Here is a 71,249-nt window from a genome sequence, read left to right on the forward strand (position 1 = left end):
AGGAAGGTGAGTGTCTAGTATTATTAGAAAATTACTACTCCATAAAAAAAAGAGAGATTAGAAAACCCACAGCTGTAGAGCCAAGTTCTTTGTTAGGCATGTACAGCTTTCTAAATCCCATAAAAATCTCAACATCTGACCCATTTCATTTTTACAAGGGAAGGGGCTATTACTCTGGAAAATACGCGTAAAACTCCGCAGCATTCAGAGGCATTAAACAGTTTTATTTCACATTTGTTTCCTGTGTATCCTGCTTGATAGACACGCTGCAGCACCTGCTGCTATAACTCTGCTCTTCATTAGCTCCCAGCCTTCTCTGCTCAGAAAGACTGGTTTGCACTGCTTTTCCAACAGCTGAGGTCATGCTGCCCTCTCCTGTTCACTGCACAGAATGTACTGAAATAACCCTCAAAAAGAACGCAAGTGGTGTTGGATAAAACTAACAACTAGAGATTGTTCGCTCTTTATTATAAAGGTTTCTTAAGCCAGGAAATTAAAACCGATTTTAATCAAGATGGCAATCCATAGTAATTTTAAATTTGGTTTGTTTTAGATAGAAGCTATTCCAGAGAAGTTTTGAAGTCTTTATTTAAACATTAAACTGGTAGTTGACTTTTCTGAATATTGTTTTCATATTACCTAAATTGTAATATAATCTATTTTGTACAATAAAATATTTTAAAACATTAAAATAAAACATTTTAAACATATAAAAATAAAACATTTTAAAACATTAAAAATAACAATCATATATGTTAAATTTTAATATTAGCTAAAGCATTCTCAGGAAATTGATTTCTCGCCAATGAATCCAAATTTAGAAACACTCAAAAAGAAGCAAGTAGGGGCTTCCCTAGTGGCGCAGTGGTTAAGAATCTGCCTGCAAATGCAGGGGACACGGATTCGAGCCCTGGTCCGGGAAGATCCCACATGCCGCAGAGCAACTAAGCCCGTGCACCACAACTACTGAGCCTGTACTCTAGAGCCCGCAAGCCAGAACTACTGAGCCCATGAGCCACAACTACTGAAGCCCGCGTGCCCTAGAGCCCGTGCTCTGCAACAAGAGAAGCCACCGCAATGAGAAGCCTGTGCACCACAATGAAGAGTAGCCCCCGCTCACCGCAACTAGAGAAAGACCGCGCGCACCAACGAAGACCCAACACAGCCAAAAATAAATATAATTGTTAATTTAAAAAAAAAAAAAAAAAGCAAGTAAGTGGAAGACAAAAGCTAACAACAGAAATTAGTCTTCCTTTGGAATTTTACCGAAGCACAGATAAAAGAAAATAAAGGAACTTTTCAAAAGGTTCTTTTCATCTCTAAATTTCAGAATCTGAAAACATATCCACCAGAATTCCGTATCTCCAAAAAGTATTTTTCTTCTGCTCTTGGAATCAACTATAAATCAATAACACTGGTGTGTTAACGCAATTGTCTTCCCCAGATTTTTGTGGATAGGAACTGCATTGTAGTCTAGGATGAGAATCCGCATCTTACGCTCACTCATCCTAAAGAGATCTTTAAGAAGCAGGTTCTTCTCTGCCAACACTATAGAATGGATACCTAATCCAGGATTATTTTTAAGCCCAATTCCCCTACCAACCAACTATAGATAACTCCTTCTTTAAAGTTATTTATAACTGCTTCTGAAAATTAACATTAATTTATTAACTTTAATGGCAAGGCAAAGAACTAGCTGCAATCTTTTGTAAAATACACCCATTATTCACTTTGAGACAGGTTTTCTTCAAATCACGCTCTTATGGACAAATGGCTCCCCTTGTCTTCCCTTCTCTTTAAAAACATATCCTCGGATCTGCTAGTTCACCTGTGTATTAGGGGCCCAACAAGGGTTCTGTGGTAGATCCCTAGTTCTGGAGACTTCATCGTTCTACATCACTGTTGGTGGCCTAAATTAATGGAACAAGTACAGATCAGGAAAACACTGCACAAACTCAAAGTGCACAGTGCAAATGACAGCCTGTGGGAGATGATGCTTGTGTATTTTGGCTTTGTATAAACATTCTTCCACATCTGTACACGCCTCCTGTGGAAGCCAATAAATTGTCCTTGTTAGCTTATTTTTCATGCACTAAAAAGTGTTTCTGGACTCACAGTATCTTTAAGTCCTCATCCCTGATATTCTTTACCAATACACCCATATCAATTTACAAAGTATATTCCTTCCACACATTAAATATAGAATATTTTAATCTTCAACAAAATGACAAATCCTATAATCAGTTTACCCACATGTCCAAGTCTGCTTGGAGCATATCCTGGGGTGTGGGGGCTCTGTCTTCTCAGCAACAAAGACCCAACACAGCCAAAAATAAAATTAATTAATTTAAAAAAAAAAAAAAAAAACATGAAGCAGGTTGAGGGACGGGGGTGTGGGTTCGATCCCTGGTCAGGGAAGTTCTCCATGCCCCGCGGTGCGGCCAAAAAATAAACAACATGAAGCAGTTTGGGAATCGCATAGGAGTGCAAAATGTTAAAATAGCTGTATTTCTTTTGCACAACTGCTTACCTTTCATTATCAAAGTATCAAAGCAGAAATCAAGGAATCATAGAATTACAGGGTTAAAGCAAGTTTACATGCTCTTCCACTCAACTCTACATAGGGGATTTGTTTTTGTTACATATTGTTTATATGTTGGGGAGATTTTGCTTCTGTTGTTTACTTTCTAGTTTACATAAAGCAATATAAATCTTATTAAATGTATCTTCTCCCTTAAATAAGAGTTTGCATCTCTTATCCAAACTGGCTCTTAATTTCTAAATGTGAATGCCTTACTAGGAAGACAGAGTTAAACTATATAAGTAGGGAAAAATATTTTACTTTGCTGCTGAGAAAAAATTTCAACACACAAGTACAAGTCTGGGGACTGGCAATGATTACGAGCACTTTCACTTGATTAATATACCATTTCAGTTGAGACTCACCAAAGAAAATAACTACTGGGGTTCTACCCAATGCAATAAAAGATAACTGGTCAGCTAATATTCAACTCAATTATACTTATTTTTGACTGATTTACAATGTTAAGTGAATGCCGACCTTCCAAAATCAAAGGTGAATGTTCACATTTTCTAACTGAAAAATTGTGTAGAATAAATCCTTTATACTACTTTGAGAAACTGAACACGTCATCTCTCCCTCCCCTCCTCCCCTCCCCACATCTCCCTCTTTCCATCTCTCTCCCTGTCTCGTCCCTCTCCTTCCCCCACTCCTCTCCCATCTTTCTCTCTTCTTCTCTCCCCAACCCCTCAGAAATACAGCTTGCTTTTAAAATGTTGCCTTCACTTGCCACAAATAATCTGTACTCTTACTTGCAAATGGTTATTTCGCCCTGGACGGTCCTGGGATTTATCAGGCAGGCAAGGTTTCTGCTTCATTGAGGAAACTGTTGCTGCCCACTGTTACACGGCTCTGACAGGAGAATCACCCTCAGCAGTTTTACCAAAACACAGAAGTTTCTTTGAAGAGCAGCTCATTTCTTACCTGTTTTATTTTTACTACCACCCAAAAGGAAAGTTTCAAACTGTAACTGAATGTTAGCTAAACCTCCATCTGCCCTGCAGTCTATTACCCAAGACTCCACATGGCAGCAATGCAACCTGCAACACTTTGAATGAGCCTCACTTCACAGGACAACACTAGGCAACAATAAAGGTAACAAGTATAATTTTTATGCCTTGATAAGTTATTTTAAAACCTAAAAAATTTCACATAAACTGTTTCCTCTCCACGTAGGGCTCTGAACTTTGCTTCTGCATGTTAATATCATCCACATTATCATTTTCATGTTTATTTGAAAATATAATTTCTAGACTGTTTACATGACAGAAAATTGGAATATAAAATTTTGAACTGGATAATTTTATTTCAAAACCCTAGCTTGTGGGTGGGGTTAGAAAAGGTTTTATTTCTGCTTAAAAATTACACATGTACTCCCTCCTGAAATACTGGTGTAACTGCAACACTTTATGATGTATGTGTGGGTAAATACCTCCCAGCAAGACACAACATGCACCCATTTAGCAAAACATCTGCTGAGCCCTGGAACTCACCAAGTATATGCAAGCATCAAATCTAAAAAAAGCCAGGATTTTTAATTTACAGCATTTTGTATGTTAATACTTTATTTTCCCCTTACGGATCTCGTATTTATTTATGTGCATTTTGCTCCTTTTAACCTGGTGGCAGCACTGTGAAATATCACAGGTCTTTTACCCCATATTTCTCTAACAAGCCAACCAGGTACAAACAGGATTTTTGTATCTGTTTGTAAATTTTAGTTTGGGAGCAGTTGAGTTGAAAGAAGGAAAAAATAAAAAGCCAAATACATTTGTGTAAGGTTTAGTTCACATCACTCATACAATACTGTGCTGTTGGCATGTGTCTGGATAAACAAGCTTCAAAAAGAAATTACTGCAGTGTAAAAAAAGTTTCCCTGAATTCATGTGCTTTTTACTGTTCCCAAGTCTCATAATGGCTTTTAAAATTTTTTCAGACTCTTAGAGCTGTGTGCCCCATATTGTGATAGGATACGTTTCTCTACCCTGCTCCCTAGAGTAGAGCTGGAGGGACGGGAAGTTGAGACAACGTGGCACCATTCTAGTCTAGAAGAGGCCAAGCTTGAGAGATTCACTTTTGTTGCCAGAAAAAAAGGAACATGAGAAATTAAAGTGTCAAAGAGGCTGCGGAGTTTAAGCCTGAGAAGGAAACCCACAAATTATGACTAAACAAATAGGCAGGTCAAATCTATTCATCCAACAGATTATAAGAGTGCCTATTACACCAAGCACTACCCGAGGCACCAGAGATGCAGCACAGAACAAAGTCAGCGCTTCCATGGAGTTATACTGTGGATTATAATCTCCAGAGTATGGCTGTTGCCTTGATGCTCTCCAAATTATGCCCATTTTTCCAGAATAGGCCTGCTCTGAAACCTTTCAGTCTTCAGGTAGCTTCAGACAAATTCTCATTTAGTGGAAGAGAAAGGGGCCTAACAAGAACATACAATCCACTATCACAGAGCAAAACCTTTTCCTCTAGGAATATGTTGTAGTCTCTATTTCTTAATTGTATATAAAATAACTAGTCACCTCTACTGACAACCTCCCAAAGCACAAGTTGAATTGACCTCACCAGCTGGGGAGTGTGGATTCTACAGTATCAAGACACAGAGCAAGAGCAACCAGAAATAGTAAACTAAAGCCCAACAATTTTCAAGGAATGGGAGAAGAAATCTCTTCCTAAGGGGAGCCTGCTGTAGTCTATGCTTATCTCCACGTCTTTTACTGATAGGTCCCTCTGACACTAGCTTCTTACTGCCCTCTGCTGGTTAGGTCTGAACTCAGTCTTTTAAAGCTGACCTGTTGTACCCAAGTGCTTTTTTACTAGACAAGTAAATAAATTCACATGTTCACAAAACATTCAAAAATTTTAAAGTTTTATATTAATGCTACTTAAAATTAACCCCAAGACTATCTTGTACCATTCTTTCATTTCTTTAATTAAGAATGTTTTCTTACTACAAAAGCAATACATATTAAAGAAAAAAGAAAAGCAAAAGGAAAACCAAAATACCCACCTTTCCAGAAGTAACCATTAAAACCTTAATGTATATCCTTCCAACCTTTCTTCTCTGAAGGCACGTGCCCTTATATATTTTTTTTTTTTTACAAAACGTGGTCTTACTGCACATGCTTTAACTATTGCTTTAAAAATACATTGACAAATACCCTTCCATTCTGTCCATTTTTATGGCACCGTAATACCCCATTACGTAGATGTATCACATTTTACCTAATTGTTCCCCTCCTTCAACCAACAAGTCCTGTTAAGAGTTCTGTAGTAAGCATACTTATAGCTATAACCATTCTTTCATTTGTAATTGGTCAATGAATGGGTTAACTAAATTGATGCTTTACAATTTTTCTCACCCTTTATCATCAGAAAATGCAAGGTTAACAGAACCTCCCGGGTTGTTAGGGCCACAGAATAACCACCAGTCTCCACCTTCACGTTTCACAACTCAGTTTAGTTCCTAAGGAGGAAACCCAGAGACTCAGCTTCTACCTATAAAAGCACTTCTGTCTCTACTCTTGTTCATCCCCTTCCCAAAGCCAATTTGCCACTGAAAACAAATTAGGAATGCGGTGATGAAAGTGGTCAGTGAACAAGGAGCACAAGAAATGTCAAGAAACGACACTCTTAAGGCATGTTTCATACAAACTAAGAGAGCTTAAAAGATTGCCCCTTTAGTGCATGTCTTTATAATTCCTAGGGTCACCCACCTCCCTCATTTCTAAGCCTTTTCTAGCAAAAGCCAGGTTGTAATGCAACTTTCATCAGCAGACTGCGACTCGGCCCTGTATGTTTTGGGTAAAAAAACTGGCTGATACATCTCACTTGTGATATGATAAAAGTTTTAATTTAGGTGTGCTTATGCCATTTGAAGTGTAAGCCACTGTTTTTTAAAAAGGACTGATTTTTGCCTGGGGAGCACCAGTACCACCAATCCTTCTGAACACTGATGTGTTAATATTTATGTAGCCCAAGCCCTAAATACCTGATCACCCTCTGTACAATTAATCTTCAATTTTGACTGTGACCACCCCTCTGCCCCCAGCACCTGGCCACCCGCAATGAGTCAGACTTCATCCAACAGTTTCTCTCTGGGAGGCTGGGGAAACCTGGTGGCATCTCTTGGGCACCTGCCTAGCCCAGCCATGATGCCTCCATTGCTCCTGCTAGAAATTACTCCTGCAAATTCCGTATTGCCTTGTGGACTGAGCTTTATGAGGACCCTAGCTGGGAGGACAATGCCCTACCCCACTGAGCCATCACCCTGCCCCACCCTCAGCCTGGAATGAAGGCTGTGATCTTACTTCCCCTCCCTGGTTAAATATCCTCTCCTTCCTCCTCTATCTACGAAGAGGGCAGGAAGACGCAAAGCTTGCTCGTGCTTAACGTATTCCTTGAGCCCAACTTTTTGTACTCTCATCTATGAAGAAAAATTCAAGCTCCATTTTAAGGGCTAGATTAGTCTTCAGTAAGACAGATGTTTCCACATTTCTAGGGTTTATAACACCTCTGCCTATGTTTTCATTGCCTCAACAATCCAGTTTAAGATGGACAAATTCTTGTTTTTAATGGACACCAACCTACTATAGCCTTTTTACATACAATTTTTCTATGGATGTCCCGATTATTTTTAAAAGAATTTAAAGTGGTTTACCAAAAATACATATAATAGAAATTTTAATAAAATCAGGACCAGACAAAAATTTTAAAGTATTAAGAGTTAAGAACAAAGAAAATGGATTTGACTTGGACGTTTTCTTGCAACCCAGTGAAAGGGGAGTCTCATGAGGGATGCCCTCAAACTATTATTTTCCCCAGTAAGAGAATGAAGACATCTGCTTCTGCCCTGGCACCTCTGCATGGATGGGCTCCCTCATGAATCCCATAGAAGCTATAGACAAGTCACAACTTCAAGGCTAAAGCTACGTTCCTTTGAGCTGGGTTTTGAAGACTGCCAGGTAGACAAAAAAGAAAGGTACTTCAGGCAAAGGCAGAAAGAGCTAATAGATTCAGTCATGAAGAAAAGGATCACCACTTCACTGCAACTGAGCAGTGCGGATGAAAAACTGGGGCCATTGCCACCTGGAGTCTACAGGCTATAAAAGGCAGAGGTAGGAGCAAAGGACATCTGAGGGCTCTGGCTTGGGAAATCGACAGAAGTAACACAAAAAAATGTTAACACTTGGTGCAGAGCTTGGCATACATTAGCAGGTCAATAGCTCTTCCCCTTCCTCTCACAAAAAGCACTGACCTTAAGGGGAAGATAAAATTCACTTTGAGGCACACAAAACTCGAAGGTTTTCACGGGGTGCTGTCTAGTGCACACCGTTAGTGTAGCGCTGATCAAAGACAGACAAAGTGGAAACTGTCCCAGGCTGGCCTTAGAGAAGTAAATAGGACCAGCCTGAACTCTGAAACTATTACAATAGAAGGGGTGGGCAGAGAGAGAAACAAGGGACTGAGGGACAGCATGGCAAAGGCCAAAGTAGACCACAAATAAATTTTTCTAAAAAGTCAGGAAGAGGTCAAAAGAAAAAGGTCATTAAGAAACTAGTTTGACCATAAGTGTCTTGGTGACCATAACATTCTAGCAGACAGAAGCCAGAAAACACACTAAGAGTGAATTTCCAACAATGGACTCAGCCAGGTAGTACTTACAGTAAGATAGGATCAAGGGTAGAATATTCCTTTAAGTGTGTTTTGTAGGGCTTCCCTGGTGGCGCAGCGGTTGAGAATCCGCCTGCCAATGCAGGGGACACGGGTTCGAGCCCTGGTCTGGGAAGATCCCACATGCCGCGGAGCAACTAGGCCCGTGAGCCACAACTACTGAGCCTGCGCGTCTGGAGCCTGTGCTCCGCAACAAGTGAGGCCGCGACAGTGAGAGGCCCGCGCACCGCGATGAAGAGTGGCCCCCACTTGCCGCAACTAGAGAAAGCCCTCGCACAGAAACGAAGACCCAACACAGCCAAAAATAAATATAAATTAAAAAAAAAAGAAAACAATTAAGTGTGTTTTGTAGCTCAGCTGACAGCAGATATGGAAATAGCGAAAAACCAATGCTGATGTAATCCCAAATCAGAGCTAACATTCAGCAAACAGATTAGCTTCACAAATTAGCTTCCTAATTTCAAAAAGGGGTGAATATGAAAATGCACTTTGCTGTAATCCAACGGTTTTCCCTAGCCTGAATTACACAATTTCCCATAAAGGATCAAACAAAAATATGGTTTTTCCACTGCATCAACAGACTCAAACAGCACCAAATACAGCATAGGGACTCAAAATGTTAAGTAGACAGTGATATAAAGAAATCACAATTAAAAGCAAACTGAATTCATTTTCCCTTCACATGTGCCCTGTAACTGTATAATAAGACAAGCAAACCAGAGGAGAGAAGAAACTCAAAGTACCCCAGATGGCAATTTACGAGGGATTCCAATTTTAAGACTTCCATTAGTCCTACCTGGCTCAACATTTCGTACTCATACAAACAAACCCAACTTGATCCAGGCTTGAAGAACATGGGTCACCATTACTTCTCCCTGCTGAGTTTCTAGAGGGACTAGAAATACACGGAAGCACATCTTGTTTCTGTGCCTAATATTGAGGTAAATAAGACACTCTGACCTTCCCTAATGGGCATGTGCGTAAGCGCACCTGGACTTCATGTACCTTCTAGTGTCCCACAGCCTAAATCCAATCCAGCTTTAGGATTTTAAATTATTGACACCCACACTTGACCAGCCTCAATCCATTTCTCTAGGTTCTAGGATGGCCTCGTCATAGTCGTGATAAATGTCCACACCCAAGAAACCCTGTCACCAATACCTCACTGTAAGCCTATCTTTACTTGGGCTCTTCTACTTGCCAACACTGAAGTTACTTACTGGTTGGGAGAATAGGCTTTCACTTAGAACCAGGCGACAGATAGCATGCTTCCAGTTATTTTGCAATGAATATTTTTTGTTCTTCATTAACAGGGACCTTACTTTACTGCCCCAAATAAAAAACCAGAGATGAGGAACAAGAGCCCAGTTTTTTTATTTGATCATTTCTTGCATTTGAAGTACTCCTCGATGACATCCTTGGCCTGAGACTCTTTGCCATAGTCCTAAAAAAAACATATGCGATTTTACTAAAATTGAGAAACTCCACTAAGTTGTTAGCACTAGTTATAATACAGCTTTTAAAAAAATCAGCACATCTCATGAAAATGCTTCCCACCATTAAAACGTCTTATAGCCATTTTCAGGGACCTTAAAGACTTCAATGTCTATAAGGCTCGTAACATGGCTTTCCTCTTGCCAGCATTTTCTAAATTTCTGCAGAAACACATTCAGGTAAGCAGATTCACTGTCTGGCTTATTTCCCTTTCCTGCAAGGCAGAAGGCTTTTTCTAAGTCTGCTGAGGATTACGCATTTTTTGCTTCGAAGAGATTCTTGACCTAACTCACAGTGAAGCGCGTCTACCCAGCACAGCCTTCACCCCGCACACAGGTACCGACTTACCTTGACCACCACACAGCTGCAGCCAACCACTTTACGGGGTTTTCCCTCTCTGTCAATTTTACAGAGGCCTACCCATTCCCCTAGTTTCTTGTTGTCATCAACCTATCAGGGGGAATAAAAACAAAGATCACCACACTCCAAGGCTTTCATGCTATTGATAACACAGTACATTATATGAAAGGCGGCTGTAGTCAGAGAGGGTGACATGGCAGTTTCCTCATATCAGTTCAGTAGAGGGAGCCAGTTGTCATCATACACAGCACCAAGACCCCCTATCAACACCCTACCTATGTTTTGTTCTGTATCAACATAAAATTAGCATTTAATTCTGCAGGAATAAAAATGTTTCTAGAACTAGCTTTAGCATAGCCAAGAATGCCAAGTTTGTGACGCTTTTCACACCTGCAGAAAACAAAGAGCTCGTTACAAAATTTGCTCTGGCATGACAAAAATCATTATGGATAGCATTTATGTGGACACATGTCCCTAACTGGCCCAATTTCCATTAAGCTAATTTGGCTTTCAAAAAACCAAATTCAATGAGAAACTTTTACCTTAATCAGGTTGATCTGGTGCTCAGCACAAAGGGCCTCCACCAACTTGACATACATAGGCTCATCACAGTTGGATGCAAGCACACAGAGATGGGCTTGGCGCCTGAAATGCAAATCGAACAGTAGACGCTAAAATTCAGATCTAAATCCACTACTGTGCTTTAGAAGAGTTATCTTTGCACTGGCTACACTGGCAAAACATAAACAGCCACTGAAGAACACATCTTTAGTTTGATGTAGCTACCACCGAGCATATATTCCTTAACTACATCTACAGAATCACCCCATCTTAAGTAACTCTTAAAACTTCAAATTTTATATATAGGAACTAGTTTACTAAGTTGTTACCTGTTACTAGCCCAGACCCTTAATACTGCAGAGTATTTTCAAGGTACAAATAGTAGACTCGTACCAGGAACTTTCCAACAAGTGCTGTTTTCACTGGATTCAACTGGACAACCTACAAATTGAATACACTTAAATTTACCTAGCTTAGTAACCCTTTCATGACATTTAAGTTCAGCTCTAATAGTTAACAGTTGTTTTGCCAATGTTACCCACCCAGAGACCTCACTGAGTAAATTTACAATTATCCCACATCCACACTGATCTCCAGAACTACTGTACAAAGTTCATACCAAAACCAGATGTTTCTGCCACATTAATATAATGGTTTTAATTTGCAAAGTGCTAAATAAAGGTTCCCACCTATCCCCTAAATAACAGTGAAATTAGGCCCAAAAGCTACAGGTTTGTCAGACTGTTAGTTTTCACTCATAAAAGGAGTGAAGGGGTATCCGACAATTTAAGTCATCATTCAAACACTGCAGTTTTACTTTAGGAATCAAGTGCTCATCCCCATTCAAATCCCACACACTTTAAGTGGGCCATTAGAGATCTGAGTTCTGATACCTTTTCCTAGGTTTCCTGTAGAAAGGATGCCATTCAGAACCTTTGTGCTAACACCATGAACTTCACGCTTTCTTCCCTCGGCTGCAGTTTTGTTCCGGTTCCAACACCCCACCGTATTGAGACCGATACACGTACTTGTCTAAGGCTTTGGCAGCTTCGCGAATTCCACGTGCTAGGCCATCGTGGATGAGGGCGGTCTTCAGCACCTCTTGCAGAGCAGTATTAACGTCCATTACACCTCCAGCAGCAATGCTGCAACACAAAAAATTAAGCTATTATTAAGTTCCCGCACACCATCTAACGCCTTGCACTTGGCAGTTATCAGCAACGTAGGTCAGACGCGCTTAAGGCGCCACGGCCGACCCAGAGCCCGCACTGCCGGCTCGAAGCCCACGCCTGGGCCGCACCACCACCCCGGGCCCTGGGCTCACCCTTCCTCGGCCATGGCGGTGGGTTACGGGTGGAGCCGAATCTTGAGTGCACTACAAAACAAAAAGCAAAAAAGTGTTTGATGAAAAGATTCAATTTAGGCGCACATATTCATCACCAATCCCCGGCAAAAATCAGCGAGCCACGTTCCGTAACCACCACCCTCCCTTTCCTCCACTGACCCCGCGCCTCCGCCTCCGCGCGGCTCCGCGGCGGCAGGGAAAGAGGCCGAACGTACCCCCAAGACGGTATTTAAGGGTTTCCCAGGACCCCTAGGCGCATGTGCACTCCCTTCTGTGCAAGAGCTGGCTCTGGCAGTGCCGGGCCTCGAGAATTTCTGTTTCCGGATTGAGGCGGTTCTGAGACAAGGGTCCTGCTAGCCTTCTAGCAGGACCGGTCATGACTCTGTTCGGCGGTCATTGGACCGCACAACAGGCACTAACGCGGGCAGCCTCCCAACGTCATTCCCCGCCGGGGGCGTGGCCTGCGGAGGCCCAGAGAACTCGTCCTACGGAGCGTGAGAAGGGCCAAGATTTTCTGTCTGCGCGATCTTGTAAGGCCCGCGGAGCCCAGGATCAGTCGGAACACCAGTTTTAACCCTTTCTGAGACTATAATTGTAATTTCCTGTCGACCCCACTAACTGGGCCTCCCTGAGCTGCACACTCTCTCCCTTCACTTTTAAGTCATTCTGAATGTTCATGAATTTTTCATTCTGTGGGTGATCTTCGCCCGCGCTCGCGTCTCTCAAACAGAGAGCATGCAACGAAAGCTCGCTACTTCTGAGCGCATTGCTAATTCCATTTTCCCGGCGACTGTTAGTTAAGTGGAACCTCTGGCCCGCCCGGTGGTTGGTTACGGTTTCCTAATACAGTTAGTTCTAAAAAAAGGTTTGTTTGTTTTCTTTTTCTTTTTTATACTAAATTGTCCCCTGAATTCGTAACCCCGTCCAAATCGGGATTTAACAGGTGCATTGAAACACCTGCAATGTACCATACGTAGGGACAGGGTCTGGAAATATAGAGATGAAAACGTAGTCTTTGAGAAATCCGGCATTAATTTCGCCTTCCAGGACTGACGGAATTAGGAGTGCAACCTGAGAAGTCAGTTTTAACTCTCATTTTCCCGGGAAGCAACATTCTGAATTTTGCATTGATTGGCCATTCCCCTACCAGCACTTCCAACGCAGATACATGAAATACAGCCGAATGTAATCAGTACCGTCCTTTTTCTAGTGTTTTGACTTCCTCTTCTGACAAGTCGCCAAGACAGCAATTAAGCAGTTCATAGGTGCCAGCACTGTGCATACAGTGAACAGCCAAAAGCAAACAGATAACGTTAGATTCGTGAGTGCTGTGAAGAAAGCAAAAATGAGTAACGTGGTAAGAGTGTGAGGTAGAGTTAGCCAGAATAGTGATATACTGGAATTTTAATTAATTAATATCCTTCATTTTTAACTTTTAAGTTTTCATTTTAAAAGTGTTGAAACTGCTTCTTTGCATCCATGACTCATCCTAAAAAGTTGTTCACTTTACTTATTCATTTAACTATTGAACTTTTGCTTTAAAAAAAAAAATACTGCAGAGTTTATAAAGATGAGAATGTTTATTTCTGCTGCTCTCGTGTTTGTGGTGGGATTAAGATTTGAGCCAAAGATGAGACTACCTAAAGGCCTCAGGGGATGTACAAAGTGGAAAGGTAAGAGAAGGCCTTTAGGCTGTGGCAGCGTTTGAAACTGTCTTAAAAAAAAGAAACAGAAAAAAGAGAAAGAAAGGATTTCAAACAGGAAGGGTAGAAGGAAAGAAATTATTCTAAGTGAAGGAAAGAGTAAGGCCAAAGGCATGGATGCCTCCTTGTCTTTTTTACCTTAACACGTTTGTATTTTTGAAAGGAAATGTGATAGTGTTTCAGCAAATTTTTCATCTAAAGTTAATAAAAGTTAATATGCTAAGCATATTAGTAGATTTCTAACCCACCCACCCCCCCAAAAAAAATCTTAAGGAGGAGGCACGGAATTTGGTAAAGACATGGGAAAATAATCATTGCCAAACAACGTATTTATATAGGGGAAAAATGATTAAATACCTTTTAGACTCAGGTATCATGGGCCTTAATATTTCACCTTAATACATGCTTTTTCTATCAGTTTGAAACCTCCCTTCTTAGAACTGGAGCTGCATTTTTGTTTTGATGTCCTAGTTATATAACTGGTTCTAATCTCAGGGATAAAGTTAAAGGGCACACTATTCAAGGATTCTCTAATATAGATTCTCCTAGTTCACTATTTTAAGGTCACGCCCTCTCAATTTTAGATATTGCCAAAGGTGAAAGACAAACCAAATAGAACGTAATAGGTAGAGTCATTCTCATACCAGCAGATCATAATACTTACATAATGTATACAAATGTGTCTGAAATACATATGAAAAATAAATTCTAAAGTTTGTTTTAGAAACAATAATGATAATAAGTAATTTTGTTTAGTACTTTCTACATGCCAGTTTATGTGCTAAATTATTATCATATATTTTCTCCCTTAATCATTGAAATTCCATGTGGTAGTGGTAGTGTTAGCCCCCTTTAACAGGGAAAGAAACTCAGAGAGTTGCCCAAGATCACACAGCTAGTAAATGTGGAAACTGATATTTGAGCCCAATTGCCTTCAAAGCTCATGCTTCTAACCGTTCAGCCATTTGGATGATTGCCCAAATGTGGGAGGGAGATTGTAGATTTCAAAGATAACTCTTTGCACCTCACATTTGGCAATGGTATGACTGGTTCTACCTTATTGTGCTAAAAAGTCAAGTAATTGGAGAAAGGGAATATTGGAGTGTTAGAAAAAGAGAGAACAGTAGAAATTTGGGTTTCTGAATCATCTAAGTGTAGATGTATTAGTTAGCTAGGGCTGCCCTAACAAAGTATCACAAACTGGTAGCGTAAACAACAAAGTTATCCTCTCACAGTTTTGAAGGCAGGAAGTTTGAAATTAAGGTATGTGCAGCGTTGGTTACTTCTAAGGCTGTGAGGGGGCATCTGTTCCGTGCCTTCCTCTTTATTTTCTGAGGTTTGCTGGCAAACTTGGTGTTCCTTGGCTTGTGGCAGTATAATTCCAATCTTCACATGATGTTCTCCCTGTGTACATATCTGTCTCTGTGTCCAAATTTTTTCCTTTTTATAAGGATACCATTATACTAGATTAGGGGCTCACCCTATGCCAGTATGACCTCATCTTAATTAATTACATCTAGAACAATTCTGTTTCCAAATAAGGTCTTGATATGGGGTGCTGAGGTTGGGACTTTAAGCTTTGTATTTTGGGGGGACACAATTCAACCCACAACAGATGTCAAAAAAGAAGGGGATGTAGAACAGATTAAATGATAGGAAAGATCTTTGAGTTGAACTGCAAAAAGCTTACTTGAAAGACCAGAGCTGGCACTATGGAAAACAGTATGGAGGTTCCTTAAAAAACTAAAAATAGAACTACCATATGACCCAGCAATCCCACTACTTGGCATATACCCTGAGAAAACCATAATTCAAAAAGACACATGCACCCCAATGTTCACTGCAGCACTATTCACAATAGCCAGGACATGGAAGCAACCTAATGTCCATCAACAGAGGAATGGATAAAGAAGATGTGGTACATATATACAATGGAATATTACTCAGCCATAAAAAGGAATGAGATTGGGTCATTTGTAGAGATGTGGATGGACTTAGTGTCAAACAGAGTGGAGTAAGTCAGAAAGAGAAAAACAAATACCGTATATTAATGCATATATGTGGAATCTAGAAAAATGTTATAGATGAACTTATTTGTAAAGCAGAAATAGAAACATAGATGTAGAGGACAAATGTATGGATACCAAGGGGGAAGAGGAGGGTGGGAGGAATTGGGAGATTGGGATTGACATATATACACTATTGATACTATGTATAAAATAGATAACTAAAGAGAACATACTGTATAACACAGGGAACTCTACTTAATGCACTGTGGTGACCTAAATGGGAAGGAAATCCAAAAAAGAGGGGATATATGTACATGTACAGCTGACTCATTTTGCTGTACAGCAGAAACTAACACAACATTGTAAAGCAACTATACTCCAATAAAAACTAACTTAAGAAAAAAAAAAAGAAAGAAAGACCAACACTGGAACAGAAGCTAAACCAGTACACACGAAAGATTTTATATCATGGAGTGGTGGGGTCCAGCTGAGCTGAGTTCCAATTCCAGCTCTCTCTGTGGTCTTTGGCAAATGACTTATTTTTCCAAGTCAGTAAAGTGATAATACTAGAATATCGTGAGGAGTAAAAAGAGAGTTGTTGAAAGTGTTTGCCACTGTACCTGTTAAGTAGTTACTTACCTTATAAAGAACTTCACATGAGAATATATGAAAAGGTTCTTAATATTACCTTCTTCCTGTCCTAAAGCATCTAGCATTTAGTACAGTGACTTACATATTGGAGTCATTAAACCAACATGTACTGAATGAATTCATGGAATGAAATAAGATTAAGCATCTGGGTATTCGGCACACCAACAATAAAGCCATGTTGGCAACTATTGTCATAAATGAATGCCTGTTGTGAGTGAGTTGGAGGCTTTGGGCATCCCAGGAAACCACTTTTAATTTGAAAACTTTTAAAATGTTCCTACCTTTGGGGGTAGAAATAAATACAATGGATGGAAATGGAAGTTAAGAAACATGAGAAAACTCAAAAATATTATCCTGCTGCAGCTCCAGAACATATAGGTCTAGCCTTGGCTTATGTAGCATATGGTTTTAAACATAGTGAAGAAAAATAGTTGTAGCTGAAAAAAGGTTTGGGCCAGAGAAAATAGAATCCTATTATATCAAGGGATGAATCAGAGGAGAAGGAGAAAGTTGGTGAGAGGGAAGAGAATAAAAAATAAAGTAGACGAATAAGAGTGGAATAGATTAATAAAGGCTGTAAGTTGTAGTTTGGAAAATTAATATTTAAAGCCTTCCATTGAAAACCCAGTTTATTAAAGGAAAAAAAAAAAGGCTGTGCGGGACAGTGGGGCTAATTTATTGTATTGCCAAGTATGAAGCCTATATATTTTGAGGTTTTTGTGTAATTCTCACCTAAGTGTTCTTAAGTATTACTAAGATTGTTTCCTTAGCCCTTGTTTTTCTTGCTACCAGATGCTACGCAGAGCTCTCTGGGCGCCACGGCTGCTCACTACAGGGCTGATTCAGGATGTGTAAGAATGAAACGTACTGAGGAAGATAATTAGAGGCAATACTTAAAGCTTATGAATAAACTAATTATAAACCAACAACACAGGCAATTTATAAATGAAGTAAATAGTGGCTAATAGAGCAAACCCTAAATTAACATTAAATTTATTCCCTTGGGGCACAAGGAGGACCTGGGTGTGCAGGATTCCAGGTCCCAGGGCTACTTCCTGTAGACCAGCTCTGCTGTTATCTGTGTAACTTTTTTTTGAAAAATGGGTCCTTATGCTCTAACATGTGTTTGACAATTGCAGTTCTTATTGCAGAATCATTGGAATGAAGCCAGGACCACTGCTGTGCTTAAAACTAGAGCTATATTAAAGAAAAAAAAAAAAAGTCCTAGTTCCATAATCACTTCTCTACCGTTTTCTGACTCTGTAGTTCTGGTCAAAACACTTCTAGTCTCTGCCTCTCAAGTGCTTCATCTGTAAAATGAAGTAGAGAATTGAATGAGATGCTTTTTGTTTTTTTTGGTTTTTTTTTAAACTTTTTTTTGGGTTTATTTATTTAGTTATTTAGTTATTATTTATGGCTGTGTTGGGTCTTCATTTCTGTGCGAGGGCTTTCTCTAGTTGCGGCAAGTGGGGGCCACTCTTCATTGCGGTGCGCGGGCCTCTCATTATCGCGGCCTCTCTTGTTGCAGAGCACAGGCTCCAGACGCGCAGACTCAGTAATTGTGGCTCACGGGCCTAGTTGCTCCGCGGCATGTGGGATCTTCCCAGACCAGGGCTCGAACCCGTGTCCCCTGCATTGGCAGGCAGATTCTCAACCAATGCGCCACCAGGGAAGCCCAAATGAGATGCTTTTAAACACTCTTTTGGTTTGGACATTCTGTGTCATCACTCTGAAACAATAATTTTAACTTTTAGTAAATGTTGAACATCTGTGTGGTCTGCCATAGTCATTTTCCGATATCATATGACTTCAGCCACAAGACACTGAGCTGTAGCTGATACCAGCTTCCCTCCTGTGTCTCCAGATTATAGGTGATTTCTTTATTTGTAAGTACGGCTGTTCCTTTTTTTTTTTTTTTTTTTTGGCCATGAGCACGTCATGGGGATCTTAGTTCCCTGACCAGGGATTGAACCCGCGCCGCCTGCATTGGAAGCGCAGAGTCTTAACCACTGGACACCAGGGAAATCCCAGCTGTTGCTTTTTTATATTAGGACAAGTAAGCATGTTCATTATAGAAAACTTGGATAATATTGTATCAATTATAGTCCTTATGTATGGAACAGAATAACCTATGGTCAACATTAAACAAAAAAAAAAAGTGGCTCAGGAAATAAAAGTGTTTGCTGAGCAATCAGGCTCAGGGGATGGTAGAAACAGGATAGTTCCAGGGATCTTGGTTACAGGAACTTTTACAAAGTCTCTTAAGTTAGTGCTTCTCAAACTATCTGACTGACTAAATGAAGATTTTTCACCCAGTCCGTCACAGATAATTAGTTTAATAAAATACAATAAATATTAATTACTAGTGGTTCTGCAAGACTAACCCTCTTGCAGATAATAAATGTAAGCCTAAACATTTTAGAAACAACTACCTGAAGATACTGGAGAATGACCAAAAGCAGACAGAACTGGAGGGCGGGGGTGGAGATTGACCCTTGGGAAAAGGAATGGCACTGGCTGAATTCCCATTTTTATGGCTTTTAGTATGAGGGGAGCCCCCAGTCAGTGCCACATGGAACAACTAATAGTCAGAGGTCCTCAGTTTTACTGCCCTGAAAACCAGAGGACAGAGTTTAGAGCAACCGCAGCTACTGAAAATGGAGGGCAGGGGGAAAATCCCAGAGAGGAGAGAGCCAGAGAGGGGCAGACGGATATTCTGTGTATAGACCCAGCTAAATCTCTAACTGGCTCTGAGCTAGGCATGCATGGGGTAGACTCAAAGCAACACAATTAAGGCTAAAGAAAATGCACAGAGATTTCAGCTGCTTCCCATCACTGGAGAAACAGATTATAAAGTTTGAGTCAAGGTTGATTAACTCTTCTGAAATTAAAAAAGAAAAAAAATCAATATTCTTTGAAAGAATACAAGAGAATCCAGAGTCTCTGCCATGTATTATTCATGATACATTATTTTTTCTTATTAATTAAAAAAAAATGTAACTATTTAAAGCAAAAATTATAACATTTTATTATGGACTTATATCATTTCTAGATATAATGCTTATGAAAACTAGAACATAAATGATTAGAAGCTGGCGCTGCATAAGTGTTGTTTTCTTTGTTTCTATTTCATTTATTTCTGCTCTGATCTTTATGATTTCTTTCCTTCTACTAACTTTGGGTTTTGTTTGTTCTTCTTTCTCTAGTTCCTTTAGGTGTAAGGTTAGATTTTTTATTTGAGATTTTTCTTGTTTCTTGAGGTAGGCTTGTATTGCTATAAACTTCCCTCTTAGAACTGCTTTTGCTGCATCTCATAGGTTTGGATCATCATGTTTTCTTTGTCATTTGTCTCTAGGTATTTTTTTATTTCCTTTTGATTTCTTCAGTGATCTTTTGGTTATTTAGTAACGTATTGTTTAGCCTCCATGTGTATGTGTTTTTTACACTTTTTTCCCTGTAATTGATTTCTAATCTCATAGCGTTGTGGTCAGAACAGATGCTTGATATGATTTCAATTTTCTTAAATTTACCGAGGCTTGATTTGTGACCCAAGATGTGTTCTATCCTGGAGAATGTTCCGTGTGCACTTGAGAAGAAAGTGTAATCTGCTGTTTTTGGATGGAATGTCCTATAAATATCAATTAAATCTATCTGGTCTATTGTGTCATTTAAAGCTTGTGTTTCTGTATTAATTTTTTGTCTGGATGATCTGTCCATTGGTGTAATTGAGGTGTTAAAGTCCCCCACTATTATTGTGTTACTGTCGATTTCCTCTTTTATAGCTGTTAGCAGTTGCCTTATGTATTGAGGTGCTCCTATGTTGGGTGCATATATATTTATAATTGTTATATCTTCTTCTTGGATTGATCCCTTGATCGTTATGTAGTGTCCTTCCTTGTCTCTTGCAACCTTCTTTATTTTAAAGTCTATTTTATCTGATATGAGTATTGCTACTCCAGCTTTCTTTTGATTTCCATTTGCATGGAATATCTTTTTCCATCCCCTCACTTTCAGTCTGTATGTGTCCCTAGGTCTGATTTGGGTCTCTTGTAGACAGCATATATATGGGTCTTGTTCTTGTATCCTTTCAGTGAGCCTGTCTTTTAGTTGGAGCATTTAATCCATTTACATTTAAGGTAATTATCGACATGTATGTTCCTATTACCATTTTCTTAATTGTTACGGGTTTGTTTTTGTAGGTCCTTTTCTTCTCTTGTGTTTCTCACTTAGAGAAGTTCCTTTAGCATTTGTTGTAGAGGTGGTTTGGTGGTGCTGAATTCTCTTAGCTTTTGCTTGTCTGTAAAGCTTTTGATTTCTCCATCGAATCTGAATGAGATCCTTGCTGGGTAGAGTAATCTTGGTTGTACGTTCTTCCCTTTCATCACTTTACGTATATCATGCCGCTCCCTTCTGGCTTGTAGAGTTTCTGCTGAGAAATCAGCTGTTAACCTTATGGGAGTTCCCTTGTATGTTATTTGTCATTTGTCCCTTGTTGCTTTTAATACTTTTTCTTTGTCTTTAATTTTTGTCAATTTGATTACTATGTGTCTCGGCGTGTTTCTCCTTGGGTTTATCCTGCCTGGGACTCTCTGCACTTCCTGGACTTGGGTGGCTATTTCCTTTCCCATGTTAGGGAATTTTTCGACTATAATCTCTTCAAATATTTTCTCGGGTTTTTTCTCTCTCTCTTCTCCTTCTGGGACCCCTATAATGCGAATGTTGTTGCATTTAATGTTGTCCCAGAGGTCTCTTAGGCTGTCTTCGTTTCTTTTCATTCTTTTTTCTTTATTCTGTTCTGTGGCAGTGAATTCCACCTGTCCGTCTTCCTGGTCACTTATCCGTTCTTCTGCCTCAGTTATTCTGTTATTGATTCCTTGTGGTGTATTTTTCATTTCAGTTATTGTATTGTTCATCTCTGTTTGTTTGTTCTTTAATTCTTCTAGGTCTTTGTTAAACATTTCTTCCATCTTCTCGATCTTTGCCTCCATTCTTTTTCCGAGGTCCTGGATCATCTTCACTATCATTATTCTGAATTCTTTTTCTGGAAGGTTGCGTATCTCCACTTCATTTAGTTGTTTTTATGGGGTTTTATCTTGTTCCTTCATCTGATACGAAGTCCTCTGCCTTTTCATCTTGTCTGTCTTCCTGTGAATGTAGTTTTCCTTCCACAGGCTGCAAATTTGTAGTTCTTCTTGCTTTTGCTATCTGCCCTCTGGTGGATGAGGATATCTAAGAGGCTTGTGCAAGCTTCCTGATGGGAGGGACTGGTGATGGGTAGAGCTGTGTGTTGATCTGGTGGGCAGAGCTCAGTAAAACTTTAATCCACTTGTCTGCTGATGGGTGGGGCTCCCTGTTGGTTGTTTGGCCTGAGGCGACCCAGCACTGGAGCCTACCCAGCTCTTTGGTGGGGCTAATGGTGGACTCTGGGAGGGCTCACGCCAAGGAGTACTTCCCAGAGCTTCTGCTGCCAGTGTCCTTCTCCCTGTGGTGAGCCAGAGCCACCCCCGCCTCTGCAGGAAATCCTCCAACACTAGCAGGTAGGTCTGGTTCAGTCTCCTATGGGGTCACTGCTCCTTCCCCTGGGTCCTGATGCACACACTACTTTGTGTGTGCCCTCCAAGAGTGGAGTCTCTCTTTCCCCCAGTCCTGTCAAAGTCCTGCAATGAAATCCCGCTAGCCTTCAAAGTCTGATTCTCTAGGAATTCCTCCTCCCGTTGCCGGACCCCCAGGCTGGGAAGCCTGACATGGGGCTCAGAACCTTCTCTCCAGTGGGTGGACTTCTGTGGTATAAGTGTTCTCCAGTTTGTAAGTCACCCACCCAGCAGTTATGGGATTTTATTTTATTGTGATTGCGCGCCTCCTACCTTCTCATTGCAGCTTCTCCTTTGTCTTTGGATGTGGGGTATCTTTTTTGGTGAGTTCCAGTGTCTTCCTGTCATTGATTGTTCAGCAGTTAGTTGTGGTTCCGGTGCTCTCACAAGTGGGAGTGAGCGCATGTCCTTCTATTCCGCCATCTTGAACCAATCTTGAAACTGGAAGAGATGCATTTTTAAATAGTTTAAGAGTAAAAGGATGAGAAAAGATATACCGTGCAACCAATAAACAAAAAGGCTGTAGTGACTATGTTAATATCAGGTAAAATATACTTCCAGACTATTACTAATGATAGAGGTATTTCACAGTCATAAATGACAAATGAGCAAGTTCACTGGGGAGACATATCAAATATATATATATATATATATATATACACACACATATATATATATATATATATACAGAAATTAAATGGTATGATAAACAAACTCAAAATTACAGTTGGAGATTTGAACATCCCCCTCGTAGCAATTGACAGAACAATTAGACAAAATAAGTAAGATCATAGACGGTATGAAAAAATCTATCACTCTCACCTAATTAACTTATATAAAATACTACATCCAACAACAGTAGAATATTATTATTTTCAAGTGCACATGATACTGTTTACAAAGATGGAATGTATCCCATGCTGTAAAACAACTTTCAATAAATTTTAAGAGATTGAAATTTCCAGGATAGAAATATTCCACAATAAAATTAAATCAGAAATCAATAATATAAAGATATCTGGAAAATCCCCCAATAATTGAAAATTAGAAACACACTTCTTATTAATCCATGGGAAAAATAAATAAATAAGGAAAATTAGAAAATATTTCAAATTATATGATAATTTGCAGGATGTAGTTAAAGCAGTGCATAGAGAGAAATTTAAAACCTTTTGTGCTAATATTAGAAAAGAAGAAAGGGCTAACATCAATGATATGTTTCTAAAGTATAAAAAATAAGGGCAAAATAAGTCAAAAAGTGAAAGAAGTGGTTTCACTGGTGAATTCTATCAGACATTTCAGGAAAAAATAACACTAATCTAATACAAACTCATCCAGAAAATACTGGGAGTAGGCAAAACTTCCAACTTGTTTTACAAGTCCAGGATTACCATGATACCAAAACCTGACAAAAGAAAAGAAAATTACAGGACAACATTACTCATAAACATAGGTAGAAAAATCCTTACCCAATTTAGCAAATTGAACCCACCTTATATAAAAAAGATAATACTGTATGTCCTAAATTGGGTTTATCCCAAGAATGCAAGGTTGGATTAACAGTAGAAAATTGATCAGTTTATCATATTAAAAAAATAAATAAGAAAAATTATTTACAATAAATTCAAACGACACTTCTGATAAAAATCCAACACCAATTCATGTTAATGTCCCTCAGTACATTAGAAATATGAGAACTTCCTCAATCTGATAAAATGTACATATGAAAAATCGACAGCTAACCTCATACTTAATGGTAGAAGACCTAGTGTTTTCTTCCTAAGATTGGGAACAAAGTGAGTATCTCCATTCTCAACACTTCTATTCAACATTTTCCTGGTAATCCTAGTCAGTGCAATAAAGTAAGTGAAAAATGAAGGCATACACTTCAGAAAGGAAGAAGTAAAACTCATTCATAGATGACATGATTATGCAGAAAATCTAAAAGAATCTATAAAACAACTATTTGAACTAATGAGGAAATTTAGCAAGATTGCAGGATACAAAATTAAAATAAAAATTAATTTACTTTTATATATAATCAACAAGTGATTGGAAAAGTAAATGTAAAAAAAAATCCATTTTAATAACTTCTAAAACCAAAATATTTAGGAATAACTTGACATGAGGCATGTCATAGATACCTCTACAATGACAACTGCAAAACATTTCTGAAAGAAATTAAAGAAGATTGACGTCAGTGGAGAGATATATCATGTTCATGAATTAAAAGGCAATATTAATTGGATGTCAGTTCTCTCTAAATTGATCTATAGAGTCAACAAAATCCCAATAAGAATCCCCCCAGGTTTTTTTGGAGAAATTGAGAGCTGATTCTAACATTTCTATTGAAATTCAAAGGACCCAGAATATTTAGACCACTCTTGAAAAAGAGCAAAGCTGGAGAATTTTCACTCCCTGACTTCAAACATACCAGATTTTGACACGTGATGGAAGCAAGTAAGTGGAAGTAGATGGCCCCACCTGAAATCCCCCCGGTGCAGTGGGGGCAGCATTCCAGGGGAGTAGGGATGAGATTCTGACTGTAGTGTCTGGTGCCTACCTCCAGCAGTGTTGACACAGTCTGGGTACTGGGCCGCTCCCGTGCTGTGATTTTAGGCACGTAGCTTCTAAGTGGTGTGCGTAATCCTCCTGATAACCCTGTGCGTTACCTAATAAGCTACGATACATTCAGTGTCTGCTTAAATGAGCAAAAGTTGTTTCTTTTAATAGCAACAGGGAACCCTGATTGATACAAATGCTAGGATACAAATGCTAGGAAGAAAAATAAAGAAGGATGAAGGGACAAAGGGTTACGGGTGTATCAATTTGCATTCCCATAACCATTTGTCCCTTCATCATATCAATTTACATTCCCATAACCCCTTGTCCCTTCATCATATCAATTTACATTCCCATACCCTTTGTCCCTTAATCCTTCTTTATTTTTCTTCGTAGCATTTGTAGCAATCAGGGTTCCCTGTTGCTATTAAAAGAAACAACTTTTGCTCATTTAAGCAGAAAATGAAGGGTGGGATAGGGAGGGTGGGAGGGAGACACAAGAGGGAGGAGATATGGGGATATATGTATGTATATGAATAGCTGATTCACTTTGTTATACAGCAGAAACTAACACACCATTGTAAAGCAATTATACTCCAATAAAGATGTTAAAAAAAAAGGGTTATGGGTCTGTGTTTTGATATAGGGGTAAGAATGAACTCTGAGGAGGTGACATTTAAACAGAGACCATATTATTCCATTTTAGTTTGTAAAGAAAAAATGTTTCACATGTGTATATATGTCTACATGAACATATAAAAATATGAATAGATAATTGTGGTAGGTTGATAATTGATCCCAAAGATACGTCCACATCCTAATCCCTGCAAGTTATAATGTTACCTTATTTGAAAAAAAGGGTCCCTGCAGTTTTGATTAAGTTAAAGATCTTGAGATGAAGAGATCATTTTGGATTTTGGCTCAGTGAAATTGATGTTGAACTGCTGGCCTGCAGAACTGCAGAACTGCAGCTTATTTTAAGCTCCAAATTTGTGGTTATTTGTTATAGCAGCCACAGAAGACGAATGGGATAATATTTTCGACCTTAACACTAAGGATCTGGAAGGAGGATGGGAAGGAGAGGTTAGATGTGAGAGGAAGATAGGAGTATGAATATGTGTACCACAAAATCTTATTGTAAATTAAAAGTAGATGGATGCAAAACAAGAACATGCATTTTATTAAAATATATACAAACAAAAAATTTGTATTAAACATGCAAGAAGGATTGCTGATGGGGAGGGAATGGGAATGGGGATAGAGGGAAATACATGACAACAGAAATGAAAAATTCAGTTGAAGGATTGGAACATAAAGTTAAGGAAACTTCCAATAAGATGGAGCAAAAAGAGAAAGAGATGAAAAGTAGAAGAGAAAAAGAGTAATAAGTAAGAGGACCCAATAGTCTAGTGACCCAATAGCTACATAAAGAGCAATCCAGAAAGAGAGAACAAAAAAAGGGGATGTAGTCATCAAAGAAATAATTCAAAAAAATTCTCCTCTATGACTTGATGTTAGACTGGAGCGAGAATGCAGAATAAAATAAGATTAGAGAAACAGGCAGGGATTAGATCATAAAGATTCTGGAGGCCGCTTCAAGGAACCTTTGCTAGAGCTAATCCTGTTTAGAATGGCTCTAAAAGCTCTCCTAACCTACCTGCTCACCCAGGAATTTTTACATAATCTTCAAGACTCACTGTAACATCACTTCCTCAGGAAGCCACCCTGGACTCATTTAGCCAAAGTAAACAGTTCTTCCAATATGTTTCTCTTATAGAACTCATTGCATTATAATAAATTGTTAATCAGTGTCTGTTTTATCTGCTAGAGGAGGTATGTATGATACTTAAGGGCAGAGGCTGGACGGGGCTCACTTATCTTTGAATTTGCAATGCCTGGCACTAGGCAGTAACTCAATGGTCTTGAGTTACTTTATTTTACCTTGGCCCCAAATTAAGAATTTCCCAGTCTTCAAACATTAACCCTTCCCAAATAGTAAATAAGTTGAAGATAAGTGAAGCCTCTATTTTTTTGTGCCAGAAAATTGTGAGGGTGAGTGTAACATAGCAGCCGTCATGTTCGAGTGCCAAGCCCTTCACATAGTTTATCACCAGTGCTCACAGCCATCTTACAAGATAGGCATTATAATCCCAGTCACACAGATGGAGAAATTGACCTGTGCTCCAAAGTCACATACAGCTAGTACAGTCATCCCTTGGTATCAGAGGGTATCGGTTCCCCAGTGCATGTGCTCAAGTCCCTTATACAAAATGGCATAGTATTTGCATAACTTACAGCACACCCTTCCATTTGCTTTAAATCATTTCTAGATTACTTATAATACCCAATACAATGTAAACGATATATAAATAGTTGTAAACAGAATTTAAATGATATGTAAATCGTTGCTACTGCTTGGCAAATTCAAGTTTGGGTTTTTGGAAATTTCCAAAAAATTTTAAAAAAATATTTTCAGTCCCTTCCCTCCTTGGTTGAATTCGAGGAATGCAGAAGGAGGATACAGAGGGCCGACTAGTGCCTTGAATTGAACCTCAAGCCTCTGCCTCCAGGGGGATACTCCCAGCCACTCCGCCATGCGTCTTCAGCATTCACTATAATTCCTGCAAATATTTTTCTAATCCGGGTACTTCACATCAGTTAATTCTTTGCCAGGTTACTAATGTCTGGCTTCAGTGATTACAAACACCACATCATTTACCCACTGTGAAGAATAACGCACTTTAAATAAAAAATCTGGGCTGCTCTCGCCTTCTGAGACGGACTGCATTCTGCCTATGGAATGTGTATCTCTCTAAATAAACTTGCTTTCACTTAAAAAAAAAAAGAGTCGTTGTGAACCTAATTTTCTAATTCACATTTGTGTTTTTAAGTTTAGGTGTTCCCTATCTTTTCTGTGTCTACCTAGCTTCCTTTCTTACTCTTAGTATTCCTAAATTTTACTTATTTTAAGGTAGGGGGTTCAACTATATGAAATATAGACTCATCTTTTTTTTTTTTTTTCTCTCATACAGAGAGAAAAAGTACAGCACATTCTAAGCGGTGGACGTAAACAGCCTATGCCTTAAAAAAAAAAAAAAAAAAATCCTTGCTCCGCCCTCCGCCCGCCCCCAACCCGTCCTCGCCCCGCCTCCCGGAGCTCCTCCCTATCCTCTAGGGCTGCGTGGAACTCCCGGCCGCGCTTCCCATAGGGAATCCGGGATCCCTGGGCCCGGCTGAGCAATCGCCGCCCGCGTTTCCGCTCGTTCAAGGTCGAGTCCGAGGGCGCGGGCTTGAACCCGGGAGCCGCGGCGCAGGAGTCCGCGCACTGCCCATGGACTCGCCGGGGGACCCCGAAGGCCCACGCCCCCCAGGAGGTTACAGAGAGCAGCGAGGCCGGATGTACCTCTGGGGCTTGGGTCGTGTCTCTTTAACAGCGATTGAATTAGCTTTAGCGGGGTTTGTTTGCGAGAGATTCGAAAAGGAGGGTCCTGGCAGTGGGGTTCGGGTCAGCGTGTTTTTTCTCTCTGGAAGGGGTTAAAGTTTGCGCACTGGGGTGGTGCGGGTGTGGTCTCTAACGACTTTCTCTCTGTAGCTCTACTTTTAAGTACTATGTGTTTAAGAATGCATTCAAATAAGTGTGCCCGTTAGACAAACGAAAATCATTACATTTCGAGCCCCTCTGTTGTCCCCCTCGCCCCTTTAACTTTCTCTCAGTTCCCTTCCTCATCCACTACCAAAATTTTTACACAGATTCTTAAGACTTCCTCCTGTTGCACAGATTTCTTTTTCTAGACAGCAATGGCAACCTCTGAAAAAAATAGAGCAATTCAAATATACTTTTCTTACTTAAATTTCTTTTTTCTCAAAACCATTTAATTTAAAAATAGCGAATAGATTTACTGGATGTTTGGAACTGAGTAATTGACTTCGTGTCTTTAAATGGAAATTTAGCCCTGGGAATAAATATTAAATTAATTGATGCAGAAGACCAGTAATTATTGTAAAACACTGAGTTACAGATCTATGGCACTTGTCTTTCCAGGAGCTGCCATTGTAAGTATTAATTCTCCAATTGAATGATTTAGCTTATTTTCTCCTACTTACACTTCACTTGACTTCAATAGTACCCTCTTAATAAACCGCTAACATGACATGCTTAAAATGTGATTGAGTCCATGTAGCATATGAAGCTAGTAACTTGAGAAAGCACACTATACTTCAGAGAACAGTACTCTGGAGAGCACCCTGTGGCCTCATCCTTCTTGAAGGAATCTATTAAAGGTGAAAGAAATAGACCTTATGGTGAAGGCAAAACAAAGCAGATGGTTTGATAACTTGTGCACTGAAATCCTAATAGGAAATAGTATGTAAATGAAAGTGATATATTTGGAAAATTGCAGTGATATACAGGGATTGTGTTACATTTGATCAAATGTGCTGTATTCAAAATAGCCCTTAGCTCAGCAAATGTTATCCTGAGTGCATTTCTGTGCACAGAAGTGACATTTCTGTACTTTGATCAGTAGCCCCAATTACATGTCTGTAATTGCAGCATGTTTGCCTTCAAGGTGATGGCCCTCCAGGAGGTGCAAGGGAGACATCCAGGCGGCTTTCAAGAGAACAGATTTTTGTACTGATATCAGCAGCTTCCATTAACTTAGGTTCCATGATGTGCTATTCTATCCTTGGACCTTTTTTCCCCAAGGAGGTAAGACATTTTTATATCCTTATGAACTATTAGTGTTTTTAAAAAGCCTTTGAAATACTTCATTTGGGGGAATGTAAAAATCTGCATAGGGCAAAGATGATGTGTAGAACTTCAGCCAACAGAAGACTTCTTAGAGGATATTTGATACCAGAAAAAAAAAAATTCAGTAAAAATAACATCATCTTAGGAAGTAATTCACCTAAGTATAATTGACCTTCTGAGGATTACTTTGCTTACCATGTAGTTTGATTCATCTGTTTGGTTTCTGCAACTGATAAAAATAAAAAAAAAAAAAGGAAGTGCACTGAATAACTGAGATTTTAACGTTATTGCAGAAGATCTACGTTAAGACAGTGTTTCCTGGAGTTTGGGTTTATTAATATTCGGAATTAGGAAGGCATGATCCACTAAATGCCCTTTTCTGACTTGAATTTCATATGGAATCTAGTGGCAATGTTTGTGCCAAGGAGGAATTCTGATTAATATTGATTAGGTTCTTCTAATCATAGTGTTTTATGTGCTGTTAGGGTCTATGGATAATGGCACAGACTCGAAGGAATAACCCCTAGAGAATCCACCTGGAATCTGGAGGTTGGTGAGGTATAGTATGGAAGGAATGATACTGACTTGGTTGAGTGGAGATAATATGCCCATGTGTTTTGCTTCATGCTCTTTGCCAAAGCCTCATGATGCACGGGCCCCTCCCAGTCCTCTAACTTCTTTGATAACATGTGGTCCTTCCTTCTGTGTGCTACAAAAGATGAGAAACATGGCTTCTCTGCTAAAGGAGCAGTACAGCTCTGTAGCCATAAGTGCTTTTTAGTTTTCAGTGTACTTTCCCACACATTATCCCATTTGGTTTCCATAGCAACTCCATAAGATAGGCAGAATAGTCAGAATCTCATCATGTTGCAAATGAAGAAACAGATTCCGAAGTTAAGTGACTGGCCCAGTTCAATTCCGTTTACTGAATGGGAATGGGAGGTTTAACGACTTCCCACCCTAGAGTGTGCTAGGCGTTGGCTGTGTTAGGGCTGGAAAAAAGATGAGGAAAATGTCCCTCTCTCGTCTGTCCATTGGGAGTGAAAAAATATGACAACAAAAAGTTGCAGAGTATTTGGATCTCCTTGAAGAGGATGTCCAAAATGTTAGGAGACTCCAGGGAAGGGAATGGTTAATTTTGCCACGGGAGAGGCTGGCTGGTGTGGAAGGGAAGGAGAGAAGGAGTAATACTGAAAGGGGCTTGGCAGAATAACCCTAAGGTGAGTTAAAGAGGTGTTCTAGGTTAGAAACCCGCAGGGGATAGTCACGAGATTAGCAAAGTAAATAGCATGTTCTTAGGGAACCACGGACGATGGTGGGGCTTGGGCCTGGGGTTCAGTGAGGTCCAATGGGAGCAGAGGATCTGAGGAGGCAGGTTGGTGCTCGAATGCAAGGGTCCTTCCACGCAGGCCAAAGATGTAGTCAGTAAGAAGTCATCAGAGGTGCTTGGGCAAGACAGAGTAAGTAGACTGAGTAGATACCGGTTTTGGAAAAAAATAATGATGGATGGAGCCTGTGGAATTACGATGGAGAAGAACGGGAGTAAGTGGGCCATCAAGTTAGAAGGGTATTTCCCGGTTCAGCTGGAACTCAGCAAGGGCAACTAGTGTTAGATTCCTCTTAGTGGAATACAGACGAAGGAAAAGAAGGCTGTTGGTGTGTGCCTTTTTTGTTTTTTCTTTTTCTTAAAGTTTTTGATTTAGTTTTTTGCATCCAAGAGGCAGGCGAGAGAGCGTTCTAACTTTAATAGGTGTAGATTTGAAGAGTGGGCTCTTCTTTTTCATTTTTTAAAAAATTTATTTATTTTATTTATTTATTTTTGGCTGTGTTGGGTCTTCGTTTCTGTGCCAGGGCTTTCTCTAGTTGTGGCAAGCGGGGGCCACTCTTCATCGCGGTGCGCGGGCCTCTCACTGTCGCGGCCTCTCGTTGCAGAGCACAGGCTCCAGACACGCAGGCTCAGTAGTTGTGGCTCACGGGCCTAGTTGCTCCGCGGCATGTGGGATCTTCCCAGACCAGGGCTCGAACCCGTGTCCCCTGCATTGGCAGGCAGATTCTCAACCACTGCGCCACCAGGGAAGCCCTTCTTTTTCATTTTTAATAACAGCCTTAGGGTTGACAAATGCACTGGCAAAACTTGCTCTTTCTCCTTCGTATTCTGTTAACCTTCCTATTAGCTAGAGCTAATTAGGTCAAGGGAAAACAAGGCCTTTCTTCTTAACTTCTGGCACAGGATTCTTATTTCTACTCATCCTTTTTCTGGCCTCCTCCTCCTTTGGCAGAGGATTATAAGTGAACTAGAAATTGCTTTTAATAGCTCTTCTTGCTGTCCTAATGTGAAGCAGGATCCGCATGCCAAAAGTGGTATTCAGTTACTGCTGGGGTATGTGATTGTAGGACATCCTAAGTCACCATCCTGCTTCCACAGAGAATGTGGGAACCTGTGCAAGATGGAAGCTGACATGACTGCTGGGACCATGACACAAGTAACTTTTGCAAGTCTGTGTTCTCATCTGTAAAATGGGGCCAGCTAAAAATACATCCCGTATTTAATTGTTCTTAGAAACCATATAGAATAGCATGGCTCATAGTGAGGGTTCAATAAATGTTAGTTGCTGTGACTATTATATATTTTCTGCCAGACTCTAGAATTAAATACCTTTCAGAGCTATTAAGCAAAGAACATGGATGTGACTTCACCAATGAATGTTCTTTCTACATCTTAATTCACCCCTTTGATGATACCTTCCCTTCAAGGTACCTGTTTTATGTTATTAGGGCTGCTGTAACAAAGTACCACAGACTGGGGACAACAGAAATTTATTGTCTCACAGCTCTGGTGGTTAGAAGTCCAAAATCAAGGTGTCATTGGCAAGGCTGGTTCCTTCTGAGGGCCGTGAGGGGAGGATCTGTCCCAGGCCTCTCTCTCTGGCTTGTAGATGGCCAACTTCTCCGTGTGTCCTTTCACGCCATCTTCCCTCTACGCGTGTCTCTGTGAAGAAATTTCCCCTTTTTACAAAAATACGAGTAATATTGGATTAGACTCTACCCTTAACGACCTCATTTCAACTGATTACCCCTGCAAAAACTTTATCTCCAAATAAGGTCACTTTCTGAGGTACTGGGAGTTAGGATATCAACATAAGAAGTTTGAGGGACACAGTGAACCCCGTAACACCACCTGACCTTTGTGTAGTAGAAATGTGGACTCTGTGTTCCTGTCTACACACAGTGTAACCTTTTGCTAGGATGCCAATGAAGGCATCGTTCATAGTGAGATCTCTCTTTTCTCCACACCATTATCTCATGTGATGATTAGTAATGGAAGGGGAATGGCTAATCCTGAGTCTCATAGAATTATGGGCTGAAATCCTGCCCAAGCAGTTTCTACAATGCTCTGGGTTCAACTTCTCCACTATCTCCCACCACCAGGCACTTAGGGACCACACTTCAGGGGTAGGGGGTGCTTCCTAGAGTGAGGGGACCTTTCCTGCCTATAGTTTAGCCATGAAAAGTAGAGTTCACCTATCTGATTTCCTGTGGTATGCTGCTTTGAGAACTGTAGGGTTTATTTAGAGACATAATAACATAAGAAAGAACATTTTTTAAAAAGACAAGGTTTGAATGATGATCATAACTTCATATGGGAAGCAATAAAGTAAATTTTTATCTTAAAATTGTAGTTAGGGAGAAAAGGTAAAGAAATAGAATTATGGCTGTTGTGGAGGACGGATTTTAAAGGGAGTGTGTGTATGCACATGCATTTCTGTATTCAGAGTAAAGTGATTTGTGGAAGAGCTGAAGCTCTGACAGAAGGATGAATCTAAGTCGGATCTTCTGACCATAGTTATTCACTGCTGGCTCCTGGGTACCATGCGTGATGCATAGAAGGTGCTCGATAAATGATTCCTGACTGTCTGAGAGGACAGATGTGTGTTTCAGGCTTAGTGCTTCATGGTATGCCAAGTTGCCAATCTTATTTTAACCCCTTATAACCCCAATTATATTTTAACCCCTTGCATGGTTATAGCTAGAACCTGATCTAAGGATCTACCATAGTTCCAGGGTTTTAAAAAGGTTTTCAAACATTTTGTCTATTCATTTGTACATCACAACTAATGGTAGCATTTGAAGTTCAAAAGAAGTAGATTTAGAATAAATGCTATATCATCTGTAGCAAATTTAGGAGCTCACTGATAGAATAGGCTATAAATATTAATAGGGATCATTGATGGACGATAAACTACTCCAAATGTTTCAGGAGAACGGAGAGAATGTCGGGAGCTGGGGGAGCTTCTTTCATCTGTGTTATTGATGTCAGGAAAGGAAACTTCATCTTCTCTGAACTGTCAGGTAGTTGAGAGTGGGTGTCAGAAACAGAGAACCAGACTGAACAGTCCTTGGGATGACTCATGTGCCAGCTTAAGGAGCTTCCTGTTCTTGAGTTTTTTTGACCAGCAAAGTGATTTTTTTATTTATTTGCATTCGAACCTTCCTCCTGCGTGTTTCTCCTTTTTTTTTTAATTTAATTTTATTTATTTTTTATACAGCAGATTCTTATTAGTTATCTATTTTATACATATTAGTGTATATATGTCAATCCCAATCTCACAGTTCATGCCCCCATCCACTTTCCCCCCTTGGTGTCCATACGTTTGTTCTCTACATCTGTGTCTCTATTTCTGCCTTGCAAACTGGTTCATCTGTACCATTTTTCTAGATTCCACATATATGCGTTAATATACGATATTTGTTTTTCTCTTTCTGACTTACTTCACTCTGTATGATAGTCTCTAGGTCCATCCACATCTCTACAAATGAGCCAATTTCGTTCCATTTTATGGCTTTATATATTTGTCTGTCAGTGGGCATTTAGGTTGCTTTCATGACCTGGCTATTGTAAATAGTGCTGCAATGAACATTGGGGTGCGTGTGTGTTTTTGAACTATCGTTTTCTCTGGGTATATGCCCAGTAGTGGGATTGCTGGGTCATATGGTAATTCTATTTTTGGTTTTTGAGGAACCTCCATACTGTTCTCCATAGTGGCTGAATCAATTTACATTCCCACCAACAGTGCAAGAGGGTTCCCTTTTCTCTGCAACCTCTCCAGCATTTGTTGTTTGTAGATTTTCTGATGATGCCCATTCTAACTGGTGTGAGGTGATACCTCATTGTAGTTTTGATTTGTATTTCTCTAATGATTAGTGATGTTGAGCAGCTTTTCATGTGCCTCTTGGCCATCTGTATGTCTTCTTTGGAGAAATGTCTATTTAGGTCTTCTGCCCATTTTTTGATTGGGTTGTTTGTGTTTTTAATATTGAGCTGCATGAGCTGTTTATATAATTTGGAGATTAATCCTTTGTCTGTTGATTCATTTGCAAATATTTTCTCCCATCCTGAGGGTTGTCTTTTTGTTTTGTTTATAGTTTCCTTTGCTGTGCAAAAGCTTTTAAGTTTCATTAGGTCCCATTTGTTTATTTTTGTTTTTATTTCCGTTACTCTAGGATGTGGGTCAAAAAAGATCTTGCTGTGATTTATGTCAAAGAGTGTTCTTCCTATGTTTTCCTCTAAGAGTTTTATAGTGTCCAGTCTTACGTTTAGGTCTCTAATCCATTTTGAGTTTATTTTTGTGTATGGTGTTAGGGAGTGTTCTAATTTCATTCTTTTACGTGTAGCTGTCCAGTTTTGTGTGTTTCTCCTTTATTCTTATACTACTACCACACTCACAACACTTTTGACACCAGATATGTGGGGTTTTTTTTCCTACACCAAGCAGTTCTCTTTGACACCAGGTGGGTGTCCTACCATTCAATTCAATTCTGACAGTAACCTGAATTAGCCCAGATGCCACAAGTTAAAAGCTCAGTCCCACGAGACTGCCCCCCCCCCACTTCAGATGCCAATCGCGAGTAGTAGGTGTCTAGGTTACCCCCAGCTTCTGTCCAACTTGGCTACAAATCAGAGGTTCCCATGACCACCCCCCGCCCCACCTTGGATTCAGTTATTTGCTAGAATGGCTTACAGAACTCAGGGAAACACTTGCTTAATGCTTACCACTTTATTATAAAAGGATGTGATGAAGTATACAGATGGGCATGCGATGGAAGTGATACAGAGGGCGAGGTATGTGGGAAGGGGCACGGAGCTTCCATTTCCCCTCTGGGTGAGCCACTTTTCCAGCACCTCCATGTGTTCACCAACCCAAAAGCTCCCCAAGCCCCATACCTTAGGGATTTTTATGGAGGCTTAATCACGTAGGCATGATCAATCATTAACTCAATTTCCAGCCCTTCTCTGGAGGATGGGGTATGGGACTGAAAGTTCTAAGCTTCTAATCATGGCTTGTCTTTTCTGGTGACCAGCCCCCATGTAGGAGTCCACCAAGAGTTATCATATTAGAACTCCTGTCACCCAGGAGATGCCAAGGGATTTAGGAACTCGGTGTCAGGAACCAGGGTCAGAGAATGAATATTAGAACAATATTGCTCCTAGAGCTCTTATCACTTAGGAAATTACAAGGGTATTAGGAGCTTTGTACCAAGAACCGGGGGGCAGAGACCAATATACATATTTTCTATTATCTCATGGACACCAAAAAGAAAGTGTGTCAAGATCAGCTGTTGTTTGCATAGATCCACGGCTGAAGCAAAGCCCAAATTTCCTTAACCAAGGTTTTTTGTTTTGTTTATACTTTAATTCTGATTTTTGCCAGCTAAAGCTAACAATTCTTTTTTTCTTTCTTCTTTTTTTTTTTGGTGGGGGACTTTATTGAGGTATAATTGATATACAAAAAATTGCACACATTTAATATATCCATCTTGATGAGTTTGGACATATGCACACACCTGTGATGTCATCACTGTTATCAAAATATTAAACATATTCAGCACTTCCAAAAATTCCCTTGTGTTCTTTTGTGGGGTTTTTTTTTCTTTTTCTTTTTTTGTGGTGAGAACATAACAAGCTCATCTTATGTAACAGAAACTTTATACCCAAAGAGCAATAATTCCCCACTTCCCCCTTACCAAAGCCCCTGACAACCACCATTCTGCTTCTATGAGTTTGACTATTTTAGATACTTCATATAAATGGAATCATGCAGCGATTGTTCTTCTATGACTGGCTTACTTCGCTTAGCATAATTTCCTCAAGGTTCATCCATGTTGTTGCAAATGCCAAAATTTCCTTCTTTTTGAGGCTGAATAATATTCTATTTTATGTGTATACCACATTTTCTTTATCCATTCATCGATCAATGGACATTTGTGTTGTTTCTATATCATCTTGGCTATTTCGAATAATACTGCAGTGAACATGGGGGGTGCAAATATATCTGAGACCCTGCTTTCAATTCTTCTGGATATATACTCAGAAGAGGGATTGCTGAATTATGTGGTAGTTCTATTTTTAATGTTTTCAGGATCCTCCATATTGTTTTCCATAGTGGCTGCACTATTCTGCATCCCCACCAACAGTGTATAAGGTTCCAATTTCTCCACATCCTCATCAACACTTGTTATCTTTTGTTTTTTTCAATAATTGCCATCCTAACTGGTGTGAGATGATATCTCATGATTTTAATCTGCATTTCCCTGACGATTAGTGATCTTGAGCAGCTTTTCATATATCTGGCCATTTGTATGTCTCTCTTATAGAAATGTCTGTTCAAGTTCTTTGCTCATTTTTAAATCAGGTTCTTTGTGGTGGTGTTTTGGACTATTGAGTTGTAGGAGATTCTTACATATTTTGGATATTAACCCCTTATATAGAGGTGGTTTACAAATACTTTCTTCCATTCTGTAGGTTGCCTTTTCAGTCTGTTGATTGTTTCCTTTGCTGTGAAGATTTTTAGTTTGATGTAGTTCCATTTGTTTGATTTGTTTTGTTGCCTAAGATTTTGGTGTCAAATCCAAGAAATCATTGCCAAGATCAATGTCAAGAAGCCCTCACCCCCTGTTTTCTTCCAGAAGTGTAACAGTTTCAGATTATATGTTTAAGTCTAATTTGCTTTGAGATTATTTTGTGAGTGGTGTAAGATAGGGGTCCAATTTCATTCTTTTGCATGTGGATATCCAGTTTTCCCAACACCATTTGTCGAAGAGAATATCTCTTCCCCATTGTGTGTCCTTGGCACCATTGTGGAAGATCAATTAACCATATTTATGTGGGTTTATTTCTGAGCTTTCTATTTTGTTTCATTGGTCTATATGTCTGTCTTTATACCAGTACCATACTGTTTTAATTACTGTACCTTTGTAACTTATTTTTGAAATCAAGAAATGTGATTCCTCCAGCTTTGTTCTTTTTTTTCCTCAAGATCGTAAAGCTAACAATTTGTTATCGGCTTGGTGAGTGAATTACTTTCATGTCAGAGACTAGGTCTAATAGTTTCCTTTCCTTCCTCACCCTGTTTATTTTAAAATAATAATCTTTGAAATTACAGATAAAGGTTACAAGAAGATGATGCTCTGATCTAATAGCTTCATTTTTCTATATTGGTGCTAATTTGCCTTTCAAACTTTGTTTTCTTTTCTGTTTCTTTAAAGGCTGAAAAGAAAGGAGCCAGCAATACAGTTATTGGTATGATCTTTGGATGTTATGCTTTGTTTGACTTGCTGGCATCTTTGGTATTTGGAAAATATGTAAGTATTAATTTTTTAAAATTGTGTAATGAGTTATTCTAATTTACTAGTCTAGAATTTCCACTGATACAGAAATAACCGCCATTATATTTTATGAATTGTGCTTCAGTTGACAGTTCCATTCTTAAAGTTGATTGATTTTTAACTTCTTCCATGTTTGTAAGCAACGCATGTTGTCATCACATTAAAGACTTATAATGTTTTGTTAACTGTACATATCTTCCCCAAATCTTTTGTTTCCTGATACAGTGGATTTGTTTATGTCACCATAGACTTGTAGCAGTCATCAATTTATACTTTTCTTTGACATTTATTATAGCTTGTACATATTGGAGCAAAATTTATGTTTGTAGCAGGAATGTTTGTCTCAGGAGGAGTTACAGTTCTCTTTGGGTAAGTCATGTTCTGATATGTTTGGGAGCTTGAACAGATTTCATAATTTATCTTCAGTTTAAAATGTTAATGGTTTATGTAAATCAGTCAATACCATGTGACTAATGTTGAAAGGAGTTGAATGATACAGTGAATGGAATGAATGACATTGATCTTAAGAAAAGAGTCCTTTAGGGGATCACCATTAAGCTGGCTGCTGAATCTGTTCTTTAGGACTCCTGTGATCGTGAGAGACAGAAACTTAACTCCCTTTTCTGAGTCACAAAAACTTTTTGGCTTAAGCAGAAAGGTGAATTTCTTACCTAAAGAATCAGCTGAAGAATATAAGGATACAAATGTTAAGATAATGTCATCAGAAATCTTTCTCAGGTTCCTGGTTTTGCTTTCCTCTTCTTGTGCTTTTTTTTTGTTTGGGGGAAGACCTAAAACTAAGAAGGCTTTCTACATATGTTCTTATCAGAGTGACTCTACATTTTTCAAAAGGCCTATTTAGTATTATTATTTAGGGCATCAAATATATCAGTAAAAAAACGCAATGAGGCTGTCATTATGACTCAAATTCCTCCTACTAAAAATATAACAAAGAAACTCTTAAAAAATTTGTATTCTAAAGAGATTTATTTTAATAACTGTGGTTGAGGTACTACTGTTTTCAGTGAGTACAGTTAAAAAAAAATCAAAATCAATTTGGCGTTTGAGAGTCATCTTATTCTTTTTTTAGTGTATTGGACCAAGTTCCAGAAGGACCCGTGTTTATTGCTATGTGTTTTCTAGTGAGAATAACTGACGCAATCAGTTTTGCTGCAGCAATAACCGCATCTTCTTCTATCCTTGCAAAGGCTTTTCCAAATAACGTGGCTACAGTAATGGTAGGTATTTTATACACTTTTCCTATTTTCCTTTTAGTGTAGGCTAAAATATTTATTTGACCTTTCAAGTTAAACCTGGGGCCCATTCTTCTAGACCTGCCTTTTTTCTACTTTCTGTTTCTGTTACCTTTTACCCCAATTTCTGCCTGTAGCATCAGGCTGTCAATAAATATACCCTTAGTCTACTTAGGTGCTCTTCCTGGGCTTAGAAGCCCCTGAATGGGCAAAACCAAATGTTCTTTTTACCCCTTAAAAAATAAAAAACCCTCTCTAATAGTATTTTGCTGTCTCTCTATAGCCTAGATTGTAGCTAGGCCGCCTGAAGCAGATTTATACTAGAGTCCTTCCTCCACTTTTCCCAGATTCACGGAAAGGACCTTAGAGATCATTCTGAAGTCCATAAGTGCTTCTGTGCAGTCAGTCTGAGGAGCACCCTCTTATTTTACCAAAAAAATCCAGAGCCTGGTAGCATCGTATTGGCGTACATTCTCATATATTGCCTACGCGCCTCAACACCAGGTATGAGTGACATACCAGATTCCTGTCCTAGCTCTTGGCTGCTGTCTCCCTGATCCCAACTAGCCTTTCCCATAGCTCACTCCTCTGGACCCAGACATCCCCGAAGGACTCCTGGTTTGCAACGCAGAACAGGCACCATCCTCAGAGACCTCAGGGTCTAATCAGCTCAGTACCAAGGATTCTCTCATTTACCCATATTAATACTACAGTTTGAAAGTTTTGACCCTCAGGTAAACTATTTGCTGTATAAATATAAATCTTCACACTTGTATTAAATATATGTACACATATATTTATACACCCATGTAAGTATATATATATATATATATATATATATATATATATGTATGTATGTATGTATATATATCTGTATAGATTCACTTTAGGTTTTATAGTCATTTGCCATGCAGTGGTGGCCACTGTAACAGGTGTACTGTTTACATTTCTCAAGAAGGGTTCAGAAGGATGCTAGTCCATTGACATGCTCTGTAAGACAAGGTTTTGTGGCTAAACATGTTTGGAGTGTGGCTTTGCTGTCCTGCAACTTAGAGATGGCCAGTTCACATTCGAGCTAGTTGTATTTCATTTTATGTGTCAACAGTCTATTTACAACATTTGCCCATTTTCCCATAGGATTGTGTTTTTTCTTTTTGCTAAATTTTTTTATATGTTTATTTATTTATTTATTTATTTATTTATTTATTTGGCTGCATTGGGTCTTCGTAGCTGCACACAGGCTTTCTCTAGTTGCGGCGAGCAAGGGCTACTGCTTGTTACGGTACATGGGCTTCTCATTAGGGTGGCTTCTCTTGTTGTGGAGCATGAGCTCTAGGTGCGTGGGCTTCAGTAGTTGTGGCATGCGGGCTCAGTCGTTGTGGCTCGTGGGCTCAGTAGTTGTGGCGTATGGGCTTAGTGGCTCCACGGCATGTGGGATCTTCCCGGACCAGGGATCACATCCATGTTCCCAGCATTGGCAGGCAGATTCTTAACCACCGCACCACCAGGGAAGTTCCTCCCATAGGATTGTTGATTTTTCTCATTGATTAGTAGTTGCTCTTGTGATGCATTTGGGAAATTAATCCTTTGTCAATATTTTTTCCCCATTCTTCATTTGTCTTTTGATTTTTTTTTTTTGCCATTCATAGTTTTTCATATTTTCATGTAATCAGATTTATCAGTCTTTTCTTTTGTGTCTTCTAAGTTTTTATGTCATAATTAGAAAATTTACCTCACCATAAGGATTAGAAAACAAAAAACTCTCATTTTTAATTTTTCTAGTACTTATATGATTTTAATATGTATGTTTAAATTTTTGGTCCATCTTGGGTGTGTGTGTGGTGTGTGTATAAATTGTAAAGTGGATAGAATTTTTTTCAGATCCTGCCCATTAAATCTTTGTTCATTTTTCAAACAAAATGTATTAACTCAATTTTCTTTTGTTTGCCCATTTGTAGGGAAGTCTTGAGAGTTTTTCTGGACTGGGTCTGGTACTAGGGCCTCCTTTGGGTGGCTTCTTGTATCAGTCCTTTGGCTACGAGGTGCCTTTCATTCTTCTGGGATGCATAGTTCTGCTGATGGTTCCCCTCAACATGTGTATTTTACCTAATTATGGTAAGACCTCATATATTATTCACTTTAAGAACCTTAAATTCAAGTATTTTTATGCCTTTGTAGGAGACCAATTTAACATATACACAGTTCTATTTTACATAATCAATAATAGCTTTGTAGAGCATGCTGAAAGAATCGATCCTCTTTTCAGAAATGTTGCTGTAAGCAATCAGTTTATGTGAATTTCTGTCTGTCATAAATTCTTTCTGACCTATAGAACTAGCAAACAATAAATTTCTTATCATAAAACATACGCAGTGCCCATCAGATGTCTTTCTGATTTAAAATGAAAGACTCACCATCTGCTTACAAGGCTCTGTGACAGGAGGACAAAGTCAGACCTTCCTTTCCTGTGGTGCTTGCAGCTGTGTACAGCACAGCTCAAGTGCGAGGACACGGCCGCATCAGGCAGTAACGGGAGTCATCTTGGCTCCAAAGCTTCATGCCCCATAGGAGTCATCCTATCCTTAACAGCACTATGGGCACAGCTGCCAGGGTCTCCATGAGGCACGCGCCGGGTACAGTAGTCACCATAGTCAGGGAGGCACAAAGCATCGCATATTGATGGTTTGTTTATAGTTCCTTCTGTTCAGATGAAGTTTACCAGTCGGGGGTTATTTTCATTATACGTAAGATTGCCTAGCAGTGGAGTAGGCATTTTACCGTTGTCAGATTACTAGTGGAACAGAGCTGGAGGGGAGCCTGTCCTCTTTCTGTGCGTAGTGATGGTTATTTCTGTAGTAGGGCGTCCTGGACTGTGCTCAGACTGGGTTCACAGGTGAACACTTGGCTGTTGACTAAGAAACTGATACCAGGTCAGATTCTCATGCAGCAGGAGAAGGAGTTGTGTTAACTCTTTATCAGTAACACCGTATAAGGAAAAAAGACTTTACTAGTTAATCGTGGGACGTGTATTTAGAGCTTCTGTGGTCGGGTGCTGGACTGGCTTCAACATCAGTAATTCCCTGCGTCCTGGCCTGCTCTCCTCGTCTCTGCCCATCACCCCCACTATTTGGTATCTTTTGAAGCCCCTTTAATCCCTGCCAGCCTGGTTACTTCTTCCTCTTCATTTCTCTTATTCCTCAATTAAAATTTCCCTGCATCTTCAATGAACTTAAAGTTCCAGTTAGCTATGGTTTTTTTTGTTTCTTTGATTTCTTGTTTTTTACTGTTTATTCTTTTCCTTTTTTTATATATATATCTTTATTGGAGTATAATTGCTTTACAATGGTGTGTTAGTTTCTGCTGTATAACAAAGTGAATCAGCTATACATATACATATATCCCCATATCTCCTCCCTCTTGCGTCTCCCACCCTCCCACCCTCCCTATCCCACCCCTCTAGGTGGTAACAAAGCACCAAGCTGATCTCCCTGTGCTATGCAGCTGCTTCCCACTAGCTATCTATTTTACATTTGGTAGTGTATATATGTCCATGCCACTGTCTCACTTCGTCCCAGCTTCCCCTTCCCCCTGCCCTGTGTCCTCAAGTCCATTCTCTACGTCTGCGTCTTTATTCCTGTCCTGCCCCTAGGTTCATCAGAACCATTTTTTTTTTTAGATTCTGTATATGTGTGTTAGCATACAGTATTTGTTTTTCTCTTTCTGACTTACTTCACTCTGTATGACAGACTCTAGGTTCATCCACCTCACTACAAATGACCCAATTTCGTTCCTTTTTATGGCTGAGTAATATTCCATTGTATATATGTGCCACATCTTCTTTATCCATTCATCTGTCGATGGACATTTAGGTTGCTTCCATGACCTGGATATTGTAAATAGTGATGCCATGAACATTGCGGTACATGACTCTTTTTGAATTATGGTTTTCTCAGGGTATATGCCCAGGAGTGGGATTGCTGGGTCATATGGTAATTCTATTTTTAGTTTTTTAAGGAACCTCCATACTGTTCTCCATAGTGGCTGTATCAATTTACATTCCCATCAATAGTGCAAGAGGGTTCCCTTTTCTCCACAACCTCGCCAGCATTTGTTGTTTGTAGATTTTCTGATGATGCCCATTCTGACCGGTGTGAGGTAATACCTCATTGTGGTTTTGATTTGCATTTCTCTAATGATTAGTGATGTTGAGCATTCTTTCATGTGTTTGTTGGCAATCTGTATATCTTCTTTGGAGAAATGTCTATTTAGGTCTTTTGCCCATTTAAAATGGTTTGGCAAACTTTCTGTTTATCTGAAGAAGGATCTTCTATTTAGATTGAATGGAAAAACCTGGTATTTTTTTTTTAAATCTCAAAAATTGATAATGTTGAGGGTATAAATATTGATTTAGGGGTTCCCATTGAATACCTTTAAAAATTAATGTTTTAGGAAAGCTTATAGATAGAAGCTAGAAAATTAAATTTTCTTTTATTTTGATGATATTGGCAGAATTTTGTTCTATAAGTTCCACCCCACTCATTTAACTGCTTCTAGACCCATGAACAATGTAGCTTTAGGTTTGGGTGCCTAAGAGTCAACTTCGGTCCCTCCCTCTCTCTCATCCTTTATATCTGCTCGCCAAGTCACCTCTTCCATACTGCGCTAAAGAAATATTTTTAAAACACAGTCAAGTACATGACAATACTCTTAATAAAAATCCCTAAATCCATGAAATGAGAGCTTTATCCTGAAAGCCACTAGGAGCTGTTTTTAGGTGTCAGCAGGGGAGTCACATGAGCTGGACTATCTCCCACTTCTACTCTCCCTAACTCCTACTCATCTTTCAAAACTTAATTTGTATGACCTCTTCTGGGAAGTTTTTCTGAACCTTCTCAATCAATGATCTAAATGCTAAGTCACTAGTGCCACAGTGCTCTGCGTTTTTCCTGCCCCTTCACACCTGAGGGCCACACCACTTCCTCATCTCTAAGAGCAGTTTCCTGTGTCAGGCATTGTCAACCATGGAGTCCTGTCCCTCCAAGAAGAATGTATCAGTATTGGAGGAAGCAGAGAGAATACCTGAGTAGCTTGGAAAAGCTCCCCAGGTGATTTTGTCACATGCCTCTGGAAGTAGGTATCACCATAAGTTTTCATTGCTTGGGCTTCATCAACAGCTTAGTTAAACTCATTATGTGTTCATTTTCATGTACGTTCCTGTATGTTCTTATTGCGATAATCCCCTTTCCCACTTTGGATTTAGAGAAAGGGACCATTTATGCCATAATAATTTGTCTTATACCATACATCCATAATACCTTCTATATGCATAATAAATGTAATTGATTACAGTTGATCTTTTATCATTTATATTTTAAAGGTGACTAATAAACATCTGTAATATACAATCCAAAATCCACACGCAATGAAGCCTCCCTGCTGGCACTGCCACACTGAGCCGCAAGGGGGTGCCTATCCCCGTTCTAAGTCCAATCTGTAGTTAAATGTCCTAGGCTGGGCTCACAATTGGTTCATCATTGAATATTTGGCTAATAATTAAGAAACTAACACCACAGTTTAACTCTATCCCTCATATCCTGACAAAGTCCAAGTGTAGTACTTAAAATAGTTGAACCACACTTTATGCTTTTTTGGTACTTTGCTCCCTACTGAATCATTATTCACCAAGAATTTATTGAGTAATGAACTGTGGTGGGTGCTGTTGGAGAAATGAGGGTATGTCAGTGCTGATTTGGCCCTCAGAGAGCTTCCTGGCCTGGCTCAGTGCACAGTCTCCTAACTCGTCCCCCTGTCTCCATTTCCCAGAGGGGTCTCTTTAAACCACAAATCTGGTTCTCAGTCTTTGTTTGAAGTGTCTAGTGATTTCCTGGGCTTCTTAGCCTATTTTACAAGTGCTGCATAATCTTATCACTACATCCTTCTACAATGTGATCTCTCCTCCCTACCCTCCAATCTCCATCCTCCACCTTTGCTTCTGCTCTTTCATTTCCTCAAACAGAATCGTTTTCCCTCACTTCTGAGTCTTGGAATGAGCCATTCCTGGATAATATGCCTGGATTGTTCTTTCCTCCTTCTTTGCTTGTTCATCTCAAGCTCATCTTTTAGGCAGCAACTTAGATATTACTACTTTTGGAAATTCTTTCCTAAACAGCTTTCCCTGTTTTTTTAAGGCCACCCTCTCATATGCTCCAATCCATACCCTCCTAGCTCCATCCTAGCTCTCTCCATGCCTTACGTATCTTCTCTGTGAGGTCAGGGTCTGGGTTTGTCTCCTTTGCCTTTGTCTGCCCAGCATTTTGCATGGTATCTGACTCAGCATAGATTTTGTTCAGTAAATTAGTTGGAAGATAGGAAAGTCATCAAACAGTAGTAAACCACGTAAAATGAAATACAGTTTAAGTGCTAAATTACATGGTATAGATTACAAGTGCAGTAGGAAACAGAGGTAAAATTTGTGGGATAATTAGGGTCACAGCCAGACTTTACAGAGTGAATAGAACTTGAAAAATTAGCAGGGGAAAAAGAAGGGAGTTGTAGGATATGATTGGTGGCTTGGAAACAACCATGCCTGGTGCTTGGGACGGTGCAGAAGTTGTGTTGCTGTTGGAATGGCGGGACATGAGGTTGCTGTTCAACTGACCTTTACTGCCAAATGGAATGTACACATGATTCAGTAGCATCTCATTCTTTTTTTTTTTTTTTTTTTGGCCGTACTACCACACGGCATGCAGGATCTTAGTTCCCTGACCAGGGATCGAACCCATGCCCCCTGCAGTGGAAGCAGGGAGTCCTAACCACTGGACTGCCAGGGAAGTCCCTAGCATCCCTTTCAATCCAGTGTTTTTTTTCACGAGCAGAAAAAAATTGTTTTGTATTCTTTGATTAACTCAGATTCCTCCTCAGCACACATACATTGTTCCCTGATAAAGCGTCTGGCTTTTCCTACGCACCAAATCAAACTTTACATATTCTCTATCCCATCTGGGAAGGCCTCACTGACTTCTAGGTTATGACCTGTAACCAAGACTCCTTCTTCTCCTCACACTCTGATTCTAGTTGATTCTTTTTGAATTAGAGAAATTACTTTTAAGAACACTGAAATGGCCTCTAGGTTTGAATAACTTACGTGCAAATTTTAGGCAAACTCAAAGGTGTGGTTATTTTGATTACTGGATAAAGGTGACCTTACCAATTTTACTTTTCAAAATAGATTGAAAGATAAAGTTAAGCAATTTTCATTACTCTCATTTCTTTTTTTATTTTTGCCCTACAGAGTCTGATCCAGGGAAACACTCATTCTGGAAACTCATCATTTTACCCAAGGTTGCCTTTATATCCTTCGTCATTACCTCACTCAGCTCAGGTTTTGGCTTCCTTGATCCTACGCTGTCGCTCTTTGTTTTGGAGAAGGTGAGTAGCCTGGTGATGCAGACCTCTGCATTGTAGCGGGTGGACATAATTGCTTGCTCTTGGGCCCTGCTTGATGGAAAGTCCTGGGAGTGGCTTCAAGAAGGAGGCAGAATGAGAGCTACTCACCAAGACAGCCTGTACCTTCCCTCTGTGATGTCCCTATAACTAAGGGTCTGATTTGGTGTAAATGAAAGAAGCCTTTCATCTGGTCTCCTTTTTCCAAGGCCTTGCTCGAGTCATTGTAGGTCTGGCTTGGGCAACATCCTGGCTGCTTAATAAGGATAATTTCCTCTGTTTTGATTCCAGAAAGGAACCAAGAATCTCTCTCCATCTTTTTAATGCTGAAAATTATGTACTGAATTTTAAAGTTTGATGTTATAGCAATTTGTTCTTAGATATTTTTGAAAAAGATTATTAATAAATAATGCAATAAAGTATATTACTAAGTCTGATAGTTAATTATACTGGAGAATTAATCTGTGTTTCTAAAGACAGAAATCTACTAGCTGCAGTCCATACTCACTTTATTTGAGGCCCTAGAATGAAAAAAGCACTGTTACCAGAAACACAACCCCTTCAAGTCAGTAAAGACAGTTTTGGGTATTTCACAGGTAAACTTGGGGACTGTTATTTTAGTGCCAGACCCAAGTTTTGGAAAATAATATAATATCACACTTAAGAAGTGAGCATCTATGAGGTAATGCATAAGAAAAATATTTTGTGTTTATGGTGGCACATTCCATTCACATTATCAACAACGTGTCCCTTTTTTTTTAAATAAATTTATTTATTTATTATTTATTTTTGGCTGCATTGGGTCTTCATTGCTGCACGCGGCTTTCTCTAGTTGCGGCGAGCGGGGGCTACTCTTCGTTGTGGTGCACGGGCTTCTCACTGCAGTGGCTTCTCTTGTTGCGGAGCTCAGGCTCTAGTTGTGTGGGCTTCAGTAGTTGTGGCACATGGGCTCAGTAGTTGTGGCCTGTGGGCTCTAGCGCACAGGCTCGGGAGTTGTGGCGCACAGGCTTAGTTGCTCTGTGATATGTGGGATCTTCCTGGACCAGGGCTCGAACCCGTGTCCCCTGCACTGGCAGGAGGATTCTTAACCACTGAACAACCAGGGAAGCCCAACAACATGTCTCTTTAAGTCATTTTTCTGTCCTTTTAAGAAGTGTGTCCAAACAATGAAAAAAAAAATTTGTAACCAATCTCTCATAAACCCAAGTTGCTCGTGTCTAACTTATAAAAAAATCGTTAGAAATGTACTTTCTGGTTTTTCTATCACATTTTTGTTCCTGTTGCCCTTCTTCTGCCTTCTTAACAGTTTTTTGTATTTGCTGTTTGCTGTCCAGTCGCTCAGCCTTTTAGGGAAGGAGGGTTCCACCTTGTCTCACCCCTGTTGTAAAATCAGAAGAGGACATTTCTGACTTTTGTATCTTGCTACTGTCTTTAAAGGGCTGATTTTTAGCTTGAGTTATGTCATTAAAATTATTCAAACATATACTGATGTATAAATAGATCTCATGGGCTTAATTAAGGATTAGTTAAGGAAATTAAGGAAAATGAGAACAACTCAGATAACCAAGAAAGGCATTTATATCATGTTGGTAACAGTAACAGTAGCAGAGTTATGAGGTAGCTTACTACTTTAGAAGCCTTTTAAAATGTGTCATACCATCTAATTCTTTAATTAGAAATTAATATCTCTTTGAGATGGATAGAATAGATATTATTGTCAGTGTTTTTCACACCGGTGCACTTCAGTCTGCGGGCAGTGAGCATCACCTGGGATTTTTGTTAGAAATGCACATTCTCAGGCCTCATCCCAGACTCTTTTGAATCAGAAATTCTAGGTCTGGCGTCCAAGAACCTCTTATAACAAGTTCTCCGGACTTCTCTGGTGGTGCAGTGGTTAAGAATCCGCCTGCCAATGCAGGGGACACGGGTTTGAGCCCTGGTCCGGGAAGATCCCACATGCCTCGGAGCAACTAAGCCCATGTGCCACAACTACTGAGCCTGTGCTCTAGAGCCCATGAGCCACGACTACTGAGCCCGTGTGCCACAACTACGGAAGCCCACACACCTAGAGCCTGTGCTCCACAACAAGAGAAGCCACCACAATGAGAAGCCCACGCACCGCAAGGAAGAGTAGCCCCCACTCGCAGCAACTAGAGAAAGCTCGTGCGCAGCAACGAAGACCCAATGCAGCCAAAAATAAATAAATAAATTTATTTTTTAAAAAACCCACAAGTTCTCTAGGTAATTTTTTGTGCATACTAACGTTTGCAAAGCACTGATTGACATGTAAAAATGCTATGATTCATAGAAGGATAATTATACTATATTTAATGTCAAATGCTACAAATCAAAAACATCCAGGACTTCTGACCTGTGGTTAGGTTATTTCCCCTATAGAGAAAAAGTAATCCGTTTATAAGAGTAAGACAAAAATTAGGAAGGATGCTGACTGTTAGTAGTAGCCTCATGGCAGATAGTAAGAGCTGAAGAAATGGTAGAAGGAAAAGATAGATATTTATTGAAAAAATGACTTAGCCATGTAACTTTAACACAGGATTTCTTTTACAGTTTAATTTACCAGCTGGGTATGTGGGACTGGTATTCCTGGGTTTGGCACTATCCTACGCCATTTCTTCACCACTGGTGGGCCTACTCAGTGATAAAATGCCAGTATGTATACTTCATCGATAGTTAAGTGTTACTTTTGTATGTCTAGACCGGTGGTTGTCCAACTGTACTTCCTGAACTCTAGAGGTCCATTGATTAGAATTAACATATTTCGTTTTTAAAAAATTTTATCTTTATTGAGGTATAGGTGACAAACAAAATTGTAAGATATTTAAACTATACATCATGGTGATTTGGCATACATACACCCTGAGAAAGGATTCCCTCCACCTGGTTAATTAACGTATCCATCACCACAGTTACCTTTGTGGGGTGGTGGAGAACATTTAAATTTTAATATATTCAATTTTTTTGGCTGGTGGAGAGGTTCCAGTGTGAGGCTCAGTATATGCCAACCTGCCATCACCCTGAACAGATTCACTTTTTAATTGCTTCATTTGGGAGAAGAGGAGTCTTAACGCTAAAACTGTTGAAAAACTCTTGGATTAGACTTTCTAAAGGAAAAAGTTCCCTTGATGCAAAAAAGTGGTTTGACCTTAATAATTAGGGCAGAGCCCCAAGAGTAGTCAGGACTTGACCAAGTTGAGAGGATAGAATTTAGTTTTTCTGTGGGAGTGAAAGGATTGGTCGCGTAAATATGCATCAGTTATCCCATAGCCATCCTGACAGAAAATCCTTTCCATTCTCCTTTAACTAGGTCTAAGCCGTTCAGTCCAGATGACTAGTACACAGAGCTAGTACTGTTAGCCAGGTCTCAAGCTTCTATGACTTTAGTGCTTATTTTTGTGTTTCCCCTCTTAATTAGATGTGGGTATATATTTATGAAGACCTATTACATGGAGATTACTTGGTAATCCAGGTGGAAAAAAGCAAGTGTCTTAAACAGTGTGTGTAGCTTAGTTTTAAGGCATAGCCTTATATAACTGAACAGATATCGTACCCCTATAATTTTTAGCCTGCGTTTGAGTAGTTTATAAGGAAACATTTTATTTGGTACTTTTTAATAATGTGAATTTTCTAGATAGTGCATCTACTTGGTCATTCCTTGTGGTGACTGCTTTTTAAATTGTTATATTTGGAACAGTTTATCATGTGCAAAATCTACCATACACTCCCCTCCCAAGGAATACTTGTCCTTTGCTCAACCCCTGTCTTGGGGTATATTGCACTTGCTTTTGTGTTTACCATCTACCTGTTTTCTCTTACATGTAAAATTTTGTTTTCTCCAATGTATTTGGATTTTTTAATATCATGACTTGTGTTCTTCAATGATTTCTTTATTTTCCTGAATTATGGAAGATCTTTACCTCTAAGAGTTTCTGTGGACTTTTTTTACCAGCATCTAAGGAAATGGCTTCTCGTTTTTGGAAACTTAATCACAGCAGGGTGCTACATGCTCTTAGGACCTGCCCCATTCTTGCACATTAAGAGGTAATTTTTTTTTCTTCTTTTGAATTTGTGGCAAAATAGCATTAGGAATTATTTTTAAAATTTTTGGTGTAACACTGATATGCTTAGTATCTTTGAATCTTATTTAAATAATTACCAGATTTAGGACTATATTGAATTGTTTGTTTTACTGACAGTATTACTGGATGGTAGCAGTGGTCTAGGCAAACAGGAATGCATAAAATCTGAATCAAATGAGAAAAATGCTTATTCTCCCTTTGTATTTCAGTTGCACATTTGTACTTTATTTTACTTAATTTTTTAAAAATTTATTTATTTTTGGCTGCGCTGGGTCTTTGTTGCTGTGCGCGGGCTTTCTCTAGTTGTGGTGAGCATGGGCTACTCTCTGTTGCGGTGTGTGGGCTTCTCCTTGCGGTGGCTTCTCTTGTTGTGGAGCACAGGCTCTAGGCGCACGGGCTTCAGTAGTTGTGGCACACAGGCTCAGTAGTTGTGGCTCGTGGGCTCTAGAGCTCAGGCTCAGTAGTTGTGGTGCACGGGCTTAGTTGCTCCGCGTCATGTGGGATCTTCCCGGACCAGGGCTCGAACCCGTGTCCCCTGCATTGGCAGGCGGATTCTTACCCACTGCTCCACCAGGGAAGTCCTGTACTTTATTTTAAAAGTAGCATTTGTTATCTACCTTTAGCTGATAGCTCTTAGAATATACTTTTGTTTTTTCTATTCCTTCTTGCCCCTTGAGGAGGGAACTAAATCTTTTTTGTTTCTGTATCATCCTTAGCATATGGTAGCTGCTTAATAAAGCTTGTTTATTATAATTTATTTGCTAAAATAAAGTGAGCTACTTAGAGCTTTTTAGGTACCTCTGGGACAAAACATGATATGGAAAAAGAATGATTTCAGAGTCTTTCAGATTTGGGTTTGTATTTGGGCTTTGCCCCTTCCTTGGTATGTGAACTTGAGCAAATCATTTAACTTCCAAGAGCCTCAGTTTTCTTATCCACCAAAAAAGCCAATAATAGTACTGTTGAAATAATTTTCTAGGCTCAAGATAGAGTGACTCCAGCCCAGGGTGCCATGTCAGCAAACCAAAACTTAGAAAACTTTCGTGTCCCTGTAAATGCTCCTCTTGACCAGAAAAGCAGTCTATCCAGTCACCCAGTCACCCCCAAACACCAAGCCACCAACTGTGGGCCGCTCACCCCAAACAAGATGGACTGCGTAGCCCCAGACAATCAGATATTACCTGTTTTTCTCTTCCTTGTTTTTTTTTCCCTTATCCTGTAAAAGCTTCCTGCCTTCCATCCCATTTTTCAGTTCTCCAAAATGAGACCATCCACTTCATGAAGTGTTAAATAAAGTTTGTTTGTATCACCTAGATTGTCTTCCTTAATCATTTTTAACAGACTTACATGGCAGGGTTGCTGCAAGGATTCAGTAGAATAATGGATATGAAGTAACTGACGTAGGGCCCGACATGGAACACATAGCAGGTTCCTGTCACTTCCTTTACCATTTTCCTTCTGTGCCATTTTTCAGTCAGTGGAATTTCAAAGCCAGGTGCTTGAAGGAGCAACATTAACATTGACATTTTAACCAACTTTGAAAGGCTTTTACATGGTGATAAGAAGGCAGGTTGACTCTAGGCATGTGACATGTGTGACCAAAGATATTGAGATAGCAGGATAAATTGATCGTTTTCCCCCCTCAAAAATGTAAGGAGTTAAAAGGTGCTTTCACTGAACAAAATGGGATCAGATGGGGATAAGAACCAGACTAGTCATGTCATCTGTGAAACGAACTTCTCTGAGATCCTGCCTGCCCTCCTTGGCGTGAAGCTTTGTTGTCTCTTTAAATGTTAATTTTTCTCCAAAACTCTCTTGCAGTCAGCTCTGGTTGTTGGTGCTGATATTAGTCATAAATGGTATCTCTGCTGGAATGAGTTTAATTCCAACTTTCCCGGAGATTCTCAGTTGCGCACAGTAAGTTACTTCCATGGCTTGAAGAACTGTATTGTGATTAGCAATAAACATCACAAGCTTTCTTGAATTTCTCAATTTTGTAGGATGTTGGATATTTTTTTACAATACTAAACCTTCATGATTTCATGTCATGCAATATTGTGATATAAATAGTAAAAGCAAACATACAATAATATAAATGATAATATATAGTAATATTAATACAATGATAGGTAAAATGGGTTGTGGATAGAGGCTTGGCTTAGTTTACGCCTCGGTATAGGTATACTTCTAAAAAGCCAAAGCATATATATGTATAACTGAAGCACTTTGCCGTACAGTAGAAATTAGCACAACATTGTGAATCAACTATACTTCAATACATTAAAAAAAAAAAAAAAAGCCAAAGCACAGTGGGAAGCCCTCAGCATCACTTCCCTCTCATAGAGGAGGTCCACACAAGGGCACAGAGTGACCAGGTAAATGGATTCTAGTATCAATTCCAATGTGTGGGTTTTTCCTCCCTCACACCACCAAGCTGGGTGTCCTGCAATTCAACTAATTCTGACACTATTTACTGGGAGATAACATCAAATCCCACAGGTTAAGGGCTCAGTCCCACAAGAGTGCCCTCTGCTTCAGATGCCAATTTCAAGTGCAGGTTGTTACCTATGTTTCTGACCGACTGGCTGTAAATCAGAGGTTCCAACGACCCCCTCCGTGGGTTCTCTTCATTTGCTAGAGCAGCTCATAGATCTCAGGAAACCAGTTCACTCACTAGCTACTGGCTTACTGCAAAGGATATTAAAGGATATCCAGATGACAAGATGACAAGATGACAGCAGCCAGATGACAAGATATATAGGGCGATAAGGTCCCAAGCAACAGAGCCTCTGTCCTTGTGGAGTTTGGGGCCCAGCTCGGTGGCACGTGGAAGCATTCTGGCTTCCCAAGCTGGAAGCTTTCTGAACTCAGTCCTTTTGGGTTTTTATGGAAGCATCACTACATATGCATGGCTAATTAAATCATTGGCCATTGGCAGTTGATTCAACCTCCACCCCCTCTCTCTATGGGGGGAGGGATGTGTGGGACTGAAAGTTCCAAGCCTCTAATCACGTGTTGGTTCTCCAGGCAACGTGGGTGCTAGTCCCAAAGTCATCTCATTAACATAAGACACTTTTTTTTATGGCTTTCATCACTTAAGAAATTCCACGGATTTTAGGAGCTCTGTGCCAGAAATGGGGAAGAAGACCAAATGTATCTTTGTCACTTGGCCATCAGTCTTTTGTTTAGTAGGCATAATGATGAAGAACACAAAGTGAACTTGAGCAGGGAGAATACTGATGGCTCTCCTGTTGTCAGTTCAACAAGTTTCAAAGGAATAAGGAGCTGCCTCTATTTTCTAAAGGTTGCCCATCGTTCTCTCTACATGTTCATCTCATTTGAAGAATTTCTTAGTTAATTACATACTTTAATAAACATTTAATGCAAGTGGGTCGCGATTCTTAATATTGTATCCTATATATGCAGTAGAAGTATTTTTAGAAAACCCTGGAGGAAATATTACTATAGTAATATCTTCAAATGAGATTAGCTTTTTATTTTAGAAATGGAGTGTTCTTGCTGTTGGGTTTATCCAGATTATCCCTGGTTTATTTTTATACCATACACTATTCTTTTGTTTCACACAGGTTTCCCTTTTAACCACAGACACACTCTTGTTTCTCTTTGCAGTGAAAATGGATTTGAAGAAGGATTAAGTACCTTGGGACTGGTGTCAGGTCTCTTTGGTGCATTGTGGTCAGTTGGGTGAGTAGCTATTGAATTTCATTCACACCTGTAAGTTGGAAAATGCTATCTCCAATTTACAGATGAAGAAATTCAGACACTGATGAGTTGCCAGAAGGCACATAATTCACTTAGGGCAGAGCTGCAGTTCTAATCCAGCTGTCTGACTTCAAGATCAATGGTTATACCAGCAGTTTTAATACATAATCAAAATGGTCTCATATACTTTGTCTTATTTAAGTGATATTTTAAAGTTCCTTTAACAGGAGCCTGTCTCAGTTTTGAAAATGTATTCATTTATTCATTCATTTGTATATTTATTTTTAACTCTCTACTATATACCAGAGGGATAACTGTATGCTGGCCATGTAGCTATCATCAACAAGTATGTACTGAGTTGTTTTAAATACAAATACCTAGAAGAGTAGAGAGAATAATATAAAGGTTCTTTTGAATGCATATCATCTTTTAAGATTTTTCATATAAGGCACCAACTTTTCAGAAGCAGTTATAATTTTACGATTGTTTAAAAATTTTAAACAATCATCATTATCAGGTAGAATTATTTTCTTACACCTAATGCTCTGTCCAGGAATTGGCTTTTTTCGTTAGTGTTTATAGTTTCAATATAATGAATTGAAGCGGTCATGCAGCCTATAAGAAGTAAGTTTTTTTTGCGCTGTAATCCTCTTTCTTCTTTTCATTGTTAGTGCTTTTCTAGGACCAACGCTGGGGGGATTTCTGTATGAGAAAATTGGTTTTGAATGGGCAGCTGCTCTACAGGGTCTCTGGGCTCTGACAAGTGTGAGTAATTAGTCTTTTACTTTCATTTTCCTTATGTTTATGGAGAAATGTGACTTGGATAATTGACAGTAAACAGTACCTTTCATTGTGTTAAAGGGACTAGTGATGGGCTTGTTTTATCTATTGGAGCATTCAAGGAGAAGAAGGAGGTATGGTCAACTCTTGAGTTTTTTTTCTCCTTTAAAAGTTGGCTTGTGGGAGTGGGAAAAAAACACCATTTTACATCCGTTCTTCCACCCTGGAGATTTCTGGGCACTCTGAGCCTCATCACTTGATAGACACATTTATGGAAATAGTTGGATAGAGATGTAGGTACTGAGGTTTTTTTTAAGGTGAGAAATACTGAGGTTGGCCTCTTCTTTCCTTCCACGTAGATCTAAACTTCAAAATATCCTCGGCACAGAGGAGGAACGGACTGCTCTCTTGCCTGATGAAACGTAGCCTTACGTTAGGAATCCCTACTGATACGGGGCTGGGAGATGGATGCTCCTGGTCTTGAACTTCATTGCTGGAAGGATTTTCCTAATTTTTACACACAAAACTCCATGAACTCCACACCAGCATCCTGAAATTGTTAACATAGTTTTGCATGATCCTGTGTTGGGCTGCACATACTGTTGTCCTGAAGAGCTGGCCTGCTGAACCAGCCGTATTTGAAACCTTAAGTATGCGAAGAGTTGTTGAAAATCAACAAAAGTTTTTGGTTTTGAGTGACCAGACTTGGCCCTGAGGCTGTTACTGACTCTAGGTGTCCTGTTTCCTCTGTTTACTTTTTATTCTGAGGGCACTGATTCTGTGACTGTACCCCTTTTATTAACAGGGAAAGAAATGAATTGATTTGATATGCTTAAAAATAATATAAAGATAACTCAAAATATATAGAATAATTACTGTGAAATCAGTTTTTAAAATATTTGCTTTCTCTGTGTCCTAAGATTTTTTTGTTTTTGTTCAAAAGGCAAAATTCCAGCCTACCATGGAAAAACTCTATTGCATGCCCTGGCCATCAGCTCTTCTAAAACTTTTGTTTGTGTGAAAGATACAAGAATAATATTACTTAACACTTCCAATTTTGTAACATGCTGTGAATTAGGATCTGGATTTATACATAATGCTTGGTATAATATTATTCATTTCCCTTAATGTCTCTGTTTTAGTTCTATCATTTTTTTTAAAAAAACATACTCCCAATAGATGTATCCCATTCCCAGAGCAAGTGAGCCCACAGGAATGCTTGTTCTATGTTAGGGAAGGGGTTCCTCTGACTTCATGTAAAATCCATGCTGTTGTTTGAAGTGAGTGAATCTCTGCTGTGCAACCCTCATACCTCCTGATCCATTTTCATGGTGTAGTAGCCCCATTTACCCACCCACCCCCCTTTTTAGTAGAAGAAATGTTTTTTATCTATTTATTAATTCAAAAATATTTATTGAATGCCTTCTCTGAATTGACATTGTGCTTGATCTTACAGATTTAGCTGTGATCAAGATAAACAGAGTCTAGTCTTTATGGAACTAATATTCCAGTGGAAGGGACAAGCAAGAAATAAATACCAGAATCTCTAGTTATCTTGCAGAGATGCTCTGATGAAAAACAAAAACAAAAACAAAAACCTGGTGATATGAAAGAGTAATTGGCTGGAGCTGATTAGGTGTGAGGATCCTCATTTAGATAAGGCCTTGAACTGAGCTCTGAAGGGTGAGAATGAGGCAGCCATTCTGAGGGGAGGGCCCTCCCTAGCACGTGCAAAACGGCTTGACCTGGTCAAAGAGAAGGCCGTGGCCCACATGGCTGGAGTCTAGTAAACAGAGGAATTTGGGCAGGGGAGAGGAGCTGGCTTTTGAATGGAGGATTCTAGAATTTGATTCATATTTCAGGAAGGTCATTGTGTTTGCATGGCCAAGGTGAGTGGGGATGCGGATTACCAGGAGTGGAGGGAAATCTTTGGTAGCTTTGAGAGAGACATTAATGGTTTGGATCAGGAAGGTGGTGCTGAAGTAGAGAAAAGGATGTATTTGGAAGTAGAACCAACAGGGTTTGCTGATAATGGACAGAGAAGGGGAGAGAAATTCAGGAAGACTCCTAGGATTTGGCTTGAGGGCATGGGTGGTCAGCTGGTGCCTCTTAGTGAAATGGGGAAGAATGGGAGAGAAACAGATCTGGAAGAGGCACATTAAACCATGCCCTTTCACACCACCATAAGGAAAAAATAAATAAAATTTAGAGGATCACAATACCCAGGTTGGAGAAGATGGACAGCAGCTGGACCACGGACTGTTTCGGAAGACTGTTTGGCATTAATTCCCAAAACTGAATATTCACAGTTCCCATGAACTCTTCACTCTCCTCCTCCCCCAAGTCCCTTCGCCCTGAGAACTCCAGAGGCTGGTCCCTTGCCTGCCAAGCACAAGAGGCCTGTCACCCGCTTACCGGAGCGGTACCAGGACGAGTGTGACCCCAGCCCCCTGCACTCGTGTGCCCTGCGGAAAGGGCCAGGCCTCGATCTCCCGGGTTAAATCGTCCTGGCCCCTCTCCAGGGCTTTCCTTCCTTGGGCGCAGGATGCAGGCTAATGCGGGGCCGCCCCCCCTCCGCCCAGCGGCCGAGGATGCCGCCGAATGCCTGTAGTTCCCATTTGTACCACGTGGGGCCGCTATTAAAGCACCGCGGAGATCCAGCAGCTCAAAGCCCGGCCGTGGCGCCCGAGCTCGCACCGCTCCAACCCGGCGTCCCGGCGTCACTCAGGACTGTCAGCCTATTACCGTTACCAGCGCTGTTTACTGTTGAGACTAGTTCAAGGTCAACGCGAAGATTCCAGGCTTACTGGCTAGAGAACTTTTTGTTCCCCCTCCCAACACGCCGCTGTCAGTACCTACTGTGGATACCAGTGTATTTAAAGCCGCTTTGTACAAAAACAACTTTGCCCCTTCCTCATTTTACGATTTTGAAGTATTAAGATAAATGACAAAAAAAAGTTAAAAATATGAGAAACAATAGCAGAACTTTGAACCTTTTGAAACCAAAAGGTAGGTCAAAATTATCAAAGGAAATCTGTGTGTTTATATATATTTATGTTCATCTGAATGTAACAAAGTGCCCAGTTTAAAAGCACTTTTTAAAAAATGAGACTGAATGTAGAATATAATAAATTAAAAAGTATCTTTTATGTTAAGGTCACATTGCAACCTATACATATATGACATACAGACTAATCCCAAGGAAAAATAAAAAGGACAAATTTTTTTAAATCACAAATCGTTTTTTCAATTAAACTTTTAAAAAAATTTTGAGGTAATTGTTGATTCACATGCAGTTGTAAGAAATAATACCCAGAGATCATCTGTACTCTTTACCCAGGTTCCCCCAGTGGTAACATCTTGCAACACTTAACAGTACAATATTATAACTAGGATATATTGGTAGAGTCGAGATGAAGAAAGATTCCCAGTCTTCAGCTGCCCATGCTGCTACTTTTCTGTCACCCTCACTCCCTCCTTAATCTCTGGCAATCACTAATCTGTTCTCCATTTCTGTAATTTTGTCATTTCAAGAATCCTGCATAAGTGGAATCCTATTGTATGTTATTTTTGGGGATTGCCTTTTTCATTCAGCATAATGCTCTTGAAATCCATCCACATTGTTGCATGTGTCCATAGTTCATTTCTTACTGAGTAGTATTCCATGGTATGGACATACAGCTTGGTTATTCATCCATTGAAGTACATCTGGATTGTTTTCAGTTTGTGGGTAAAACAAATAAAGGTGCTATGAACATTCATGTACAGGTTTTTGTGTGAAGATGTCTTCATTTCTCTGGGATAAATGCCCAAGAATACAACTGCTGAGTTGTATGGTAATTGTATGATTAGTTTTTTTTCCCCAAATAACCCATATATTTTACATAGGAAATTTGATTTTGGACAATAACTATTAAATATCATACATCAATGCAATATTCTATTGTTTATTAAGTTATCAAGATTTAAATATGTTAAACATACCTTCTCATATCTAGCTGGCAAAAGAGGTGGGTAATAAATACTGACATAGCCAACTAATTTTCAGTAAGTACAATTAATAAGTGAGAAGTAAAACCGATATCTTTTATTTATATACGATCATAGCAAAAGGGAATGATCCAAAGACTATGATAGTTAGCTTTCCTTTGGTCTCACTGTCATATGTCCTCAATTTGTGAAATAAACACGCAGGAGAGTAAGAAACAACATACTTAAGACAGAAAAAATAAAATGTTATCCAAAGTATTAACAAATGAAACAAAAGCCTACTTATTCAGTTTTTCATTAGGAACAACTTGCAACTCTTAAAATATTTGCACTAGTTTCTTTCAGAAAATCCACAGCTCCACTTCGAATCCCAGTTTATTTATAGGTGACAATCTGAGAAAGCATGATGTTCAGTAATAACTTCTGGTTTATAGTTTAGTGCAATTGCATCAGCAGTACTAAAATAAGCCAAATGCATTTCTGGTTGATCATGGTCAACAGTAGCACAAGTACAAAAAGCAGTACATTATTACCATTTTTAAGTTTTTGTCATTTAAGATAAATTTGAATACCAAATCAGTTAAGTCACATTATTATATGTTTCAGAAATGACAGCCATGAGGGACTTTCCTGGCTGTCCACTGGTGAAGACTCTGCGCTTCCACTGCAGGGGCACCAGTTCGATCCCTGGTCGGGGAACTAAGATCCCACATGCCGCCCATTGAGGCCAAAAAAAAAAAAAAATGACAGCCATGAAATCAGTTGTTGGAGGAATATGAATAGGGTTTTTTTTTTTCTTTTGAGAATTAAAACCAGTGTAGGTATATATTTCATTTGAACATATTGACCTGAAACAAATAGCCAGATATTTCTTCAATAAAGATGGGTTTATTTAGAATCAATAGAGAATTGCAATTCTGGGTTTGTAGCCATAATGAGCCATGCACAAGTGTCCACACAGCAAGGGAAGGAGAACACTTTTATAGATGGAAAAAGGAAGTTGGGAGGGCTCTGGTAAACAAACAGCCCATGGTGTTTCGTTGGTTGAGTTCTTGCCGGGAAAGAAGATGAATTTTTCTTTTCCCTGGTGGGCTCTGCTATCCTCGCAGGGTGTGAGAGCTTCCTCTGTGGTCTCCCAACTTTATTGAGATTTATGTTTATTAATTTTTTGCAAACATCACACTAATACTTTTCACTTTCAGAACTTAAGTGAAATGAATGGCTATATTCATTTCCTCTGTTGTTTTCTCTTGCTATTACTGGTTTGCTTTTGCCTCTTTTATTTACTTATCTGATAAAGATCAGAGTTACCTCCTAAGAGCTGGGTCCAACCTCTAGATCTGGAACACGAATGGTGTGAGGACAGGGATGTGCATTAAGTGGCACTGCCATCTGGTAGTAAGGAAGCTGCAGGATTTCGTTTCACGCATGTCACTGAAAACTCTCTGAAAGAAAAAATATTCTTGAGGTAAAACAGCATTATTAATTGGAAAAAAAAAGCTGCCTAAGAAAGGAAGATCTGCCCACACTTTTTCATTCCTGTACCTGGTGAATGTGTCTTAATGCAGCTCTCAGGACTTTGGTTAGTTGATTCAGAAGAGCAAGAACTCCCAAACAGATGCTGCACATTAATTGATCTTCCATATGAACAAATTCCATTTAGCAAAGCATAAGGTTTGGATTCTGGGTGGTCAAAGCAGACAAACGCAGACTTCGGCTTTTCTTCTCTGTCTTTGAATATAGCCACTTTGGTTAATGGCCCAGCTTATAAGAAACTGAAGAAGCAGCTCATATAGAAATTCCCAAGCTGGTTTCCAGAGTGGCTGTATCATTTCACAATCTTCCCAACAGCAACGCAGAAGTAACCCAGTTTCTTGGTAAGTTTTGTGTGTGTGTGTGTGTGTGAGGTTTAAAAAAATAGAATGATGTGTGAAATAGGGAGAGCTATTGATCAGAGGGCGAATCTGTGGGACTGCTGCAGGAAAAGCCGTCCAGATGAGCTCATAGAAATGGACTTTAGGTTAATAATCCCTGGCGAAGCCATTCAGGTCAGATTGACATAGAAGACAGGAAACATGAACGACTTTGCGGAAAGCGACAGAACAATGAGAAAATAGAGAATGTGAACTAATTGACATTCTTTTAGTGAGTTAGTGGCCAAGAACAGGTGAGCATCTGACCAGAGAGATTTAAAGACGTGGGTCAACACTGCACTGGGCATTGCCCTCACAATGGGCCTCCATCTTGTGGGCATGAGATAATAATAACAGCCAAAACTATTCAGCACATTTTATCACCATCTTGCAGGTGAGGGAAACTGCAGCCCTGAGAGGGCATATAACTTGCTCATGGCCACACAGATAGGAAGTGTTTCAAACCCAGGCATTCTGGCTACAGGGTCCATACCCCTAACCATCACCCAATATCATCTTAGTTCAGGCTGCTACAACCGAATACCATCAACTGGGTGGCTTAAAAACCACAGAAATTTCTTTCTCACAGTTCTGGAGGTTGAGAAGTCCAAGAACAAGGTGTTGGCAGATTCAGGTCTGGTAGGACCCAGTTCATGGTTCATAGATGGTGGTCCTGTGTCCTCACATGGTGGAAGGGGCAGGTGGCTCTCTGGGGTCTCCTTTATAAGGGCAGGAATCGCATTCAAGAGGGCTTCACCCTGAGGATCTAATCACCTCTCAAGGGCTTCACCTGCTAACACCATCACACTGGGGATGTGATTTCAATATATGAATTTGTTGGTGGGGTGGACGCAAACGTTCAGTTTATGACACCAACTAACAGATATTTCAGAAGTTCCTGTTGGTGAAGTCGATGAACTTTGGCAGAGTTGGATCAGAACAAAATAAAGGATTTGCAAGTGAAATCATCAAGAAGAGAGCTTGTTACTATTTTTCTTTTGAGGAAGTGGGGACCTTCAGACAATGTGGGAGCAGACTGCCAGTCTAAGAGCAGAAAGCGGAAGGGTAGTTTGAACCACATGAAGTCACTGTTGCCGCAGGTCAGAAACAGGTGGCGACTAGCAACTTCCTATGGCACAACCCTTTCCACCCATTTTGGGAGCAGCAGGTTGTGATGAATCATTACTCTCTCAGATTCTCTCTTGGCTTGAGTTGCATGAACTGTCTGAAGAGCTGATCACCAATCTGAACACCAGAGCTGAACACCAGAGCTGGAGGAGCACCTCACCTGGGCTGGGATATGGCCCCAAAAGATGGTTAAAGTTCAGGCTGGTTCTGCTCAAGCAGCCATTTCCTTTCTCAAACACTGACTCAGACAGGCTTGCTAAAGACCAATGCAAGTCTCCGATGGGGACAGGGACAGAAACATTGTTCTTTACCACCAAGTACTTTTCGGGGGGGGAGGGGTACAGTATCATCCTTCTTTTGGTATACAGTATCAAGAGAAAATAGTTTTAAAAGTAGGGCCTGGTTTTTCTCTTTTGCTTACTTATTTTTTGATGTCATCCTTGCTGCTTATGAGGAAACGCCATCAGTGACTGTACATGTTATTTCCAACTCTTTGTTAATGTCATTTCACACCTGGGAGAGGGGCCAGACCAGGAAGTCCTGAGGCCTGAATCAGAGCCAGGAACCACCCCTTGCCTTTCTGGGGCCTTGGTGCTCTTACGATGCCTTCGCCACGCCGAGGATGTACGTCTGCCAGGCCCAGCTGGGCATGATCAAGGAGTAAGTGCCCAGGTGCTGTGTTCCCCATCCCATCCTCAGCACAGTGCCCCAGATAGACCAGATTTGTCCAGCCAAACAATAATAGCTCTGTGGACCTAACGATGAATTATGGAGTCAGGATCATTACATTACTAAATTGTCTCCCCTTTTTGTTAATTATTGTCATCCCATCATAATCTTGCAGAGGACTTTCATATGTCTTTGACTCTCAGAATAACTTTGTGAAGGTGATAGAGTAGGTATGATTACCTAAACTTTTAGGTGAGAAATAGAGTTTCAGAGAAGTGGAGTGCAAAGCAGAAACGACACTTCTACTCTTCTTACTTATTACAGCCAGAAAACCAAGTCCAGTTGAATACTATTTTAAGAGATGATCAGATTCCCAGTTAGAAACAAACATTTGAACTATGTCTATTTTTTTTATAGTGGCCCTTTGACCATATAATTTTGAATTGATTGGAACTTTTCACCCTTGTAATCAATTCCATTAATCACAAATTGGTAAATTAGTAAATAGGTCCTATTAGCAGTGACTAATACTTAATCAATGTACCCTGTGGCCAGGTAACACTATTTTATAACAGAGTTAAAGAAGTTAATTAAGCCTTACTTAATCAACCACCTTTATGAGCATGAAAATGTAAACTCTTAAAGTTCTATGTCCTGAATTTAGTCTTTTACCTCTGAAGATTTAAAACAATATCAGCTGCTTCTATGACAAATGTATGTAAAAATTATTCACTTTTTTCTTTATGTCTTTTCCATATTTAAATTGTTGTTTCATTTACTAGCTTCTGACTCTTCCATGCCATTGTCTTTGTTACTCAGATTCTCAGTTTTTATGAGACAATTTTGAAATGCTGCAGAGAAAAAAAGGAGCTGACTCACCTTGACTTCGCATCAGAAACCATTTCCCCTTTCGCCCTCCAGCCAAAAAACCCGAATAAACAAGACACTATTTCTCTTGTTTATAGCCACAAAGAGAGAAAAACGTCCAGGAAATTTGGGGACACTGAGATGCGAAAGACAGATATGATTGTTTCTGTTCTTACCCTCCAAAAGTAAAGGTGTTAGCTTATTTTCACCAGCTTACCTAACTACTTACAAGCAAAAGAGATAATGAAGTACTACTAATTGGTGAGATTAAATCACAAAGAAGTAGATCATGATCCAAATTATATTGATACTTGTAGAAATGAAAGAGCTTACAGTTCTCAATTACATCAAGTACTCACTCAGTATTTAGATTTATCTGTGGTCTTCCTAAGGTGGTCATTCTGAATGGGGTTCCTTAAAAGATGCAAGTGAGGGACTTCCTTGGTGGCGCAGTGGTTAAGAATCCTCCTGCCAGTGCAGGGAACACAGGTTCGAGCCCTGGTCCGGGAAGATCCCACATGCCACAGAGCAACTAAGCCCGTGCGCCACAACTACTGAGCCTGCGCTCTAGAGCCCGCGAGCCACAGCTACTGAGCCCGTGCGCCTAGAGCCCGCGCTACGCAACAAGAGGAGCCACCGCAATGAGAAGCCCGCACACAGCAACGAAGAGTAGCTCCCCCTCTCCACAACTAGAGAAAGCCAGTGTGCAGCAACGAAGACCCAATGCAGCAAAAAATAAATTTAAAAAAAAGATGCAAGTGAGTGTCCAGACACTTGGATGCAGACATTAAACCAGAGTACAGACTCGTGCATGATGTCTTGGGTATCGGGGAAGATTCTGGAATCAGGAGCGAAAAGTCCTACGCCCTGCTCTAAGTCACTCTGCCTCTCTATGCCTCAGAGGCCTGTCCTGTAAAGTGTGGGCATTTGCGTTACATGCTCTGTAGACTCTAAAGGCACTCATAATCTACCATATAAAAATAGATTATAAAAATCTCGTTCCCTTCACATTATCCACTAAAAGGCTTGACCATTTATCTAGAAATTATTTTCAGTTTTCTATTCTATAGAGGTAAGAAGTTATTTCTTTACTAAAAATTTCTATTCAAAGCAGAAAATATGAGCAGACCTCGTTTATAGCCCTTAGACCTCACCTATATCAAGACTTTTATCTCAGTATGAGGGAAAACATAAAAGAATTTTATTCATTTGTTTCTACTCTTCTATGTCATCTAAAAGTATTTGAATGAAGAGACTCAGATTAAAAAACAAAATCAAAAACCGAAAAACCCCACTAAACTCTGGTGTGATAGGATTGGGACTGGGGAAGGGAGAATATGGATGTCCTAGGAGGTTATCAGAGGTCACATAACATATGCGTTTTTTTTAAAAGCTCATTTATGTGGTTATTTGCCTCTAACAAAAATGAAAATTACATCTTATCTGGGTTATAATAGAGATGATCTTTATAATCACCAGCCTGAGTGAGATGCTTCCCTTCCCTTCCATCTATCTCCAAAGAAAGGAAGGAAGGGGGGAAGGAGGGAAGAAAGGAAAGAAGGAAGGAAGGAAGGAGAGAGGGATGGGGAGGAAAGGAGTGGGGGAGGAAGGAGGCTTAGTCCCCAGAGGGCTAGGGCCCCCTTAGCAGAAGTTCTTGATTTCTCCTCTGGCCAAACACCAGGGGCCAGCACCTGGAGGACCAGTGCTTTGGGTACTAAGGATGCAGCAGTGAGCAAACTGGACACAAAATCTTGTTTTTATGGAGTGCAAGTTCAGAGTCTTTAATAGGTAAGTCAGAGTGTTGACTTGGGTGAATTTAGTCCCCAATATTGCCCTGTATTGCATTTTCCTAGTAGTAAATATTTTAATTTTTTCTTCTCTTCTAAAAATAAACATGACGTAGATCTGTCAACAGAACAGAAAAAAATTATTATCTAGTTTTCATAATTTAATAAATGAGATTTGTTGTATTATGGTTTTTCACATGAGAGTTAATTTAGTTACTATTTTCTTTCTATTAATAAAAGGGTACAATTGTACTATATTTGAATTTTGTCTTTTTGAAATTTGACATTAAATCTTATCAATAGTACATGTACAATCCTTGTAATACTTTTTGATTGTATTCATGGAACTGAAATTTTTTTCCTCCAAAATGATCAGGCATAATATTCATGAGATTGTAAAATAAGAGCTGGCAGTCATGTTACCTAAATGTTCCTTCCTTTATAAATACTACATGAATGTTACTTTCACTTGCAGAACTCACTAGACCTTGATCATGATCACTTCCTCTTTTCAAACCTCCGTGGCAGTTTTGGCCCTAATTATTCTGCATGTCAGTGCTTTGGATACTTTCAAAGCTGCAGTATATGAACATGCAGTCATATTGCCAAATCACACAGAAACACGTGTTTCTCAGGATGATGCCTTGTTCCTCATGAACAAGAATATAGATATTCTGGAGAGAGCAATTAAGCAGGCTGCTGAACAGGTATTCTTTTATTTCTGCTAATCATAATTGATGAGGCGCATGAGAGCTGGTGAAGGTTCAAGTGTTGAATTGTCTACATACATAGAGAAATAATTGTGATTTAACTTGTTTTAAACAGGGTGCTCAGATCATTGTGACTCCAGAAGATGCAATTTACGGATGCATATTTACCAGGGAAGCCATTTTCCCTTATCTGGAGGATATTCCAGATCCTCTGGTGAATTGGATTCCATGTCAAGACCCACACAGGTATTTGAGTTATCCTAGTTGTTTGTACAAAAGTGCTGTGGTTCTCTAAAATGTACACGTTCACTGCAGCAAAATGATAAATCCTGAATGATCATGTATGTGGTGTATGTTATTGTTTTATATATATATATATATATTGGCATTCATTAGATTTTTTAAATTGTACCTAGATGCCATTTAACAATTATTTATAATCTAGTATCTTTATTATATTTGGAGAAATATAAAAATATTTATTACTGGGATTAGAAACTAAGGGGAACACGATCTCATGAATATTAATTTCTCATGAAAATTAATTTCTGAAGTGGACACGGGGTTGTGTTTGGAAAATATTCCAAGGTCTCTATTGAAGGTACTATATTTCAATTCATAGTCTCTCTGCTCTAGAATCTGTTTCCCAGGCAGAAAGACCTCACTATCTACTTTCTAGTGAGACTTTATGTTTTGAAACTGCATTTTCCTAGGCTCATAAAGGTAATTTTCCTGGGAAAAAGTAATCTAGAAACTTTCTAATATAAAATATTTAATATATGTGTGTATATTTAATATATAACTCCTACTATCTACTAAGGCTTGAATTATTGAGGCATGGATTGCACACTTCTATACTGGCAGTAAAAAGTCCCTCACTCTTTCACACTCGTTCTTTCTCAACTCTCAAATCCTCTCACCATCTCTCACCCTCTTGCACTTTCTCTCACTCTTGTACCTCAAATTCAGTTTATTAAACATCCCTTTGCCGTGTTCTTGCTGGAGGATTATAGATACCACGCTTTTTGAGACACTCCTGGTTAGTGTAAATTTTATATAAGGGTTATCAGAGAACGGCTTTTCTCAGCTCTAAAGAGACGAACCTCACAACGAGGAGAATATCGGGTTACATGACAGTCAACCGCTCCACTTGCCAATCATTCCTGTTCTGAGCTGATGCTTCCTATGATGTTTGTAAGAAACACTTTTGTGGAAGAAGAGGGGCAATAGCTGGACAGTCTTTCTTTTTTTTTTTTAATAAATTTATTTATTTATTTTTGGCTGTGTTGGGTCTTTGTTTCTGTGCGAGGGCTTTCTCTAGTTGCGACGAGCGGGGACTACTCTTCATCGCGGTGTGCGGGCCTCACTGTCGCGGCCTCTCTTGTTGTGGAGCACAGGCTCCAGACGCGCAGGCTCAGTAGTTGTGGCTCACGGGCCTAGCCGCTCCGCGGCATGTGGGATCTTCCCAGACCAGGGCTTGAACCCGTGTCCCCTGCATTGGCAGGAAGATTCTCAACCACTGCGCCACCAGGGAAGCCCTGGACAGTCTTTCTGCCTAGAAGTTTTGAGAAGGGGGACAACGCATTTGTTTTCATCTCACAGTAGGATTGTAAGATGGACTTCCTGTTAAAAACAACATATGTTGCAAATTTATGGACTAGTCAAATATCACAGTAGCTATGGAAACTGGTGAAGGTTGGGGGAGAGGTCTACTCCATATGGTTAGTAAATACCTCTTTCATAGCTCTACACTAGAAAAAAGAAATTTTGACAGAAAATGGGCTTGCATTGTCACCCAATACAGTTACATTTAATTCATTTAACTATTACTTATTGAGCATCTACTGTGTGCCAGATACTATTTTAAGAATAGGAGATATAGTACTTATTCAAACAAAGTCTTTGCCCTCCCTGTGGCTTATGAATATTCTAGTGGGAGAAGATAGATGTAAACAAACTCATTTATTATATAGAATGCCATTTGGAGATAAGAATAGGGATGCTGACTGAAAAAAAAAAGCACAACCTAATAGTTGACAATTATGTTTTCTTTGGGGCTTTACCAAGGACTTTAGCCTGGGATACAGCCCCTCAGATACCTCTTCGGACAGTTCCAAAGAGATAAGGGAGGAGCCAAGATATATGAGTTTTTGCAACGCCCCCAAAGGAAAAAACAAACAAGGTAGCCCAACATCAAAAGATTACTGCTAATGGGACTTCCCTGGCGGTCCAGTGGTTAGGACTCCGTGCTTCCACTGAAGGGGCCGCAGGTTCAATCCCTGGTCAGGGAACCAAGATCCCATAGGCCACTCGGCACGACCAGAAAACAAAAGAAAACAAACAAACAAAGAGTAACTCCCAAGTGTATGGCCTGAGCAGTTGTAGGCGTGGAATTGCCATTTACAGACATAGGGAGTGATACTGAACCAAACTTGGGTCCACTTGTCCAGGCACAGTAAAGCCTATCTACTGACACTGGACTGTGGTGAAGGAAAGTGCAGGGCCAAGCAAGGCATACAGGCAGCTAATGCTCAAAAGACTGAAACTCCCTGCTGGATTTTAGGGAAGGGTTTTTAAAGGCAAGGTGAGGGAGAGAGTGGCAGGGTGTGTGATCAGCTCTTGCACAATTCTCTGATTGGTTGATGGTGAGGTAACAGGGTGATGTCACAGCGGTTAACATCATCTCTCCTCAGGCTCCAGCCAGTCTGGGGGTTATGTGCTCATGGTCATCATGCAGTTAGCGTCTTCCATCTGGTGGGGATCTTAGTATCTGCAAAACAATTGAGGAATGTGTATCAGTCTCTGTTATTTATGTTCTTTGGGGAGGAACTAAAGAGTCTGTGACTCTGCTGTATGGCTAATCTATTATTTAAATTGTTACCAGTTCTCCCGGCCCAACTGCTTTTTTTTTGTTACTATGTGTTTACATTCTTCCAATCATTAATTCTTGAGCCAGTTTTTTGTGACTCAGGGGAGGCCTGGGAGACTAAAGCTTTTCCACAAAGAAAGAGGCAGGTAGAGGACATGGAGGATGGGGGGAGTCTGTCCTGGGAAGGTCCCATAGGGTCCTCTCGGTTACAGGAGCACTGAAGGAATAGAAAGTCTGGGATGGAACTCAGGAAATCAGTTTTGTGCATCTGAAGTTTGAGCTGTGATTTAACAGATATCCAAGTGGAGATATAACCTTGGCAGTTGCATATTCGAGTCTGGCATGAAAGACAAGGTCAGGGTTGGAGGGAGAAAGTCAGGGAGAAAAAATTTTTAAATCAGATTTACTAACCTGGATAAGAGTAACTATCAATCCATCCCTTTTCATTCATTCACTCACTCATTCACCCATGTAACCAGCAAACGTATAAAGAGCTACAGTAAGGAAGCAGGAGGTGCAGTCATGATAAAGAAGCGTCTGAGGTTTGAATTCAGACTGCCTGTTAAATGTAAGCTCCAAAACACATAATTGTGCTGTAAAAATCAAAGGTGAATCTTACTAGATTCTCATTGGTAAGGTTGGGGATGTGCCTTAGCAGTGGCAGCTCAAATGAGGAACCATCTATAAATATCTCCTAAGTAAATCTAGGTCCACAGTAATCTTCTCACATACAGGCCTTTTTTTTTTTTTAATATAAATTTATCGATTTAATTTATTTATTTTTGGCTGCGTTGGGTCTTTGTTGCTGCACGTGGGCTTTCTCTGGTTGCAGCGAGCGGGCGCTACTCTTCATTGCGGTGCGCGAGCTTCTCACTGCGATGGCTTCTCTTGCTGCGGAGCACGGGCTCTAGGCGCACAGGCTTCAGTAGTTGTGGCACCCGGGCTCAGTAGTTGTGGCACACGGGCTTAGTTGCTCCGCGGCATGTGGGATCTTCCTGGACCAAAGCTCAAACCCGTGCCCCTGCATTGGCAGGCGGATTCTTAACCACTGTGCCACCAGGGAAGCCCAATACAGACCTTTTTTTTCAAATCACATTGCTCTTAATGAAACTAATGTAGTAATGTAGTTTATAGGATGGATAAGTTTATCATTATTCTATTCAGACACTCACTTTTATAAATTTCCTCTTATTTGCGTTCTATAAATAAACTCCATGTTCAAACCTATTAAGCTTTAGGAAATAAAACACAATATCTATCATCTATGCAAGAATAGTAAAGTTGCATTTTTAAATATTGATAATCACATTTAGTTTAAAAAAGATACCCTGACATGGCTCTCACTCTGTCCCTTTCACATTTAGTGTGACTATTCTCAAGTAAAGTCGATAACTTATCAATAAGTATATTGCCAACTCCACATTGGTCAGTAATGTCAAAGAGCAAAGAATCTTGGTCCTCAGTGGAAGCAGAAATGTCTCAAAGAGTTACCTATTCACAGATGAAACCACAAAAATTAAAAAGCACTCTACATATTCTTTATTCGGGGTAAAAATAGAGACCTTTCAAGCACATTCTTTTTTTTTTTAAGATTTATTTATTGATTGATTGATTGCTATGTTGGGTCTTCGTTTCTGTGCGAGGGTTTTCTCTAGTTGTGGCAAGCGGGGGCCACTCCTCATCGCGGTGCGCGGGCCTCTCACTATCGTGGCCTCTCTTGTTGCGGAACACAGGCTCCAGACGCGCAGGCTCAGTAGTTGTGGCTCACGGGCCTAGTTGCTCCGCGGCATGTGGGATCTTCCCAGACCAGGGCTCGAACCCGTGTCCCCTGCATTGGCAGGCAGATTCTCAACCACTGCGCCACCAGGGAAGCCCCTTTCAAGCACATTTTAATTTTTGTATTTTTATTTTTATTTAGAGAATACTTTGTTAGTTTCTGTAATCAAACCCATGTAGATAAGACCTTACATATTTAATACAGTGTGTCACCCTGTACAAATGGAAAGAATTATGTTTTAACGTTTCTAGACCAATATAGCTGTTAATTTCTGTACAGTGCCAACCCAA

At 39.8% G+C, this 71,249-nt stretch overlaps 3 protein-coding genes, 3 non-coding genes and 1 pseudogene across 12 annotated transcripts in view; 2 read left to right on the top strand and 5 right to left on the bottom strand.

Moving 5' to 3' along the window:
• Window positions 1–9,613: 9,613 nt before the first annotated feature.
• LOC133102009 (small ribosomal subunit protein eS12) lies at window positions 9,614–12,220 on the bottom strand. Its single transcript, XM_061206914.1, has 6 exons — window positions 12,183–12,220; window positions 12,003–12,053; window positions 11,707–11,823; window positions 10,660–10,762; window positions 10,106–10,207; window positions 9,614–9,707 (listed from the first exon to the last, which is right to left on the bottom strand). The coding sequence occupies exons 2-6, from the start codon at window positions 12,014–12,016 to the stop codon at window positions 9,645–9,647; spliced, it is 399 nt and encodes a 132-aa protein (XP_061062897.1). The 5' UTR covers window positions 12,017–12,053; window positions 12,183–12,220; the 3' UTR covers window positions 9,614–9,644.
• On the bottom strand, window positions 9,831–9,960 carry LOC133102730 (small nucleolar RNA SNORA33). The gene has a single exon (XR_009703077.1). It is a non-coding gene; the product is annotated as a small nucleolar RNA SNORA33 (small nucleolar RNA).
• Window positions 10,290–10,366, bottom strand: LOC133102732 (small nucleolar RNA SNORD100). Its single transcript, XR_009703078.1, has one exon. It is a non-coding gene; the product is annotated as a small nucleolar RNA SNORD100 (small nucleolar RNA).
• Window positions 11,410–11,482, bottom strand: LOC133102725 (small nucleolar RNA SNORD101). The gene has a single exon (XR_009703071.1). It is a non-coding gene; the product is annotated as a small nucleolar RNA SNORD101 (small nucleolar RNA).
• A 1,415-nt stretch (window positions 12,221–13,635) lies between the features above and the next one.
• On the top strand, window positions 13,636–58,878 carry SLC18B1 (solute carrier family 18 member B1). 7 transcript variants are annotated; one of them, XM_061206849.1, is made up of 14 exons: window positions 13,636–13,696; window positions 29,108–29,247; window positions 37,834–37,929; window positions 38,249–38,322; window positions 39,044–39,191; window positions 41,165–41,321; window positions 46,498–46,634; window positions 49,218–49,319; window positions 50,617–50,708; window positions 52,568–52,663; window positions 54,377–54,451; window positions 55,141–55,234; window positions 55,331–55,383; window positions 55,609–58,878. In XM_061206849.1, exons 1-14 carry the CDS (start codon window positions 13,654–13,656, stop codon window positions 55,673–55,675), a joined length of 1,374 nt encoding a protein of 457 aa, XP_061062832.1. In that variant the 5' UTR covers window positions 13,636–13,653; the 3' UTR covers window positions 55,676–58,878. The 7 variants fall into 7 exon arrangements, with proteins under 7 accessions (XP_061062832.1, XP_061062831.1, XP_061062834.1 ...); XM_061206848.1 differs by lacking the exon at window positions 13,636–13,696 and adding an exon at window positions 27,733–27,913; XM_061206851.1 differs by lacking the exon at window positions 13,636–13,696 and adding an exon at window positions 27,733–27,913 and having other exon boundaries at window positions 55,338–55,383; window positions 55,609–55,650.
• Window positions 58,879–60,421: 1,543 nt separating this feature from the next.
• On the bottom strand, window positions 60,422–61,031 carry LOC133102198 (splicing regulator RBM11-like; annotated as a pseudogene).
• A 5,066-nt stretch (window positions 61,032–66,097) lies between these two features.
• Window positions 66,098–71,249, top strand: part of LOC133102076 (pantetheine hydrolase VNN2-like) — a 16,301-nt gene continuing 11,149 nt past the window's right edge. The window contains exons 1-2 of the mRNA XM_061207019.1: window positions 66,098–66,310; window positions 66,429–66,559. Coding sequence (XP_061063002.1) covers window positions 66,098–66,310; window positions 66,429–66,559 — 344 coding nt within the window. The remainder of the gene's footprint in view (window positions 66,311–66,428; window positions 66,560–71,249) is intronic.

This window comes from Eubalaena glacialis, chromosome 12, assembly GCF_028564815.1.
Source record: "Eubalaena glacialis isolate mEubGla1 chromosome 12, mEubGla1.1.hap2.+ XY, whole genome shotgun sequence".
In the NCBI taxonomy this organism is placed as follows: Eukaryota; Metazoa; Chordata; class Mammalia; order Artiodactyla; family Balaenidae; genus Eubalaena; species Eubalaena glacialis.

What these genes read in the sequence shown, in the direction of transcription:
- LOC133102009 (XM_061206914.1), bottom strand. An exon ending in GCTGCCAAAGCCTTAGACAA is followed by an intron (nt 10,763 to 11,706) that starts GTACGTGTATCG and finishes TTTGCATTTCAG; the next exon opens with GCGCCAAGCCCATCTCTGTG. An exon ending in GCAGCTGTGTGGTGGTCAAG is followed by an intron (nt 9,708 to 10,105) that starts GTAAGTCGGTAC and finishes TGTTTTTTTTAG; the next exon opens with GACTATGGCAAAGAGTCTCA.
- SLC18B1 (XM_061206849.1), top strand. Translation starts at nt 13,654, where the DNA reads ATGAGACTACCTAAAGGCCTCAGGGGATGTACAAAGTGGAAAG. An exon ending in GTCTCTGGGCTCTGACAAGT is followed by an intron (nt 55,235 to 55,330) that starts GTGAGTAATTAG and finishes ATTGTGTTAAAG; the next exon opens with GGACTAGTGATGGGCTTGTT. An exon ending in CATTCAAGGAGAAGAAGGAG is followed by an intron (nt 55,384 to 55,608) that starts GTATGGTCAACT and finishes CCTTCCACGTAG; the next exon opens with ATCTAAACTTCAAAATATCC.